Source organism: Coffea arabica, chromosome 4c (assembly GCF_036785885.1).
Source record: "Coffea arabica cultivar ET-39 chromosome 4c, Coffea Arabica ET-39 HiFi, whole genome shotgun sequence".
Taxonomy (NCBI): Eukaryota; Viridiplantae; Streptophyta; class Magnoliopsida; order Gentianales; family Rubiaceae; genus Coffea; species Coffea arabica.
In genome coordinates this window covers 48,742,887-48,803,834 of record NC_092316.1, presented here as the reverse complement: position 1 = coordinate 48,803,834, position 60,948 = coordinate 48,742,887, and the positions used below count along the sequence as shown (strand labels likewise).

Sequence of the window (60,948 nt, the reverse complement as noted above, 5' to 3'; positions counted from 1 at the left end):
CATTTAGTTTGGCCATGATCTGAACCATCATGTTCATCATCCCCTCGTATTTCTGATCTAAATTTTTTATGGCTCTATCTGTGCTCTCCTGTCTATGCTCCATTGCCCTCACAGACTGTTCTACCCCATCATTTTTATTGGCAAAAGTCCTCACCACACTCCCCAACTCAGTGAGTTCCCTTCTCAGAGCTTCCTCCTGATTCTTAGTCATGTCCTAATGGCTTGTAGCTAGCTCTAATACCACTGTAATGGTATCGAACAGTAACCATGCAACAGACCAGCTTCCGCTGGATTGATTTATGAGACTAGCGCAGAACAAAAGACTAAATAACAGGGAAAATTAATAACAACAGATGAATAGTCAATGAATTGATATTGGTATTGATCAAACAAGTAGATTACAGAATTGGCGGGAAGAGGAAAGGAAATGACAGAATGAAGGAAACAGAAAGAGAAAAAGGCTCAGGGAATGATCCCTTACAATAGCTAACAAAAATATGCCATCCTTCCACTACGGATCCTATCTTTATATAGAGATAGCTAATGACCAGCTCCTTTGTCATTTTCCTAATCCAGCTCGGCCATGTGATGCTTAACAGAATCTGTTGTAGCCACTTGCTCAGAAGTTCACGTTGCTTGAGCTTATTCCCAGGAAAGGCGTGATTCTGATTTCACGCTTCCTCCTGCAATCTTCTTTATTTCGCGTGTCTTCTTTACTTCATAAAGGCATGAGCCCATATTCCACGCCTGCCGTTTGCTTGAAGCTTCTTACTTGAAGGCGCGGTACTTAATTCACGCTTTCAGCTTCTCTTAGCTAACTTCTGCTCCATGACAATTGCTCTCCCTTCAATTAATCTTGTCCTCAAGATTGAAATGTTCAATTAGTGATGAATAATTGATGAATATTCTTATCCAACAACCCAACAAGTGAGGAATCCAAATTATCCAAAACGCTGCCAGCTTTGTCGAACAGAACAGTTTTTGACTTTCTCAAACTCAAATGGAGTCAGTAATTCCATTTCACAATCGCAACCTCCTCAAACTCCTCCTCTTCCTCACCACCCTCCACTATCTACAGCGGTCAGGCACCTCTCTCGATCTCCTCCCAAAAGAAGCACTCCCGACGAATTCTGGATACCTCGAAGTCAACTCAACAGCTGGTTCAGCCATTTCTACACATATTACAAGGCACAAGAGCCGGCCACACCCCTCTCTCAAACCCCACTTCTCATCTGGCCCCAAGGTGGGATTTTATCGGCTGCATATGGGTACGTGATCTTGGCATTCTTGGTTACTTACAGCTGGGTCAATGGAATTGTATTTTATCAGGTTTCGAATGATTTGTTAGGGAAATCCAAGAACTTTTTCAAGGCTATTTGGGATGGATAACATTTGGGGATAAGAAGGCTGTTTGAATTTGTTTTAATGAGATGGGCTGTAAGGGATGCATTGGCTCAACTGATAGGGATATATTTATTTGGGCAAATGGATGATCAGTGTGAGTTTTTCAAGTTTTTTATGAGGATGAAATTGGTGCCTTTGTCTGATGTTGTACCGTGTGTTTTGGGGCATGAGAGAGAAAGAAAGCTTGGGGTTTATGGCGTCCTCCTGGTGGAACTGGGTGTGTCATTTATTTTTATAGATATGCGGGTTGCCATTGTTGACTCGAGGAAGAGTAGGAGAGAGGCAGTCCCCAACATTGAAATCCCTAAAATACCCCTTTTGGGTTTCTCGATTAGGAGCATGATGGAAATTATGCGGGTGACGCCGCCGCCGAGTTCCTTGATTGAAACCGAAATAGAAATTTAAGAATTAAATTGACTGTAAATAATATATAGGGACTAAATCGACGGAAAAAAAAATTTAGGAACTAAATTGGCTATTTTCCCAAATTGGAGATGGAGTGTGTAAGGGTGGCTAAATAATTTTAATAGGGAGTTTTTCATTTTAATTATCATTATTATTGAGATTTAATGATTTGGAATGTTTCATATTCTTAATTACTACCACAATTAAAATGTAATAATTATAATTGGAAGATGGGGGTAATATGAGTACAACAAAACCTAAGATAAAAAAATTGCTTACAACTTACCAATGCCAAGGCTCGTACTCTCTAGCACCCTGCGAAAGGCAGACTTCAAGATTAACTGGATAGCCGGACAGATAGAAAGGCATCTCCGATCCATTGTACGCCAACCGCTTCTTCCTTGAACGAGCAATGTATTTTCTGGCAGTTGCTAAGAAAGACTTCTAGATGAACTCCACAAGTAAATAGATAAGGCATATCTTTGGTTCATTACAACTTAAACTTATCTAATGCACAATTTTTGTGCAGCATTTAAATACTGTAATCAGGTTCACGTCTTCTTTTCATTTGGAAAACTCCTGATCCAGTTATTTGCACATTATTTCCCAATCATAGCCTCACATGATCACTCAATGTAGTCCACCAGAATTAAATTTGAGGCCAACATTTAAAACTATCACTAATTTAAACAACAGTTTGCAAGCTACAATTTTATATATAGCATTCGTCAGTGCCATTAAATCTTGAAGTGAATACGCAAAAAAGTTACTAAACTATTAACTATGGTACGAGTCAGTCATTAAACTTCTTTAGTGGCCATAAAAAGTTACTAAACTAGCAAAAAAGGACCAACGAGATCATTTTGCCAAATTCTACTAATAAAACAGCTGGTAGAGCTGGTGGTCATTTTGCCAAAAATGTCATTGAATTTCAATGATTTATCCGTTGTTTTATTGGTAGAATTTAACAAAATGACTTCAGTGGCTCGTTTGTACCAGTTTAGTGATCTTTGTGGTCACAAAAAAGGTTTGATGACTGACCGGTGTCATACTTAATAATTTAGTAGCGTTTTTAACCATTCACTCTAAATCTTGGGCATGATTAAATTTTACCACCGCGTGCGAGCAACTTGTTGCTCTACTAGTACCTAACAATTAGGTATACCCCAAGAATTGGGCAGGCCAAACTTTTTAACCGGCTGTGCTACACATGCATGTAAACTCAAGCATCATGAGTCTTCATACTTTACCTAGAGTGCAGTCAAAGATATTTTGATTAAACTGATTGTGGGTCGTTGGAAACATTTTTTTCACTGTCTAGATGTTATGTTAACTTCATTTAGCATAAAGATCCAAGAAGGGAATTTCAGAGCACCATGCTTAGTCAGAAAAATGGCTCTAAAGTACCACTTCTAAAAATGGCAGGAATCCAAGTGGTCTCTGTAAAGCTATTGTTCTGATTACTGATTTTGAAAGAGTTCTCCAGTCCTATCTTTCTTGGTTGCCTAGATACATATCCTATATTACTTGTTTATCACAAAATTCAATCCGCTATTTCAATTACTTAAGCTAGGATTTCACTTTGTGATATATATATATATATATATATATATATATATATATATATATATATATATATATAGGAAGGATCACTTAACTACTGTACGAGCTTTTGAACTTGTGCAAAATTTAGAATGACTCTAATCTTGTATATGTGATTCCACTGTATAATTCCTAATTCTGGTTGTTTTACAACAATTAACACTTAGCTTACATATGTTAGACAAATCACTTCACTTATTCCTCAGAAACCTATGATGTTGTAGACACATCAATAAATCCTGGAAAAGGACTGGAGAAGATTTGCAAGAAAGTCCTTGGAGCTCTTTACCTGCAAAATTTTTACTGTACTTTCATTGCAAGATTATCATAGGCAGGTCAAAATAATATAGTGGTAACACTACTCTAATTTGGTATAAGGGGTGGCACCCCTTGACTTTGTTCTCCCATGTTTCAGAACAGCTGTAACTGAATGTTGTCAAAGATCTATTTTGGTAAAAAGGATGCAAGCTCTCTGTTTATTTAGCTTATCAAAGTAATAATACAATCATCATCATTTATGGTTAGCCAACAGCTACTTGTACAATGAATCTATCATGCATAAGCTTTCCCCTTTTGGTATAAATCATTCCCTGAGCTTGCCCTTATGTTGTAACAAAACTGAGGAATATGTCTAAGGGTTTAGTGCTTGAGAGCTTTAGCACTATTTCGTTCTTTTGAAGAAACAAATGGGTTTTAATTAAGATTTTTTAATTATTTTAATTTATTTGTTGGAAATATGTTTTTGCAAGTGATCTATCAATTCTATCTCCAAAATTTGTAGTCGGGTTGTTAGATTAGATGGTTTGATTTATAACTAAGAGTTTATTTTTAAGATGTAAAAGCATAGGTTTTTAAATGTGAAGGACCAATTTGTTTCGTTTTAAATGTGAGGGATGAAAAGAATATTTTTATGAAATGTGAGGGATGAAACAGGTTATTTTTTCTAAATCATAATATTATTTTTCTAATGTTATGCAAAAGATTTTGTCAAACAGGAAATACATGTACACATGTCTAAGTGTGAGCCTTGTAAATAGAATTCATAATTATTAGAAAAGTAAGGACTTAAGTCATAAAATCAATTGCTAGAGAGCTATTAGAGTAAATAAAATGGCTTGTTAGATTTTATCATTCTAACTATTTTCATCACACTCACCCTTCCTTCACCTCTTGGCAAGCTCATTTACTGGCCAGAGTTTAGATGTGCCTCTTGTTTTACTTAAATATAAACCCATGGTTAAGTTTAGGGAAAATAGCCATTTTCGTCCATAAACTTTTTTTTAGAGTTGATTTAGTTCCTAACTTTTATTTCTGGCCAATTTAATACATAAAATTAATTTTTGGATCCAATTAAAGACTTCTGTGGCGGTGCCACCACTTAAAAGCAATTTATCTCCTAATTCAACGTTAAACAAGGGCATTTTTGAAAACTTTAAATTATCTCCTTTTCACTGTCAACCTCCATCACCAGCACCACCACCTCCTCCTCCTCCTCCTTTTATCCTTCTCTTTTCATCCACCTTTGAGTTTACATTGTAATTGAGAAAGTAGAAGAGGAAATCTGTAAATGCAGGCGAGTGGGTTCCCAATATTCCAGCCCTCAATATTCCAGCCCTCCATTTCTGAAGAACAAAAGTTGCACGATGTTTGAGGAATCTGTGTCAATCACTATACCTTCGATCTGGGCATCCATGAACAGCTGGTTTACTCCTGATGTTTTCTTTGTTCTCCTCAATCTCATGATTGGTACCACTGCAATTAGTTCGACTTTAGCTAACCAGAAACAGCACCACAACCATCAGCACCAGCAAAACTCCCAAAATGATCTTCATCCTCAACAACCCAAGCTTGCTAGATCACCCTCTGTTCTCCAACGTTTGAGGTCCATAAATTTCTACCACTACAGATCCCATGATTCTAGTTCAATTGCAAACCATTTCAAAACCACCCCAACGTTTGAGGTCCATAAATTTCTACCACTACAGATCCCATGATTCTAGTTCAATTGCAAACCATTTCAAAACCACCCCAGACTCAGACGCCCATTTGAATATTAGTAAGCAGCAAGTACCTGCTTTGAATATTAGTATCCCATGGTGTTATGATGGCAGCAAGTACCTGCTTTGAATATTAGTATGTGGCTGGTTTGTATGTGCTTTTCTTCTTTTTAGGTGGGGATTAAAAGAGGGTACTTTCTGTTGCCTGCCCTGCCCTTGATTTATCTGCAATACCACTAAACGTAATAAAGTACTACTTACTTACAATATATATTGTGACTACGGAAACAACTCTCCTTTGCTTTTCTGTAGTAGCAGACTTGAGATTCTTTGATTTTTTTTTTCAACCAACCAAAATCAACAAGTGTCATCACCTGTCTTGCTCGGCTCTATATAAAAAAAAAACTTGAAACATCTTTGTGACTTTTGGGCCATGAACAGGCGGAATTTGGAAGAGCGATCGTGACTTGTTGGCAACAAGTCTCCGCCAACCAGTGGTGGCGGTGGCGGTGGCGGTGGCAGCAGGGCTGTTGTGTCTAGATCTAGAGGAGGAAAAAGGTCTCCTCCTCTTGATAAAAAGACCCCTTGTCTGTCTTCTGCTTCGGCCAGGGATGAGAAGATGAATGCCTGCTCCGTAGCAGCAGCACAGCAAGAAGAACAAAATCAAGAAGTAGCTGCTGTTGCTGCTGTCGGACAGGAGATAATCTGAAGTTTCCAAAAATGCCCTTGTTTAACGTTTAAGTTAGGAGATAAATTGCTTTTAGGTGGTGGCGCCGCCATAGAAGTCCTTAATTGGATCTGAAAATTAAGTTTATGTATTAAATTGGTTAGAAATAAAAGTTAAGGACTAAATCGACTCTAAAAAAAAGTTTAGGAACGAAAATGGCCATTTTCCCTTAAGTTTACGATGAAATCAACAAATTTTAACAATTGAAAAAATTTGTATCAACATTTTGAATGTTATTTTTTTTCCTTGCTAAGTTAAACAAAATGCAATTATACAATTAGAATGAATTAATTATTTAAGAATAAAATATATGAACTATGCTCATATCCAACTTCACATGAATATTTAATTATTCTATTTTATATCTTTCCAATTGAACTTTTCAATTTTTTTGTTTTGTGAATTTGAATTGAATAATGTGAGATGTATTGTTGAATTCGGTTTATTTACATTTTTTCTAAGTGTTGTTGAGGATAATAAATAATGTAAATGATTTATACTGCTTAATTATTTTAGATTGGCTATTCAATTGTTAATTGGCATTCAATTTAATAGAAATAGTTGGATTCTTTAATTTTTGCTTTTCTTTGAGTATTTCTTCATACTGATAAAAAGCACATAATTATACATCTATCTCTTGATATTCATATCAAAAATTTTTAAATGAATATGGACTCTTTTGTTCTTATATATTTCTCTTTTGTTCTAAGAGCAGCTATTTTTTATATTAACATTTTTTACAATCTTAAAATCATGGCTAATGCAACTGGTTACACTATTTTGAGTAAAAATTGCTTCAGATAAGAAACTTTGACTTACGTAAGATTGGAGATGGAGAGTAAGGGTCCTAAATAATTTTAATGGGGAGTTTTTCATTTTAATTACCATTATTATTGAGATTTAATCAATTGGAATGTTTCATATTTTTAGTTACTATAACAATTAAAATGTAACAATTCTAACTGAAAGATGAATGTAATATGGGCACAACAAAAACCAAGATGAAAAAAATGCTTACACCCTTCAATGCCAAGACTCATCCGGCTTTTAATATAGTAATTAATAAATAATATAGATAATAGATAATAAGTTAAGATAATAATTAATAATAATTATATAAGATAATATTCTATTGTCTGATCATGTTATCAGTTGCCTTTCGCCTTCCCTAGATGGTAATAGCTTTAATTGCCTGCATAACTGATTTTGCTTACCACAATTGGGAAAGCATAAGTAGAACATTGGTTAAGCTTAAGCAGAAGAAGGCAGTAGCTGGCTTTCTTCATGTTAATGAAACAAAATCTGTTATCCAGGAAATGGCATAATTAAGGTATTATTAAGGTATTAGCATCTATAAATGCTCGAAGTTATAGATGCAGGTCTCCATCAGATTGAGGACAACATAGGAATAATAAGAAACTCTAAAAGTACTATACTGTCCCACGTTGATAAAAGGCTTGTGCTTATTACGGTATAATCTGACACGACTGATAAGATCATTAGACTCCCTTAATAGTCTTGATTTCAGGTTTAGGCATTATATGTGCTTGCTTAGTTTGTCTTTCCTCCAACTGTTAAATCTCAAGTAGGTAAGGAAAAGAAACTGTCATGTAATTAATACAGAAGTAAAAGAAGACAGTCTTCATTATGTGGTTTGCAAGTTTCTTCTGTTGTTATCTAATAGTAAGTCAAAGAGGAATATCATTGAGAAACAACAGTCTAATCCAAACCACTGCACAGGATTTAGGCTTGTCAATGAATTAGCTGTCAACAACAACCAGCTCTTGGAAACTTTGTTCTCTCGTATCACAGTGCAATGGCATTTTAACTGCTCCAAAAGGTGTATAAGAGGTGAACTGAGTATTATGATTGCTGCTAGATTTTTTTCGATTCCAGCCAAAGGTGCAGTTTTAGTTATGTAAAAGTCTCTCTGAAAAGTACAAACTGAGAGTATAGATTATTCTTTTAAACTTGTTTATGCTTTAAGCTGGCACGATTGCATAATGAGTTCATTTCTTTGCATGGTAGAATGAGTATGCTTGAAATGCACAGTGCTAAGCTTGTGTTCCTACCATAGTGAATTACAGCAACTATCAAGTTCATTATCCAGATATTGCTTCTTAAGTCATTTGATTCTTGCCTTGAAATCATGTAAATGTAGTCAAACTCAAAACAGTATCACCTAGAGAAGATAAATATCTGGCACGTTCTAGTCATTGAAATTCAATTAGGCGTACAGGAAGGATTTGGCAGACCAAACTCTTGTTGGACAATTTATAGGATATATGTTTTTTCACTGCTCTGCTATCCCTGAAAGTGTAGAAAAAATCAAGATATTTTACAGACATGCATGTGGAGTTGTTGGATTGGCATTATTTATAAGCTCTCTGCGATGCTTAAATTGTTGCTCAAGGCTTCTATTAGGTGAGGTGTATGCATTACATGCAATGAATAGGGGAAAAAATGTCATAAAGAGTGAGGGTGGTTTTCGTGGTAATGGGGCTAAAAACCACAGTGCCACTGAACGGAGTGAAGTCAGGATATTGCTTTGTGACAGCAATGCAGAAAGCTGTCGCCAAATATTCTCTCTACTCTGCCAATGCTCTCACCAGGGTATTATAGCATTTGGCATACTTTCCGTTTTCTCTCTTGTTCTTCTTGTTCGTTTCATCAACTTTACTTACTGTTACGATCATGTACCTCATTACACTATTGCTAAGGAGACTAATCCAAGAAGTTTAGTGCGGCTGTGAATGGTACATTTCATCACCATTACCTGCAGGACACCGCACAATGCAGAATGAACTCTGCTACAAAACTTTTTGGATAGATATAGATACTGGTTGTTAATGCGCAAATTAGGCAGTTTATTTGTTAATATTTCTCCCTTTATTTTGACCAAATGTTGTGATAATTTGCTAGATTCTACTTATATTTGAATTTTTGTGTGATTTCTAGGAACTTCAAGTCAATTGAGGCAGAAAAGGAGAAATTGAAGCCTAATTGAGGAAATTTCATTAAGAAAATCTTGATACAAGTTTCTTAGTTGATACTTGAAAACTGCTACATCAGGGATGATGGGGTGTGGAAACCATCTAGGAGTATTCATCTACAATGCCCTGTTCGGTTGATGATTGTTACTGCATCAAGTTAGCAAGCGTTTTGGGTTTTTGCTTTTGGTTAGTTTACGGCAAAGAACAGTACAACTGATGCAGCAGAAAGTCCGCATCCCATTGAGTTTCAATTGCACACGAGGCCCATTTTTGGAAAAAAAGTAATGAAACGCTAAAGAAACCCTGGGGGAACGCTAGGTCAAACAAGACCTCGGGTTCAACTGAAGAGGAGAAAAAAAAAAAGGAGAAAACGGAAGGGCAAAGGAGAGAGGACTCTGAAAATCGACGCAGGCCATTCTGTTCCGTCCCGTTTTTCCTTCCTTTTCCCAACTTATTTTCATTTTTCAATTAAGAACTCGAGTAGTACTTTTGGCTGCAATTCAACTATGAGGAGTGGCTAATTTCTTCATCTAGTCAGAGGTTAAATCGAAGCTTTGGTTCGACAAAACTGTGAGATCGAATTGATTTGCCTACGTTCTTTAATTTGCAAGTATTTATATATTTCCTGTTCACTTATGCATATGATTATTTCTTGCAATTAAATACTTGATCACTGTTTAATTGTGTGAGTAATTAACAGCCATCTAAGAGTGCTCAATCCGTAATTGTTGGGTAATTTTAGTGCATGTGGCAAGTGACATGATTCAATTGTAGTAGAAACTTTTGAGTTGTTGTTGCGGAAATATATGATATAGCCTAAATAAACCGAGCGTGTGTGTTTGTTGGTTATAATTGGTGGCCAGTCTAATGATTAATGCTGTCAATAGGTTAAATCCTAAGAGCGTGTTTAGGACTACTTAATTGGCTAGGGCAATAACCACAGAGCTTGTTGTGGTTATCGAATCAGGAAGGTTAGGCAGGTTGTCAGAGCTTGTTGACAACCATAACCAGTTTATTTGTAAATGAAGGATTTTATCTCTGCATCTATGATCAATGATTCGAACCGTTAGTGGAGATTATACCTTTGACTAGAGATTTTCCTTCCGTTAATTTACTTTATATTTATTGTTATTTATTTTATCTGCGATTGTCTTATTTTTATTTGAGCAATTAAATTAGACAGTTCCATATCAATCCCCCCCCCCCATTTTTATTTAATGTTACATTCATTCAAAATAAATTCCCAAGTCCCTGTGGATTCGACCCTGCTCACTGCTATATTCGAATTTTATCTTTCATGTAATTAAGATACTTTGGTATATTAGATCAAGCAAACTCTGGCGCCAGGGTGAACCTAGTAACCCATTGCACAGCCTAAGTCCCTGCTCCAGTACCATAGTGGACTTAATTCGTGACTTAAGATTAGGAATTTTATTTTTGCTGGTTTGACACCCACCACTGGTTATAGATATACCAGCCTCCTAAGTTATAGGATATCCTTCACCTGCTTGGCCTCCTGGACTGTTGCTTTACAGCATATTAGCGAATCATCTGCGAAGAATAAGTGCGAAATTTGGGGGCTGCTTTTGCTGATTTTGATTCCTGTGATATTTCCTTGGCTCATGTCCCTGTTGATCATATGAGATAGTCCCTCTGCACAAATCAAGAAAAGGTAAGGAGAAAGGGGGTTCTCTTGTCTCAACCCTCTACTGACTTTGATGAATCCCACCCTTTCTCCATTTAGGTTAAATGAATAAGACACAGAAGAAACACAGGACATGATCCAACGAACAAAAATGGAGCAGAAGCCCATGCGCATCATCATTCTCCCTACAAACTGCCATTCAACCCTATTGTAGGCTTTAGACATATCCAACTTCAGGTCCATAAAACCTACCTTTCCTTTTCTTTTGTTTTTTAGAAAATGCATGACTTCTTGTGCACTAAGAACATTATCAATAATCTACCTACCAGGGACAAAAGCAGATTGAGTCTCACTGATGCACTTGTTAAGAACCATTTTCAGCCTATTTGCCAGCACCTTAGAGATGATTTTATACGTTGTGTTGCACAGACTGATAGGCCTATACTGAGTCAAGTTTAGAGGGTTATCAATCTTAGGGATCAGAGTTATAAGAGTTTCATTAACAGCTCTCAACAGATTCCCTGTGTAGAAGAAACTGGTTACAGCATTCACCATGTCACGACCGATGATATCCCAATACTTTTGAGAGAAAAGTGGAGACATAAGTCAATTACTAAACAAAAGTCAATTCTTATTCATCAATTTCTCTCCAAAGAGTAACATAGCAACATAAAGTATGCATAAACCAAAAGGCTGTCCAAGAGGCTCCTATTTCCATCCTCAGTAGGAAATTAGCTAGTTGTAGAACTCTAAAAACTTCTAGGAATTTACCCTCTAACGATGACTGCAATTACTTAGTTAATAGAATAAAGATTCAATACAGACATATTTTGGAAATTTCTATTACTGCTTAAAGACCAAACTACTTATGACATAAAACAATAGAAACTCTTAAAAATTAAAGCTATGATGAACTTAAATAAAATCCTATTGTGGTTCCTAGTTGAAATTTGAGGAAAATCATGAAAATCTTTAATTTTCAATTATCAGAGTTCTTTGTTGACTGCATCACTTTTGTCAATTGTACACAACTTTGGATCATGGATAGCTTGTGTGTTTTCAGGAAATTTTGTTCGTCTGATCAAGCACTGGTGGTTTAGCATGGTTTCTGCATTTTGTGTAGTACCAGTTGTCTAGAAATCTGTCGTCTTCCTTAACCACAGACTATAGAGTAATAGTGAATTAGAGCCTAAGAGTTCTGTTTTTTGGCTGGTCGAACCGAGAACCAACCAATTGTTTGATCCGAATTAATTCTAAAAATCAGAAAATCAAAAACTTGGTCAAACTAGGTCAAAAATCGGGTTTGACCGAAAAAATATGAACCCGGTCCCTTTTTTTTTAAAATTTTTTTGAAAGGTCAAAATATTTTTAATATTATGTTTTGACCCCTAGGTTGTTAAAAATTACTAATATACTTCAAATATTTCATACTTTATAAAATGTTGTCTTAAAGTTTGGTGTTATTTTTCAATTAAATCCATAATTTTAATTCTAAACTTGTTAATGCTCATTAAATAATATAAATTGCTACTTGATTGTTCTAATTTATTTGTATTTTCTTGTTAAATATATTTAAAACGTCAAATATATATGAATATACCTTTATTAATATTAACATGTTATTATATATTTTACATATAATATTTTAATTTTTAAATAATTTTTATTTATGACGTCATCCGATTCAACCCCGATCGAACCCGATTGAATCCATTGACCTCTGACCCCTAAGTTCGACCGAGTCAATACCCGATCCTATTCTGAAAACATAACCTAAGAGGGGCATTAGGAACTGTGTTACTTCAGACTCTTTGGTTTACTACAAAGTACTTCTGTCCACAAAATAGGGGTATTAGATCCATTTTAGACGCTTTGAAAATTTTTCTGGTACTTTACTTTTTTGAGTGGATGTTGATAGTGAAGGAGAGGACGGACAGGAAGCAAAGTGGAAAAATTTTTTAGAACTTTCGAATTAGAAAGAAAGAAGATCGTAACTTGAAAAAGAAAATAAGAGATAGAGAAGTGATGTATGGAGAAAAAGAATATGCAGATGAGAAAAAGTCAATGAGAAGGAAGATAACAGATGATTAAGAATTTAAGATAGGCGTATAGGCGTTTTGCTTATTTGCAATAAAGACAGTATTTTGATTAAATTCCAAACTATGCCACTAAATCTAATATCTTCAACTGTGACCTATATAAATTCTGAATTTCACTTAAACATATGAAATCTCAAAGAGGAAAAAAAAAAGATCTATTCATTATTAAATAAACAACATTCAATGTACAGTAAAACCTCTATAAATTAATACCATTAGGACCAATTGTATTAATAGAATTAATAAATTATTAATTTATCAACTATATTTATAATTCAAAGAAACATTCATTTAATCAACTAAAATTTTATTTATTTTACAAAAAAATGAATTATTCTATTAATAAATGGAGGCTAAAAGTCCAAAAAATATAAACCAATCCATATCTATTTAACTAGGGGGGAAGGGCCCGCGCATCGCGCAGGTGTTTGGTGCCTGTGAGGAAGGAGGTTGATTTGTGGAGTACCTACATCCACAATACAGTGGTTCAACTGTATAGGCAGATAAGAATGTTGGTGCCTCTGGGGAAGGAGGTTTGTTGCCATGTTAACATTGCAAGAAGATATAGCCATCAAATAATGAGAAGCAGTTACCATTGCAAACCAGATATAATCCATAAAGAAATCCATAAAGTAAGAGAATGAGGCCAGTAGTAATAGTGCATGAAGGGAAGATTGGAGATATGGTAAATGCAGTAGTTTTGGCTCTATGGAGTCCCTTATTTAGTTATAGTAGTAGTAGTAGACGAGTTTAGATAGTTGAATAGGGCAGCCTTAAGTTCTCAGTTGCGTTGCTTCTTGGTGGTTCCATCCTCTTGTTGTGCAGGTGATGCATCACTGGTTCCTTCGCTGGACTTTGTGGAAGATGAGTTGTCGAAATTGGGTGGGCCAGCTCTTTTCCTCGTCTCCATTTCTGTCATTGCGACATCTATTGCAGTTCCTTGAGAGATGCGGCCTGTTTTTTCTGCTACTTCAGCTAAGCTTGTTGCACTACCAGAGTTCCAGGATGCTGATGTGGTTGCATAGTTTGTAGTGTACTTTGATATGACAGCAAGTTCTTCAGGAGTTGAGTTCCTGATGTGAGCAATGATAGCAATATATTTGTCTGCAGCAGCTGAATTGTACGTATTTTGAGTCTTCTTTACCAAACAGACCAGGTTGTTTTGTTTGATAAAATCCTCAATGGTGGTACAGTCCAGCTTGTTCTGTAATGGATTATGAAAGTTTAAAGATAAGCGAATAATGGATTAATTTAGTGAGTTTGAGTTGTGTTTAAGGGGCCATTTGTCTTTGTACCTGTATCTCTTGCTTTTGGATTTCAGCGATAGTGAAAGGTAGCAGTTGCTCAGCATCATTGCCGTTGAGATCAAGGGTGATTGAGCCGGTGTGATCTATAAGTTGTACCGTCAGTCTGCACCTGTTTACATAAGGGGGAAAAAGATATGAAGGAACCACTTAAACTACTTAATATGGAACATGAGGACATATTGTGCACAATTTCTCCAGTATAAGTGCGGTAACTTCAGATCCACATTATAAATGAGTACTATGAATAACAAAATGGGTCCCTCAAAAGCAGCAGATTAACAAAATGTAGGCTTAACAAAACTCTTTCTCTGTAAGTCTGCATAACTTAGAAAACCTTCAATCCATTTCAGTGAAACTAAAATGAGTTATGAGTTTTTGAAACATGAGAATGAGAAGAGGGAAAAATATTTTGAGTTGCATTTCTGGAGCATTACAAAGCCTTAGAATCATTTGGCTCTTGTAACCAGTAAATTTAGTTGTGACAAATACATTGCCTGCACTATAATTTGTATATGCATGCTTAATGTAAGGGAAACTGAGTGACATCATTCATTATTTAAGAGCCAAATGAATCCAGAAACATTTTTATCTCCTCTCCCTATTTAATCCAGAAACATGTCTAGACATACCAGGCTTTAGTCTTGCAGTTCCAACTCGCTGATATTTCAACCAACAAATAAGAATTTATTGACATTTATCGTTCACAGAGTAAGATAGCCAATAAACCCATTAATAAGTCCGAGATATCGTTTATCAAATTAAGACTAATTTGGTTCAAAATTCACATTCACTTGATACCAAATTCCAAAATGTACAAACTTCTGGAATTATAGAAACGAAAACAAGATAGCATGAGCCACATTATCTAATCAAATGATTTGCCTAAATTGAACACATTAAGAGATTCACAAATAAGAGTGTCACATAGCTCATATGCTCAACATGTTGGCAATATAAGTTGCTCAAAAATGTATGCATGACCATAATTATAATAGATCAAGTTTGCTGAATATCGGAATTCAGAAAATGGAAATTCAGAAAATAAAATGAAAAAAATGAAGGTAAGGAAGTCAAGCAAGCTATTATTATGATAAGAAAGGAGTTTTTTGTTGTTTTGGGGGGGGGGAACCAGATAATGGGAAAAGATGGAAAAAAGGAGAGAAAATGACCAGATTTCACGGGCAAAGAGAATGAACCAGGTGATGTCAAGCAAAATGGAACAGAAAAGAAGCACAGCATATGTTCTCCCAAGGCATAAGAATAAAAAAGTGAAACTTATTACAGAACTCATCTATCATTGTTGTAATTCATTTGGGCTATTTTTTGCTGTTTGTTTGCTGGTGATTTTAAATGATGAAGTTGGAAGAAGGTAACTGTGTAGAAAAGTATATATACCTGGGCTGACACGAATGCGTTTGTGGCATGACGTGCAGTCAAATTCCAAGTTCGGCCGTGCTCTAAGGTACTTGTAGCAGATAGGGCATGCATTGTACCACATTTTCTGGCTCCGGTCAAGTAGGTTTGGTATTCCCCTTATCCAGTATGGTCGCTTCTGTTCAATTGGTGTACAGCTGTTTAGATGGTTTTTAAATTGCATGAGTATTGCAGATTATATGGTTACCGTATTTGTAGTTGTCAAGCTTTTGATAGTGACAACTGTATCATCAACTGGAGCTGGGAGGAGGTTTAAGCGATCTGCATATGTTCGTTCTGCAATGAATTTCAGGAATGCTTCTTGATTTTTGCTTGACCTGCAAGTGGCAAAATGTATTAGGTAATGGAGGTATGATGTAAAGTTTGACCTTTAAGAATAGGTCATTTATTAGTTTATGCTGGATGTTAGAGGTTGACATTACCAAGTACGAAGCGCATTTGCTTGAGTAGTCGGAGGATTGATCAAGATACAAGTTGCAAACTTGGTTGATAGGTTCAAAGCTATGTGTCACAGAGAATAGTTTTATTTCATTAATATTTGGGGTGAATATGGGCCTAACATATTCAACGGTATGTAATAGTGAGAATCAGAAGCATTACTGTAGTCAAATGAATAGACTTACTATGATAGGAGGTTGCTTTAATTCTTAGAGCAGCAATGATTGGTTGTGTGTGGATCATGTCAGCTATTTGTTGGCCCTCATCAAATTCATGCTCACCCCAAAGCGTCAAGACAAGAGGTTGGGAGCTACATGTACAAGTTAGCCATGTTTATTTAAAATCAAATGTTATTTTGTTTAATGGGATGGATGTAATATGTACCTTTCATCGACTATGATTATTTCCCTGGTAGGTGTTGGTCCCCTCATGGCCCTTGGGTTAACATGTATAGCAACTCCAAGTAGATCTGTGTAGTAGAGATAGGTTGTCTATTCGGATGAATGTATTATAAAATAATATGAGAGGGGGCAAATGTTACCTATTTCTTCATCTGTGTCAATGTGCTCGTAGATTCTGCCATATGGTTTGAAGTTGAAGACATCTGGTAGCATCGGAGGCTCCGATTCATGAACTTGCTGCACAACGGTTGAATTGTCAATAACCCAGCAATATTCATTGGTATAAGTACTATATCTGGGCTGGACTGTCTCAAGTTTTGCATTGGAGATATAGTATCGACGGAATGGCTGGAAATGTCTCTTGAAAAAATGGATGTCACCACCGTATATCATTGCCTGTGCTTTTCTTCCCTGAAGTAGAAAAGTTTTCATTTGTGAATGGTTATGGTGTAGTGGAATATATCAGTTCAAAGTCTATGCACAAGGTTAGTTATTTTTAAGAACCTCTGTAGAAAGTACAATGGCTGGCATTGCGTCACATGTCGTTTACAGGAGACAAAGTATTTAGCACAAGCACAAGTTACTGCTATGTTCATGGACTTGGTCAATGAAACTACAGCATAACCAAGTTTAAGCTTTTTATTCTACCCAAGCAATATGCCTAAACCAGTATCTTGGAAAGGTGATAAGTATCTTGGAAAAATGAATCACACAGCATCATTATGCATGTAAAAGATTGGAAATAAGTTCAGTGACTATTATGTTGATTATATCTGTGATTCATTTTCTGATTGCGTTCTATCAACCTAATAACAAGGATAACAGTATAATATTACTGCAGGAAAGGCGAAGAAAAAGGATTATTGAGGTCAAAATATAAGGGCAGAGCAATGGAAGCCAAGGTACGAATAAGATCTCATGTTCCACATGGAAGTAACATACTCAGAAAATAAGAAAGTAAAGTTTCGTCAAGATGCAAAAGGAATTGAGGAGGTATTTCATACATAAGAAATGAGAATCATGTCCTCAAAGTTTAGTTGATTAGCCTTTAGCGAGATCGATTGTCGCCATAAGCAAGTCATGGCGTAAACATTATATGAATAGTAGTCACATTTAACAAGGAAGATTTGGTAATGTAGCTATTTCAAACAAGTCTCAATTGTGTTCTCGAGTGTCAGAACTGATCTTTATGAACTATTTAACTATTCAAATATCCCTCGGAATGATTTGAATCCTATCTTGAGGTAGTCATGGCATCAACTGCCAAATGCACATGCAGGGATTTGTGCCATATAAGAACATAAGCTTGCCAAGACGAAAGCTGCAGCATGTTGTCCAACAATGCAAAATTAAAGGATCACCACCTTATGCAAGATATTTCTTTTGAGTAAAATAAGAAATACATGCACAAATCGAAAAACAAACAACACAAGATGGTGAAAAATGATACATCCTGAGTAGATGAATTGCTAGTCCTTTTATGGACCATTTTTCTGAGGGAGAAGTTTTGGTGTTTTTTTTTCTGGGTTTTTGGTGGGGGGTGTAACAAGATAACTAAAGCTGCATTATCCATCCGTATGAAAAGCAGTGGCAAAATCCTGACTCAGACTTACAACAGTGGGAGGACGAAAACACAATCTCTTCAAGTCACAAACTTCTCTTTTTAACAATTACAAAGATAACAGGCTAAAGAACAGCGGGAAGTCAAGTTGAAAGCTCTATCTTTAGCTGAATAATGGAAAATAAGAAATATGTAGGCAATAGAAAGAAAAGACATTCTTGTAGACTTTTGTATGGTGTCTTTAAAGAAAATAGTATCTAAGCACACAAAACAGGTGATGAGCACAACAACCCCCATAAAGTACCTCCTGTAATGAGTGATTAGAGAAGGAATGATACCAACAGCCTAAGGACCACGCTGTCAACTCAAATAAACAAGAAATGGAGCATGAATGGTTTGGTATCCAAGAATTAAGAATCAGACGCGACCCAAAAATCCTATTAAAGAGCAAAGGCAGATACTATATATAGCAGAACCTATCAAACATGTGAAACAGTTATTTCCAGAAAGTAGATATCCACTAAAAGCATAAACCAGGAGAAGAGTAACACGAACTGAGCGCAAAGTAGGTCAAATGGCAGAAAGGCCAACTGAATGAGAAACAGCTGCAACTGCAGCAGCCGGTAGAGAAGCAAAAAGACAGAGTAAAGGGTAGACAGGCAAAGAGGAGAAGAAGAGAATAGAAATGGAGGACCTGCTGAATATGATCAGTAGTCGAGATAGTACACATATATCCACAGTAGGTCCAGTAGTGATGGATGAAATCAAAACACACGTACACACATAACACAAATCTCAATGCAGCATGAGCCAACCAAATGCTTTTCACTGCATTAGCACTTTCTCCTAGGCACAAAAAGAAACTATAATTCATTTCATTTCATGGCTAGTGCTACGATAGTTGGCTATATAGATTTCACTATGCGTCCTCCTAAGTCCATAATGCCGTTATCCTGAGTCCCCCCCACTGCTTCCCTACTGTGTCTGTATCTTCTCTTGTCCCATATGGTAGTTACAACCTACAACTTCCTATGGGCATTTTCAGACCGTTTTTTTGTACTACCAAAAAGCAGCATTGAATATCAAAACTGTTTCCAGTTACATGAGAAAGTGATAGTATATATGAAGCATAACATAAAGGTATAACAACAAATTACGGGAACTGAGATTGTGATCCCTTTTCCTTTTTTTAGCGTTTAACTTGGTGCTTTATTTATTTCAGTTACGTATTCTTCTGATCCGGCAGACAAAATCTTACACATCAATTAATGGTGGAAGCAGAATTTAATGATAAGTAATGTACAATAGCAAAAAGGTTCTAAAACTGATAATTAAAGAGGGGAAACGAACTATATGTTCATACAAAATCACAGTAGGAGGTTAGATCTGGGGATGGTCACAAAAGGGATAATTTTGGCAGCTATTACCCAGAATAAATTGAAGTTGCACCCTTTCATGAAGTCTTGAAGTTAATATTCTAGGAACACAAATTATGATGACATTTCAGGAAGTCTTGAAGTTAAGCACCTGACTTAGCATTTTTAATTAAAACACAGTTGAGTATGGAAAAGGGAAAATGAATAATCAGAAAGGTCATAGCAGGAGCTACATAAACTGGAGAACTTGAGCATGCAGTTTTTGGGTTTTTTGCTACTGTTCGTGTACGATAAGGCTGAACAAATTCTAGAGTGAGATCCATTATACAGCAAATCAAAATTAGTTTTATGATTGTAAGCTAAAATCTTGGGTTATTGGTATGTAGAAATGAAATTGTGAACAGGACAGAGTAACATAAAAATAAATAATTGTAGATGCCTAACTATTACCTCAGCATCAACAAAGACCAGTTTCTGATATGTAGTTCCTTTCCTTGAAGTTTGAGGTTTTTGCTTCTCCAGGACTTGGCCAATTGTAGTCCAGTCACTTAACTCTGGGCTGATCTCATAGAACCGAACCAAGTTGCTGTCCATTTTTCTCTGCAGTATTGCTGCAAATAGCTGGGAAAATAACTATGTTAGTATAATATTGGGGGATGATGTATATACAGCAGGTGCATTTAAACAATATGTTTAATAAGACTATGCATTTGCTAAGTGCAAAACTTCTTGGTAGACTATATTTGCAGTCAAACTGTCCAAGGTAATATCATGTATAGGAGGACGTATCAGGATCTTGACAGAATTGCTATTTTTAGCTCTTGAAATGGCAACATAAAGCTGGCCATGTGAAAATACAGGCTCACGAAGATAAATACCAACAAAGTCTAAAGTTTGTCCCTGAGCTTTGTTGATAGTCATTGCAAAACAAAGCCTTACAGGAAATTGTATCCTTTCAAAAGAGATTGGACAATTTGGATCATCTTCAACTCTAAAGCAAATCCTATGGAGAAAGACTTGTTTTCCACTGAATTCACCTGAGCTTATAATAGCATCTATTACATTAGATTTTAATGATCTACATACAAGTCTAGTGCCATTACATAGTCCCTCAGGTGGATCAATGTTCCGAAGCAGCATAATTGGTGTATTTTGCTTTAGAGTTAATCGATGGGGAGGTAAACCATTAGGCGTGAGGCTGTTTATGAAATCTTCCAGAATTGCTTGTTGAGAAGGATCTAAACATGTGTCACGGCTGATATAATCAAAAGAATCTCCTGGGAAGTTTTGGATCAAGGTATCATTGATCTCATCTACGAAATCATTTTTTGTAGTAAGGATAGCTCTATTGATTCCCAAATAATTGCTGCCAGCAAAAATTGAAAAATCTGGATACACTGTGTTGATTAGAGCAGTTAAAGATTCTTCTTCAGTGGTATATCTGATAAGCATTTTTGCAGGAATCTCAACATTTTCATCATATACAACTGGTTCAGTTCCATTGCCGATACGAAGAAGATATTCTGTAAAATTGGGGTCTGATTTTGCTCTCATATTTTCTTTCAATTGTATCTTTTGGAGTTCGGGCCAGATATAAGATGTTATTAAACTGGACTGAACAAAATCAGATTTTGATCCTCTAACAACAACTGGTAATACTTGTCTGAAATCTCCTCCAAAAACAATGACCTTTGATCCAAAAATCTCAGAGCTGTCCATTAGATCCCTGAATAATTTATCAACTCCCTCAATTCCAGCTTTATGTGCCATCGGTGCTTCATCCCAAATTATTAATTTTGCCCGTTGCAGTAACTTTGCTAATGAACTTTGTTTGCTCACTTTGCACATCTTATTTGGGTTCATGTCTAGCGGAATTTTGAAACGGGAATGTGCAGTTCGACCTCCTGGAAGTATAGCTGCTGCAACTCCACATGAAGCAGTGGCTAATGCTATGTATCCTTTTGATCTCACTTCTGCTAATAATGCTCTATATAGAAATGTTTTCCCTGTTCCCCCAGGGCCATCAACGAAAAAGCAACCCTTACTTTTCACAAAGACAGCTTCAATGATCAAATTAAATGCTACTTTCTGCTCCTTATTTAATAATGATATTGCAGATATATCATTTTCTGTGACTTTTATGCTCATTTCACTCATTGTATCTCGTGTACTTTTTCCAGCCTGATCAAATTTCAGCACTCTATGAACTAAAGAATATGTATTGATGTTCTTTCCCATTGACTCTAAAAATTTGTTGATTTCATGAAGGACCCTGTGCTCCTTTTCCTCAGTAGTTAGGTAGGGTAATCTAGCAAAATCCTCTGACATGGAGCCTTTAAACTTCAACCATAATGATCTGGCATCAGCAGGAGGGAAATAGACTAATAATGTAGCAAATAACCTCCTAAAACTGTAAGGCATGTGAAACAAGGCTGCCTCTTCTAGACATTGCTCTTGAGGATTGTTTGACTCAAATAAACCCCTCATGATTGCAGCCTCTCTAAATGTGGTCACACAAACTCCATTGAATGATTTCAAGTCAGCAAATGACTTAGGCCCTTTCACATTTAGCAACAGCAGCCTTAAGAAATATCGCTCTCCCTCTGTTGGGTTTGCAATCACTACTCTCCCAATGCAGTCTCTTTGTTTTCTAACCTCCCACAACTTTTTCCCAGGGTACCATACAAAGTATTCAGGGAATTCTTTGTAGGTGCATTTTAGCTTCTTTGCTGTTTCATCAGTAGCATTCATTCTAAAAAACTCAGTCAACATACTTTTTTTTGCATGCTTGTTTTTCATCAAATCTCGAAGATCAGCATCATTTTTAAAAGTTAATGACTGATAATTTTCTAAGTGGAGTTGAAGATGGATGACTGCAGGATGTATATCAAACAAGGGAAATCTATAAATTCGCCAAATTGCCTCTATCGGGGAAACCCACCTTGCTGCCTGATACTCTTTGATTTCATCTATTTCAGAAGATTTAGCTTCAGAATTGACAAAGAAATGAATTTTGTCATGACCCTTGTATATGTATTTGTATGTATATTTCACCACTTTTATTGTTGAGCAGATTTCTACATTAATGTGGCAATTAAATTTTGCTAGAAGATATGCATTGTATGGGACAACCCATTTATTGTCCAACTCATGACCTCGTACAAAGACTTTTCTTCCATTATTTCGTCGTCTATAAGTTGGATAAGAGTTTTCCCCATGCAATGTCTTCTCTGCCCAATCTTTAGGGTATTTGTTCTTACATTTTTTGGTGGTAGTTCCTTGCATACAAACATTTTCAGGCTTTTTGTCACCACATGGACCATGTATCATATGTTTCCGGACCATTTTAAATAAATGCTTCTGTTCCACCGGATCAGGTAATTCAGCAGATACAATTTGATCATATGATTCTGTTGAATAAAGTTTTGAAGCAGGGTGTAAAATGATAAGGAAATGAGCATGGGGTAATCCACGTTTTTGGAATTCTACAACATAGGTATAAGCTGCAACTTTTCCAAAAATTCCTTTTTTAAAGAGCTCTTCTTTCAGTAATTCAAGTTTTGCATGGAACACTCTAGCACATAGATCAACTCTATTTTGTGATTCATCTGTTGGCAGCATATTTTTTTTAATTTCTGGCCATGAAGGATTACAAATCATTGTCAAAAAGAGGTCAGGCTTTCCATACTTTTGTACCAAGCTCATGGCATCAACATAACGTCTTTTCATATCTCGAGGTCCTCCTATAAATGAAGCAGGCAAGATCACTCGTTGGCCAACGTTCGAACCCTTAGACTCCCCTTCAACAACAGAGTCCATTACTCCTTGGAGCTGTTCAGTTCTTATTAATTTTTGTCTCTTTCTATGGAAGTCAAGTCTTTGTGTTTCTATTTTCACGTACATGTCGACTACATACTGTTGGAATGCTCGAGCAGTGTTCAAAATACCAGGTGTATTTTGTTTTCTCATCTGAAACCTATATGCATAATATTCCCTCATCGACACATATTCTTTTGAGTCTTCAAATTGGCTGAAAGCTGATGCAAAAAATGTCAAAAGTTACCTTTAGTTACTTGCCTGAAATGTAGTGGTAATAGATAAAATTTTAATATTGGCTGTTTCACTGACCTTGTTCCTCAGATTGTATCATTTCATCGGCAGATCTGAAGCTCTGTAAAGTTGCATTATCCGTATAATGTTTAGGACATCTCTTTCGTTTTTTTGGGTTCCCAGTCCCTGATCTCCTAATTCCTGGTTGCCACCCTGTTTCACCTAAGGGAAATAATAATGGATACTGCAAAGGGTCGTAACAACCATAATAGTATTGAACTCTACGGCTTTCTCCACCATTAGTGTATACTTGAATATGCCTCGAATATGTTTGCTCCGCACCTTCACCCTCTACCCAAAGCGCTGCTACTTGAGATACAGTGGGCTTGTTAAACACCCTTTGATCACTATCACAATGGGTTTTGAGAACTATTTGATGGGATTCTAAATTAGGGACATGACGCAGACTACGAAAGAAGCAAGCATACGGGTTATTTTTCATCACTTCTATGAGCTTTAAGACCACGGTCTCACTGAGTTTTGCAGAAAATGCCATTCGATTTGCAAGCTCATGTTCAGTGTCATGGAAATATAGTTGTAAGAACATCCCCGACCCTCCATGAGGTATAAGTTGATTAATGTAGTGATAAGTCTGTCCCTGTATCTTGAATGTATATATCCCATTTGTCCTCTTACATAATGACTTGTCATAGTGAACCCCAAATGACGTAAAGGCAAACATGTTGTTATAGGTTCTTACATATGTCCTAAAACACAAAGCTTCTTCAGTTTTCCCCGTGAACAATTCAATCAATATGTCTGGAAGCTTATTTTCTTTCAACACTACCTCTCCATCTGAGCAGCAAAAATTAGCAGTCTCTGAAAAGAATTTTTTCGCCCCGCAATACTTACAGTCATCAACTTCAGGTAAAGTATCAGCTTCTAAGATAACGGAGGATAACAATTCAGTTCCTCTGGTCACAGAGCTGCCTACATTTAATAAAATTTGATTTAGGCGCTTATATTTAGCCAATTTAGACACTTTTCTTACATGTTTATTTACCTTGTTTATGTCGTCCAGACCGCCTTTTTTTTGTAGTTTCTTTGTTCGTTGCAGAAGCTGGCACTAATCAATAATTTTGATATAGTTAGAAACAACTCATTCTTATTAACGTTTAGTTTTCTGGGTATATGTATAAAATGCAGGGTGCTTTCTATATCTGAAAATTTTAACCTGTCATCTGGTTCAATATCTTCCTCTGAGTGGAGGGTTTCTGAGTGTTCACAGTCGATGAAGATGAAGATCCTATATCAACAATTGCAATTGATTACTATTTTAGAATGTAATTTATCATAGAATAGGTAACTACTTTGTATTAGAGTGTTACCTTCACCTATAGTTACCCTTGGTAAATCATTGATAGCATCTGTCAACAGGGCAGTACAGCTACTGCATATCACCGGTTGATCTATAAGTGTCAATTTTGAATACAATTAACATAGGATATGTGGAATATAAGTTGGAATTATACTAAAGCTTTTAAGTTACTAACTGCGGATCAACCTGAGGTTTTATGTGTGTCTGCATGTCGACAGGGGGCCTGACAGCAAAGATTTGGGGCTGCGCCTATATATGTATGTATAAAACATCAGCCTTGGGTTTCAATAATACATTAGGGTTTCATTTAGTGCTGGAATTGATCCAGATTATAATCTGCAAACCTGGGCAGTTGTTTGGAGTCTCAGTTACATGAGATGTTTGTGTGCAGCTTGTTCCACAAGGGTCACGTGTATCTAAAAAATAATGTATTAACATTTGTTGGCCTGGTCAAACGTATCTTAGGGATTATCTCTTCTTATTTAAAGTCATACTACCTGTATAACAAGGTCTACTGTTCTGTTGGTCTCCATCGTTCACTTCTAAAGGTTGCTGTAATAACAACCTTCTAGCTTCATCCTCACAGGCCTGTTGTTTTCTTCTCTTATAAGCATCTCGGCGTTTTTGTCGCTGTCGCTCTTTTTCTTCTTCAGACAATGATGCATATTTAGCCCTTGCTCTCTCATTTCGTCGTCGCTTTTGCTCTTCCAACTTGTTATCTTTACTTAGTGTACTCATTTTAAACTGCGATAATTATGCATCCTAAAGGTTTTCCTGGGGGTAAAATGCCTTTTATAATAAAGGTATTAATAATAACAGCAAAAATGTCCGCCATCACATATTATTTAAAAATTCGCTATCCTAGATAACAATCAAGGCACAAGATCACACAGATAAATCATATTTCTGAATGTTTAAGCATAACAATCAACAGATATGTATCAAGTTCAGTAGTAAATCAGATATCTAGCCAAGACATCTAATCTGGCCTATGCCTATCCATCCCCTTCACAGCCTTTACGTTTACTTGGTCTCTAGTTCAGAAATAATAAAGTACATGTTGTCCAGACCAAAGGGTGAGTAGGAAAGTGGACGGTGGGGTAGGCTGGATCCTTCAGAGTTAGATTTAGTGGGAGTTCTGAGCGGCTGGGAGTAAGGGCTGTAGTGGATTCTCTTATACAATTGTTTAAATCTGGCAAAAAGGATATATTCGTGACGCTTTGAATATACTACTCGGTGGCATTTAAGTTGGTGTTAACTTTAGCATCTTATGAACAATGCCAACTATACTAATGTTGTCATTTTACTATTCCCATCAGCAAAATTATATTTTCATGGCCATTTTCTAATCATCTACAGAGACCATTGATGGAGGCAATAGCACATTGTCACCACCTACGGATGGTCCATTGCGACATCAAGCCTGATAATATACTATTAATAACTGGAATGAGCTTAAGCTAGCTGATTTTGGCTCCGCAGAATTCCTTGATGATGGACAACTAATATCTGGAGTAGTGGGGGCTCATTATTATGTGGCCTCTGAGGTGGTAGCTGTTAGACATTATGATGAAAAGGTTGATGTGTGGAGTGGTGGTGTGATCTAGCACATAATGCTGGCTGGATTTCCACCATTCTCTGGTGATTCAGCCCCAGAGATTGTTGAGGCTGTTCCCAGGGCAAATGAGAGGTTTCCTACGACAGTGTTCAATTCACTATCTCCAGAAGTCAAGGATTTGCTTAGAATAATGCGTAGCAAAGATGTTAGCAGAAGATTTTCCGATGAGCAAGTACTCAGTAAGTATGGATGTGCTGATTTTATTCTGGATGTCCTCATTTAATTCGTTTAGGAAATATGATATTATTCGATATACATATTTTTTATTTCACCTCCACTTATGAACTTGTCAATGGAACAGATTTTGGCCCTCTTACAGTTACCCTATGATTACAGTTACCCTATGTTATGGGGTTACATTGTCAAATTTAAACCAAGTTGAGAATGGTTCTTGCACCACCTTTTTGCTTTTTATTGCAGTTCAAAGTTCTTATATCACTTTGCATGTTGTGGCTTTCAAACAAAACTAAATTGGAATCGGCTCAAATGCTCAAATTTTGCTTCTTGAGTTCATTATAAGGCAAATTTTATAACAATTGGCCATAGAGCCCATCTTGCCTTTTGTGGTAATAAAAGATATGAATAATCTAGACCTTTGTGTCTGTCTTATCATTCATGACCGTGAAACTTTATATTAATCTAGTGTTTGAGGCATACACAAATATGCGTGCAACTAACCAAAAATATATTTGTAAAACATTTTTATAGTACACTTGTTGAAATCATTTGTAAGATAATTGGCTCGATATTTTTACAATAGCTATGAAGAAAATTTGCCAAAGTAAAATGTATAAACAAATAGTTATTTGGTATAATCCACAACCACAACTGGTAGTTGCTTATAAAAATTAAGATTTATTAAATAAATTAAAAAAATAAAACAACAAGAAATACATTTTACTTGGTTGAAGGACATATTAGTACTTAGTAGTTATGGAAGTAGTTTAGAATGGATATAAAGCGATAAAATATTGTTTAAACCAAAAAATCCTCATTTCCTTTGTATATAGTATAGATAATTGGATTGGTCCTTAAACTTGTGTAAGTTATCTTTCTTTAATGAAAAATTTTCCTTCAACTATCATTCCCTCAAAAGGCAATGAAGTATTTACGAAGATATAGTTCATGCGCAGTTATGTGGGACTTGATTGCAATCTGGATACATATGACACTTTTAAAAAAGGTTCTGCCAAAAGAAATTGAACATCCTCTTTAAGGGTATTATGCATGCACCTTAATAAAGGAATATTCCATGGATTTTTTGACAAAAAAAATCCTTCCGTTGAATTGAGAAAAAATAGCTGAATTTAAAGCATGATCAAGGAATCAAACTGACATTAAACAAAATTTTCATTCTTATTCAATAAAACAAAAGCAAATCCTCATTTCACTCAACTTGCGTAAGCTTTAATCTTAACAGCAATTACATCGGTAGTCTAAGTACCAAATTTAGGCGCAACTCAACAAATTACTATCCTTGTTGGTCAAATCTTCGCTAGTTATGAATTAACACCTGATATGCTTTCTGTATCATTTCAAAATGACAATCTGTTCCTGACGTTCATTGGATTAATCAGGAGTAAGATTTTATGGATTCCTCCTGTAACTACACAAAATAACACTTAGAATATGGTTCCCTACAGGAATATCATCTTGTATAAGTGAACAATCCTATTTGTTGTCACAAATTGCAGTAATATCTTAGCTCAGTGATATTGATATAATTGACTTCAATTGCAGGTTTGACAGGAAGCTCAGGAACACATATGATCATCTTCTTTTTAGCAGGTCTTTTCCATACTCGTACCATCAATGAACAAAATTTTATTCTGTATTCCTATCTTTGAATGTTTTTGTCTTAACAGATCTCTTAACACAAAATCAGAACAACTATGCTTACACTATCTGCAATTTGGAAAAATATAGTGTCTTAAGATCTTCTATGCATTACTCTAATGTGTTGATTTTCTGTTACTGAAACAATGAAGCATAAGACAATTTGAACCATTTTGTGTACAACCATGAGTTGTTTTTTCCTTTTTCCCTGTTCCCTAATGGGGCTTGAAGAGGGGAAAGTAACGTTGCCCCAGTTTCAAGTCCCATCCTATGCTATTTGACTTGTTTCCTGAACCAACCTTCTTTCTGTTGCAGAAGTCCACTTCTTAGTGTGTATGCTGACATGTCTGTGACGTGTAAGGTATTCCCTGGACATTGTTTAAGATTCATAATGTAATATACTTGTATTGGCTCTCAATTTAGGTTTTTTTTCCTTCCTCCCATCAGCAAGGCAGCAAAGTCATTTGCTTAAAATTTCCAAATCACATGACAGAGAAATCTTATTTTGTGCATGGATGTAAGGTATATTATACTAAAATATAAGAAAGTTGGCATACCTCACCATGTAATAGTTTAGAGAAAGAAAGTCCGGGTATGACCCAGAGTTCTTTTCAGGCAGGTACCCTAGAGTTAAATCATTGGGCTAAAGCAGATTCTACTCAAAGTCAAAAATTCATCTCAAATTGTTGGAAGCTTTTAGCGCATCTAAACAGTTTCAGTTTCAGTTGGAAGCTTTTGGGCTGCACCTTGGGGTTACTATTTCTGTTACTTTAGGGCATCCATGCATGCATGGTTGACAGGGGAAGGAGGTGGTGAAATCAGACCCGTGGCTGTTGGAGAAGCTAGACCAGTGGCTGCTATAAGTTGAACCCATCACTTGGCCTCTCCCTTCATGTGCATACCTATAAGGAAACTGTACAGGCACCTCGTTGGCTAAATTCCTATCTACCTGTCTACTTATTAGGTCTGCTTTCTTCTATAAATTTTCCAGAAAGCATAGGCTTTAATATTTTGAAGCTCGAGTTAAAGAGCCGAAGCCTAGATGAGACTAAATACCAGTGGAATAATCGGATAACCGAGACAAAAAGGCAATTAAGTCCGAAAAAAAATAAAGAGGCACACCAAATAGCTAAAAATGAACAATACATGATATAATCAAGCACTTCACATATCGCGACAATCAAACTCTGTGAAAATGAAATTCGTGCATACTGCAGAAAGGCAAAATATGTCAAAAAACAAACCTTATTCCAGAAACCCAACCGAGAGCTCCTTCTGGATGTTGCTCCAAACCTATAAAAATATAAGTTAACCAGTCAAATTACAGAGGGCAGCCGGATTTGTACGGAAAATGCTAGCTTGCAGCTGAAATGCAGGATAAAAGTCTATAATTGCAGGAATTAAGAACAAATCGTCAAAATTAGGGGGAGGGCTGGAAAAATTGGGGGGGACAACTCTCACCTCAAACTGAACCACCAGGAGTAGCTGCGACTGAAGAACATTTCGAGGTGCTTAGCATGAAGCCAGGAAGAAATATCCCAATTGCAGAATGCGAAAAGGGTGAAACTGATGAGCGACGGATTCGGCATTAACATACCAGTGGTTTGGCTATTGAGTTGGGGGATAATTAATGAAGAGCAAATGGGAATTCAGAGCTGAGCTTGGATGAAGAAGGAAACGAAGAGGCAAGTCAGGGTAGTCAAAGCCAAAAAGAGAAAACGGAAGCACTGAAGCTCAAAGGGGAGTAAACTGACCCACGCTTATGGCCATTAAATTAAATTCAGATATAATTGAGCAAGAAATGGGTTCCGACCAAAGCCTTAGCATTCATGAGGGCACACCAACCAGCTAAACGTTTCAGACAGAGCAAGCGGTTAAAAAGGCTCATTAATTGTTGTTAAGGGATATTACAGTAATTACACTAACACACGAGCATATAGAGGTTGTACGAAAGGCAACTACAGGTGCACATTAATTGGACATTCCACCAATAGCCTGACGTCTCGTGAATGAGAACTTCAATTAATTGTACTAAAATGGGGTTAGGTCGGTAAATATACCAAACACAGGCTTCCTTAACGTCCACCTAAAGTATTTAAGTAATTTCACAAACTCACTGGCTTATGGGTGTTGTACCAGAAGCAACAAATAGTTCCAGATTAATTCCACATACCATAAATACCCAAATATTTCACCAATCTAAAGTTTTACCCCTCTATAAATAAGGGTATTTTGGGTAATATACCTAACCACAAGCTTCCATCACTTGTACCTACAGCTTATAAAACACACCAGAATATTTCACATTCCCAAAAGGTCCCTGCCTGTGCGGTTGAAATGCAAACCTCTCTTTCACCAAAACTCATTCTTATATAGTATAAGGATTTCCTAGTATAATTTGATTTTATTAATGTGTTCAATGTATGTACGTTACTGATATCATTTTTCTATTATCAAGAGATCAAAAAAAATTTTAAATTGATTACTAGAAAAAGTTAATGATAGCATTTATCAATTGCTGCATTTTATGCTCAACATGAAGATGATGCTAATTGATTTTTGGTTTAATAGGTTTGTTTCATTTGAGAAATTTCATTTATTTGTCCTTAAAATAGAAAAAACTTAATGTTGCTATCACCTAACCTTATTTTTTCGGCATTAAAAAACCTTATGTTTTTCTTTGCATTGGCCGTCGTAAATATTCTTCACCTTGGGAATATATTATTTGCACATGGATAGTGAGTACAATGGAAGAAAAGTCGGAAAAGTAAAAGAGAGGAAGCTTGAGGATAGATGGAAGGGAACTGATCTTATTGGTGTTGGAAAAACTGATCCGTTTTACAATGCCCCAATTCCCTATATATAGATGTGGCGTTATTTCCCGTACAGTGTCATCATGTTGACTTAGCAGGAAAACCTCTCAAACTAAGCAGAGAAATGGATTATTGCTTGACTTCTTTTTTATGACTAATCAAAATAATTCACTAAATTATTTCAATGTCAATATTACATTCCCTCCAAAAAAAAAAAAAACAACCAAAAATATAAAGACAAATCAATTCTCTACAAAGACAAATCAATTCTCAAAAATTATTCACTAATATGAATATCTATAATTCTAAGAAAAAGGTTGAGAGATGACTTCAGAACAATGATGTAATTCTTTTTAATTATTTTCGAATTTTCCATTGGGCTGGAGAAGTTCTTGGCATTTGAATGCTTGAATGAACTCTCAAGTTAATCAAAATAGGAGACAAATAAAAAAAAAATAGAAGTTTTGCTTGGCATTTGAATGACTCTCTAATCAATCAAAATAGAAGACAAATAAAAAAAAATTTAGTAAAATAGAACACAAATAAAAGAATTGGAGCAAGCAAAAGCAATTAATTAAACGCTAGAAAAAGGGCTTGAACCTTCGACCTTGTAATTAAGGTCCATACGCTCTAAACGGCTACGCTACTCCAACAGCTAAACACCCTCTTTCTTACCAAATATTTCAATCAAAAGTTGGTTAATCTTCACCCTTTCTACCGAAACTCCTACAAGATGTCCACGAAATTTGTAGCGCAAATATTAATTAAAGGCATTTAAGACTCCTTCAGCAAAAGTTGCGCTAAAAAGTAAATGCTTACAAATTGCAATTTGCTACAGAATTGTTTGGATGATAAATATACGCTTTTACTCTTCATTTTGTCCTTTTCTTTTTCATTCACTCTACAAAATGCTGCTGTTATTTAGGGCTAGAAATAAGTGCTACTTTCAATAATAGTAATAAATAGGGGTAGCAAATCCAGCAACTCGGTCAAAGATTGACTCCTACTCGAGTTTGACTGAGCTCAAACTATTAAAATATGGTTATTAATCAAACTTGAGCCTTTAGATATTCTCCTCGAAATCATCATGTGTGTGTGTGTAATATTTTATTTTTTGTAATTGTTAGAATAGATAAAAACTTATATTTTTAGAAGAAATTATGTCTTACTACTCGAATTCAATCATTTAACAACTCTTGAACGCAACTTGCTTCTCAAGCGAGCTCGAGCTCCTTATATTTTAGATAAATTGAGATCAAGCTCCTTGTATTTTAGATGAGTCGAGTTCAAGATTCGAAATCAAAGATTTGTTAAGCTCGAACTCAAACTCAGATAATACAGAGAATATGATACGGGATCTAGATGCTAAAGAAGCCAAGCCACTCGTTGAGCCTAGCTAAAGCTATAAAGAGTCATTTTTCCTTAGTTAATGTTATAGTTTTTGGTTTGAGTTTCTTTGTGCTTGTGTCGTTTGCCTAGATTAATTCTAGCAGCTTTAGTTTATCAAGTTGAGTCGTTAATTAGTGGAATAAATGACTAAAAGACCACGTTGAACATAGTTAGTAGTCGAATTGCAGTTAATTCGTAGAGTTAAGTGAAGTTAGGGTTAAGTTTCTCATTTCCTAGTTGGATTAGGAGTTTAGTCTTGTAGGCTATAAAAAGCCTTAACTTTTGTAGACACCAAAATTTTAATTTTATTTTTATTTAACCAAAGTTCGCAAAATGATAGTTAGCTATTTTTATTATATTAAGTTCATCATTTGTTAAACATTTTTTGCATTAAATTTCCGGAAAAAGAAAATTTTCACAACTAAAAATTTCAATGTTTTTTTAATCTTTTCAAATTCAATTTCTTCAAAATAAAATGAAAATTTGCAAGGCAAATCTCAAATAGGAATTTAACATTTTTGTTTACTCTAAATTTTTGCCTTGAAAAGTAAAAAAGAAAAAAGAACAAGAAATAGGTGGAATGCATGCAAGATAGCTAAGTGGTTTGAGTGAATAATAGCCATGTGTATTTGTCTTTTTGCACACCACAACACTTGCAAGAGATTAGGTGGCAAGGAGAGCTGTTGAGTTTTGGATGAAAAATCTGGAAAAGAGAGGAGGAAACTAGGGAGCTTGGGGCACAACAAAGAAAGAAAGGAAGAGAGGGAGAAAGAAAAAAAAAAGGGAGAAAGAAAGGAAGAAAAAAGAAAAAAAAAACCAAGAGAGAGAAGGGGAGAAAGGGAGAGGCGGCGGCCAAAAAGAAAAGGAGAGAAAGAAACAGCAAAAGGGAGAGAAACCAGAGAGAAAAAAGGAAAGAAAAAAATTTCTGGAAAATTTGATACCGGGTTGATCAAGCAGCCATTTTCGGACACCATTTTCTCTTTCTTTTTACCTTATTTTTCATTTATTATTTTTTATACATACTCTATAGATGTAGGTAAATAACTTTTGTGTTGAAGATTTCGGGAGAAAACAACTTTAAGGCCACCAAATCGGACTTCGAAATTGGAAGAAAATCATCCCTGGTATCCGCAGTTCTTGAATTTTTTCTTGATCGCATCGGAACACACTTTTCTTGAATTTTCTTCGCATTCATTTGATGCCAAAACGTATCAAAAGGTATCTCATTCTTCCCTTTTTCTCTCATATATACCTAAATATGCAACAAATATGCCAAAATTTTGCTCCATTTGTCTTTGCCGTTTGCAATTTTCTTGTTATGCATGAATTATTACATTTCCTCCATGTTTTTTTTGTGATTGAATGTGGTTTTGGATTAAATGAGACTTGGATGTTGTTGGAGGTTGCATTATGGTCCCATTTTGTTTCTGAAGTTGGCTATTTGGACGGAAAGTGTTTCTGGAGATGAACTAAGAAAAGTTGTAGAAAAGCTTCCCTCGAACCATTTGCATGAATAATATGAATATTTTCCGTTTGACCCCCCAACTCCCAAATAATTTCACTATGGCCCAAATAAATTGGAAAATTAATCAATTTTGCTCCTTTAAATTTTAATTTTATTTGGCATGTTTTAATATGATTTTTGAACAGATTATTTATGAATTTTAACATGAAATTTAAGGTTTATAATTTTGATAGATTTATTATTTTGATTGGGTTTTAATAAAATAGGTTTGTTTGGGTTAAAGGTTATTTTGTTTGGGTTTAGGGGAATGGGTTAGGTTATTCTGGTTGGATTTTGGCATGGGTTTGGGGGCTAAAGCCCACTGTTTTCGATTGGGTTTGAGTGATAAAAAATAATAGGCTGGCCTGCCTTTTTCCTTGGACTATTCACTGGGCTTGAGAGGCTGCCCAAGAAGAGGAAAATGGCCCAAGTGGCCTGTTGGGTTAGGAAGACAAGAAACGAATTTGCAGATTAGTCCCTACACGTTTGAGTTTTTTACTCGAGCCCTATAAACTTTAGATTCTTTCAATTACATCCCTATTTTAATTATAATTTGGTCTTTAAACTTTATTTTTCTTTAATTTTGACCCCCAATTGTTGTAATAATTATAATTTGACCTCAAAAACTTTCTTAAATTTTGTAATTAGATCCCTAACAGTTTTGATTTCTTAAATACAAGTTGTTTTTCTTCTTTAATTGTTAATTATACTTCATTTAACTCCATTAATTGGTAGATTTCATGATTATTTTTATTTTTTTATAATTAAATTGGTGTCTTGATCATTTTGTTCATTTTGGAGCATAATTAGAGCAAAATTCACCCAGTTTAGCCACCATTTCAAGGGAGGTAATCTCTTTTATTATTTAAAATCCCCTTATGTGCTCTAATGTGTTTTTATGTGTAATTGCATGTTTTGAGTGCTTTTTCTTTTAATTATTTATTCTATCCATTTTAAAATTTATTTGTTTTATTTAATTTTGATAATTATTTGTAAGGCATTTAAATACCAAATTGTAATAGATAGGTGCTCAAGACATGTATTTAGCTAATCTATGTAATAGATAGGTTCAATTTTTGTTAAAAATATATTTAGTTAGATAAATGTAATAGTTAGATTATTATCTTTGGATTTCCCCCCTTTAGATTGTAATTAGGGTCCCCGAATATAATAGTTAGGTTTTTATTTGCGTTTATTTGCTTGTGTGCATGCATGCTTGTGTGTTTACTTGTTTATTCACTTTTTTTAAAGACTTTGCATCTAGATATCATGCCCACGTGTTATGTGCTCTTTTGTGTTTTATGTGTTTACTTGCTTTAATTATGTTTTATGTGATTCATTTAGTTGTAATAAATGCATGGCGTCACCATACTAGTCGAATGCTAGTTGTGTTATTTCTCCTGATTTCTCACTAGTCCAACGCTGGTGAAGACTTGTAAAAATGGGTTAGTCCAACGCTAGACCCTTTAAACCGTTTTCGCGCTAAATTCATATTCTTTGCGTGATATTCATTGTATTTCATACATGTTTCTTATTTTTAGGATTTTTTATATCTTGTATGATATTTCCTCTATATATTATCCCCCTCACCCCTATGTGTGCAAAACATGACATTTAAACTTCCATTCCATCTAGGAAATTAGACATAAGTTAGTTCATTTGCTTGACTAGGATTAGGAGAGTCATCCTTCAAATATGAGAAATGGACGAATATGGTTTTTTAGTTTTAGCACACTCATATCTTCTCTATAAAAAGAAAAATTGAAGTCGCGAATCTTAGTCTCCCATACCCATTATGCATTCCTCTCCTTTAGGTCACGTTTATTTATACATTATAATTCTTCTTTTTCCTCGAGTCTCATCTTTTGCATATTCGTGACCTCTTCTAAGAATCATTTTGGGTATGGCAATTAATATGATTCACATTAATTAAATTTTGAAGAGATATTTCGACCATCCCGATATCCATTATGTCTAGGTTTGCATCCATATAGTAACATCCAAATGTGATAAATTTATAGGCTAAATTAAGAAAATTTTTGACTAAATCACGCAACTAGTCTTGATTAGATTGAAAGGGTGCTTTAGATTTGATTCTATCAAATCTTTGCCTTTCCTTTCTTTAACCGTGACTCCCGAACACTTTTCTCTTGTTTTCAATGATTTGAAGTCGTTTAAAAAGGGTTTTACCTATTTTTTATTAAAAATACATTTTTTGGGTGACTTACACCTTAAGTCAATACTAAGTGGCGATTTCTATTTTTTTCCTAAAAACCCTTTTTAAGTTATTATTTTGGACCAAAATTGTGACGCCCCCGCCTCCCCCTAAGGCGAACCAAAGGGTTCGGCGGACCGCCTGCCCAACTCTCGCCGTGACTCACTCACTCACTACAGTTTTCAAATGAATTACAAGATAAATCTCAAATATTACATCCAATTCTCCAAAAATTACATATCACAAGTACTAGAAAGTAAACCCTAGAAAAGCTGATAACTACAACCACCACGACAACTATATACATCTTACTAGTCGACTTATAACAGGTCAAAATCAACTATTCTATAACCAAAAGTCTATACACCTTCCCAAGCGATCCCCGCGTTGGCCCCCTGCTAAGGAAAATAAATAGAACGGGATAAACTATATGCTTAGTGAATAATTGAGGTAAAAATGTAAGAGCACATTCAGATAAACATATAAATCCAAATATTTCACATCAATTCAGAAATGTAGCATCACAATGGTAGGATACGGGTGGCTCCAAAGCCAGTTCAATTCCTGAGCTTGAACGCCTGTTGACACTCCGTCAACCAAAGTACTCATGGACCGCAGACCTCACTTAACTTTCCCCGTTCACCTTATCAACTCCCACTGGCCAGTCAACAGCACACAGCAGCTCGAGCAAAACAAAATCACTTAGTTTTAATCAAAGTTTTAACAAAGAACAAAATCCCAAGATTAGCATAGAACTAACTTCGATCAAACCCCAGTTGGCTCGAATAGTTCGTCTACCCTTGGAACCGAGTTGGAACCAAGCCCTAAGATATTCAATCTCTCAATAGATGATATCTCTCAACAAAGTACATAACAAAGCACTTACCCCAAATAGCACACAGCAAATGGGGTTCAATTCAAGTCATGTAATCACCCCCATCAGCACTCAGCAAAAGGGTGATACGCAACATAAGGCATGTATTCTCACATATGAAATCAAGCAAAGGATAGGCTTAGATCGAGTGAAATAAAGTACACCCTCGCTTAAGTACCCATTTAACATATACAAAACACTTTAATAATTTCACATCAATAAACAACCTAATTACTCACTTGATAAAGCTTGGCATGAAAAAAGATATAATTCACTGAGCTTGCCCGTCACCGTCAAAAGCCTCATAGTTTGTATTGACAGATTATATGCACACATAAGTGAAACGGCTATATAATAGCAGTTTATAACTTAAACGATCGAAAGCAGTCGAAAACAGTCAAAAATAATCAAAAACGATCAAAAACGACATTAAGGCCAAAAGAATGTCGAAATTGGCCGAAACAGCCGGAATGGTAACAAAATAACAAAAATAGTCATAAACGGTCCAAAACGGCAAAAACGGTTGAGAAATGCACATGCGCGTGCGCAAAAATGAAAACGGTCGCTCGTCCACACCCAAAGGCGCAAATGGACATTTCACAGTTTTGACACCTTTTACGGTTTTAATTATAACAGAAGCTGTGGTTGTCAGTTTAAGGTGTACGAGATATCATTTCGAAGCTAAGATAAAGGGATACAACTTTGATGAAGACCACTCAATCCATTTCGTAGTGTAGCTAGGTCAAAATTTCAATGTACAAAACTAGAATCTCACATTCGGGCTAGTTAACCGCACTATGCATAAATGATAATAACTCAGGCTATCGAAGTCCGATTAAGGCGTTTTTAGGGGCTTTGGAAAGCTAAGACATAGTACTACAACTTCTATGTTTTGGCCAAATACTAATTCAGTACGGATCAGGGTGAACAGATGCAATCAGATTGGTGAAATGTCGAAACTGTCCATGAAGCTCTACCTATGGCAGTCAAGGGTATTTTTGTCTTTTTATGAGCTACATTGGTCGGATTGAGCTGAAATTTTGTAGGCAACTATAAAACATCATTCCCTACAACTTTTATGTTTTGTGATAAGCCTAATTCAACCTCCATAATGGTCGAACAGGACCGGGAAGAACAAGGTATCTTCAAAACCGAAAACTGGAATTCATGCAGTCCGATGCTAATTTTCTTATTTCTGGCTTGATTCACTACCTCAACTTCCTATACAAGATTATAACCATCATATACCATCTAACCAACAAGAAATACAGTTGAAAACCTCAACCCTAACTCAAGAACATGCACCATATCCATCCAAACCAGAAATTTAAAGCATCAAAGCTGGAAATTTGTATCACTTGCTGTAATTTTCTCAAACCACCATAGAAATCACCAAATCTTCCATACAAACCCACAAAAGTGATATATAAACCATCATTAACCCTTATTAGCATCTTACAACATCAAAATCAACATTTCTACTCAATTGCTACAAGGTTTTACAAGAGTTCAAGGCTGTTTTACCTTCCAAAGGTTGATTCACAAGGTTGCACTTCAAGAACCAAGTTCCTTAGTTTTCTTTTGCTCTAACTCCCAAGCTTGTTGGATGAGTTGCACACAACCAGATTTTTTTCCTCTTGTTCTTCCTCTTGTTTCTCTCAGTTTTTCCTTTCTTCTTTTCTCCCAATAGCTGGCCGAATGTTCCTTGTTTCTTTGGCTTTGGTCTTGCTAAGAAGATTAATACTAAGTCACTTAGTCAAAGTCCAACACCTTTTTGATTAGCCAATCACAATTAAGCTTAGAAACCTCATGGAACCTTTAGGAAGTCTAGCAACTTGTGATTAACAAAAAGTCACACTATGGCCCAATTAAATTCACAATCCTACCAATTTACTCCACAATTTACATACTTGATATATTCCAAAAACCTAATTATACCTCAATTACTCCACTAATCACCCAATCACTATAATGACCTATAAAAACATACTTCATCACACATGAACAAAATTACACAATAAACTTTGAAATACACACCCAATTAGGGTTTTTGGGTAAAGTTTAGGGTTTCTAGTCTTTCTTGTTTTTAAATCAAATCCAAAGAAATAACCTTAGTACCTTTTTTAAAAAAAAAACAAACCCCTAACATTCGGGGTATCACAAAAATCGTCGTACTTTTTTTAAGTCCCATTTTAAGTCCTTTTTCTTTATTTATTCTCTAAAAATTAAAAACTTATTTTCATTCAAAATTAATCAAAACTTCATTTTTATAACTCGTAATTTTTATTTCAAAAAAATGGGGCGTGATAGCTTTAATGTTTTGAGGGTATTGAATAAAATTGAGAAAATTTTCCAGATTTCTTTTGTGAATGAAAGAGCTCTTCTTGGCTTTTGAAGCCACCATGAACATCTTAGAGTTGCCCTAAGGTGATTCGTCAAGTTTTCAATCAAGTATTCACCTTGATTGTAACGTTGTCCTACCCATTCTAGTTTTTCTTGTGCGGTCCAAGATAGATTATGAACTCCATCCCCAAGCATTGATTCCTAACCTAAATCTGGGTTTGTGATTCATGTTCTTGATTCGTTTTCGCGTTTCAAGAGTTGTATCAAAATACACCAGCATCCGAGTTCCACTTGGCTCGTCGCCACCCCTCCAATTTCTGTTCACTTCTTACAACTTATCTTCTTGCTCTTTGTCTGAACGAGGGAATGCAAACTGCAGGTATTTTTCTATTGTTTCATGCACGAAATTTTATCAAAATGAAAATATTAGGTTGATGAATACAACTTCACGGTGAGGATTTAAACAACTTCTACATTCAAAAGCGCAAAAATACACTAACCATGTCCTATAGGAAGAAGATGAACACGTGCACACAATTGTGCATTTGGAGCAGCAAGCACCTCCATGCTATAAGGGTAGAAAGAGTTCATATCTTTACCTAAAATTTTGCCTAAACAAGATGTGGAACAATGGTTACTTATTTTTTTCTCTGTTAACCTATTTTGTTCCAACAAAATTTCAACTTGAAAGTCTTCACTCAAGTATGCCTGTCATTGCAAAACAGTTGTGAGTGTGTCAGAGATGTTAAAGTCACATTTACCGGCCAAGGATCCTCTGTTACACTCCTATTATCATGATTTCTATTCTTCACTTCTTCACACCATCTACATTTATAATTTATAGTTATTATGAACCTCAAATAAATAGCTACATACAAATATTTTTAATTTAAATTTTGGCTTACATGTTCTCGAATTATTTATAGAAACAATGAAGAACATTAATTTACAATCTCAAAGAAAATCCCCTTTGACATTTACCACGCTTTATATGGCTCATATCGTAACTCGTCCCGAAAATGTTACATATCTCAGACAACTACGAATTACAAATTACCAAGCTTTCTGGAATAACTAAACCTACTTTTGTAGATCTTCATTGTATATTCAACGTGTTATACATATACCTCAACTAATGTACTCCCTTGCAGTGTATCATAAACATCTCAGAAAACAAGATCAAACTCTTTGGCAAAAGCTTACAAAACCCTCTTTCTCCAGACAAAAGATTTTTTTTTTTTGGTTTAAAATAGAAGGAAAGAATTCCACAAAGAAGTTTGATTTTTCTCAATGTCAAGTAGCCTATAAAACTAACTAAAATGCATTTCTCCTAGTGCAATTTTTCTTTGCTTTTAAGAACTTCTCCTTTAAGATTTGGATTAGATTTTGCAATTTCAACTATCCTAAGTTGTTGAACAAATCACTAAACTATGACTCATAAAGTTTAAAGAACCAAGAGAATTCAATTGCAAGCAGTTTTCCACACGTCTATGAATTAATGTTGAAGCCACTGGCGGAGCTACTCTTTAGCCATGGATGTATGTGCCCCCACCGGTCAAAGAAATATTTCATGTTTCAGGTAGAAAATTGTGAATGATTCCATTTTCAACCTATAAATTGGTAATTGCACCTCCCCCGCCCTTCAGCCCCAAGCCAGATGAAAATAACTCCTTTTAGGCATTCAGTTTTAGAATTTTAGAGAATATATATATGTGTGTGTTTGTACGTGCGAGCGTGCGTGCGCACGCTCTTTAATAATTTGAATAAAGTCAAGATACATGCGTTTACAAGTAATTTGATAACAATTCTTAATAAAGAAAAAAGTAGTTCAGATACTTCATCACTTTATGTTATTGTGGGGGATCCCCAACACAATACATCAAGATGGTGGCATGATCACAGAGCAAACAACTAGCCATAAAAGCTATCTAACTATCGGGAAAAGCAGACCAATGCATTATATAAATCAGCAATTTCCTGTTTCTGGTCCACCTCTCCATTTAGTATCCACATTTCTAACATCTGAGATAATCTTGCCAACGATACAGTCTGCAAGCATGAGACCATCTCTAAACACAATCTGATATCTGAACTTGTGACAGCCCCACCTTCCCCTAAGGCGAACCAAAGGGTTCGGCGGACCGCCTGCCCAACTCTCGCCGGGACTCAGTCGTTCCTTAATCAAATCCGGAATACAACCAAAGGAATACATACAACAATCCAAAACTTAAGTGAAACTTATATATACATTGCTATCTCAAAAGGAAGTACAACCATCAAATGTACAAATGTTCTCACTTTCATACAACCAGCCCGTGCCAAGCACTAGGGCGAGAACCATTACAAAAACAAAGAGCTAGACCAAACTAGTCTATACCAAGCTCTCATCCTTGCGTGCCTTCCCCTGTTAAGAAAAACAAAACTAAAGGGATGAGCTAAAAGCTCAGTGAGGTTCCGAACACATAATCAAATAATCAATCCATTACATTAAACATAGAACATCAATAATTCAAGAAACATTTACCATGGAAAGCGATATTAACGCATACATTAAAAGGATACGGGCTCACAAGGAGCCATTTGTTCGTTCGTTCCTTCGTTTTCTTGTCGTTCCCCCTATTCCTCCAATCATTTAAAAATGAAATTTTGTAAGTAAAAACTCTCGTTCGTTCGTTCATTCTCCCCCATCTGGACGTTGGCCGGACTACAAGGTAATACTCTAGTATACCAAATTCACCCAGGGTCACCATATCGCCCGACCGAGTCCGCTTCTGGCTCGAGTCGATCGGTAACGAAAGGCAGGGTCCAATTCAGCCAAAAGGGTTACATCATGCGCAACTAATGTATTAATCATTAAATCATTGAAAATTTCACGTTTCATTTAGGTCGAGCGCGATAAAGTACACGCTCGCCTAGAAAATTCGTTTTGGAAATCATTGGAAACACTTAACACATTATCAAACAACAACAACAAGTCATGAAGTCAAGGAGAATATAACAAACAAGGAACACTCACCTATGTAGGCAAAACAACGTGCAAAATATTCCTTTCGGATATTATTTTTAATCACCGAGAAAACCTAAGATTAAACGAAAAGAATATTACAGCTCATTTAGCACAACAATTAGGTGAAATCAAAGAAACTCGACAAATGATGAATAGAACGTATAAAAGACTTTAAAGTGAAACGAGGACATTTGGACCCGTGGACAAAATAACTAGGGTTTCATAGACCAAATGTAAAACCAAACTCAAAAGGATTATAAAATTTTCTAATGGAAACACTTGAACTAAAAACAAGTCGGAATCCAACTAGATAGGCTAAAAAATACTGTTTTCGAAATCGTTTATATGGTTCAAAATCATCTCATATTCAAGTAGATATTATAGACTAAATGTCTTAATGAAATTCATGAAAAACGGAGGACAAAAATACCCAAGAAAACCCTAAACCACTCCTCTTTATTTGGTAAGAGCAAGTAAACATTTGGAGTTTCCAATTGAAGAAGGATCATGTTTTAAGATGGAAAAATGGTCATAGTATTTGCCAAACGAAAATATACAAGTTCAAATAGAAACTTAGCTCTCGAGCGAAAATTTGGGCAGCACGCCCTTTGTATTTTCCTATTTTCCAACCATTTATGGCTTCATTCTTTTCCTCAATCAAACCCAAAGTTACTCACAACACAAATTCATTTCAATAGCCGTTTAATAGGCTCAAGACAATACAAGGACAAAAATCAAGCTAAAAACAAGTGCAGAAATGAAATATAACAAAAAACAGATTTGACGGGTTCTTGCGTAAAGGACATATCCGAAGCTACGCCTATCGGATTGGGATAAAATTTATACCGTTTCGAAGCTAAGATAGAGAGCTACAATTTTTATAAAGACAACTTAGACCAAATCCCAGTGTAACCTAGTCAAATTCCCAATTCCCAGAACCAAATTCCAACTAATCGGCTAATTAACCATACTACCTTTAAATGGCCATATCTCAGGCTACCAAAGTCCGTTTAAGGTGTTCTTGGTGGTGTTGAAAATCTAAGACAGAATACTAAAACTTTTATGTTTTGGAAAATGGCTAAATCAGCACGGATCATAGTGAATAAATACAGTTAACTGGACAAATCTGTCTAAAACGGATCACTGGATGCGCCCTAAGTCAGCGAGGGTATTTTGGTCTTTTCACAGGCTACGTTGCTCCGATTGAGCTGAAATTTTGTAGAAAACTATAAAACATCATTATCTACAACTTTCATGTTTTGTACCAAGCCTAATTCGGCTTCTAACATGGAGCACTAAAACCGGACAGAATTGAAGTCATATTTTCCAGAAATCTGGAATTTTTTGGTTTCAATGATAACTTTCTTTATTTCTTGCTTCACTTGCTACCAAAACCCCCTATATAATCTTGGATACAACATATTTTAACCATACATCAAGTATAGGCAGCAATCCATCAAACCCTAATTCATGTAACTAAAAGGAAAAACACCCAAAACATGATAATAACCATCATTTACCACAAATGAGATGCTAAGCCAATTTAAACAAGATCAAGAGTAAGAAATGGGGAAGTCAGCATCATTACCTTGCTAAAGTGACTACCAAAAGCAACCCTAGCTCTTCCTTCCAAAATTTCACCAGCACCCCACTAGCTAAACACTCAAGGAAGGTTTTAATCGGTTTAGTTTTTTTTGTTTCCTCACTTGGGTGATCCAATTTCAAGATGGATTGGGCAGTTCTCCCTTGGGTTTTTCTCTCTCTCTCTCTCAGCCAAGGTAGCAGAAAAATGAGGAAGAAAGGCTGCTCCATGGTGATAAGAAGGCAAGGAAAAAAAATATCAACTAAGGGACCATAGGGTGGTGACACTTGTCACCACCAAGGCCATGAATTTTTCTCTCTCCCTTACATTTTTTGCCCCAATTTCGGCCAAGAAGATGAGTATGAGGGGGGGAGGGGAATATTTTGCAAAAATATCAAGGGTGTGTGGTGGTAAGGAAGTGGTGGTCAAGTGGCGGGTTCAATCGGTAGTGATCGATACCCGTCAGTTTCAACCGATTTTTCTTAAATCGCGTATACTAGAGTTTTTACCTTCTAATCACTAATTTATTATTATCACTTCTAATCATATAATATTTCCTCATTCAAAAGTCACTCTTAGCTACCAAATTTGATCCTCACTCGGTACCGAATAGTCACACTACGAAAAAACGTGAAAACCCTAATTCGCTCTTTCTTGAAAACGAGAAGTGAAAAACCTTTATTTTCATGTTCATTTGTACTCATGGTGAGGTGATTGGGTGATAGGGTTATTATAAAATCATAAGTTCCAAATAAAAGAAAATTTTTAAGAGAAACGTGAGGGATTTTACAATTCCAGTAATTAAAATTAGGGTTTCAATTAAAATATGAGAGATTTAAGAAAACCGGTTAGTCACAAGTAAATTAGGATTTTTTTTTTTATTAAAATCTTAGGGTTTCTAGTCTTTTAAAACAAAATAAGGTTTTAAGTCAAATCCAAAAAAATACACTTTAGTATTTTCTTTTCAAACAAAATAATATTTTTTTTAAAATAAAAATAAACTAAAGAAACCGTAATATCCTCTTTGAGACTAAACAAAAGATGATCCTAAAAGTTGGGGTATCACAGAACTTCCATAAATGGTATACAGATGCTGCTAAAATGACTCTTCTACCGCAACATATGAATGAGGCGTTTGAACAGTGTTTTACAAACCAAGTAATCTCAGTGTCAAGATTATCTGCCATTCTATATAAAAGACACTTTCTTTGCACAGTCTCCCATACAGTGTGAGAATGGACAAAGAAAGAACAGATGCTTCAGATCCTCATCTGCAGAAGATCAAAACACACATCCTGGTTCCCCTTCAATACCCGAAGAAATGAGCCCATCGTTTGTATTTAGTCTCTTCCTGCAGGCTAACCATAAGATAAAAGCAAGGCGCGAGACATGCTTCTTACCCCATACACGTTTAAACCAAGGAACAGGAGCACTTGGTACCACTTAACTGCATCAAAGCTGATTTGCAATATACATTCGACAAGCAGAAGAAAGCCAAATTGCTGAATCAGATTAGCCAGGGATAGGGAGCGGTTGAGGAGGCATAGCATTTATAAGAGATATTACCTCACCCCTCAGATATCTCCTATGAGGCCAATTCCCAGAACCACCACTAAGAATAGAGGACACTTTTGGCTTCTCAGAGTTCTTGAAGAGTTAAAACACTTGAGGAGAGAACGCTTGCAGTAAAGGACCCAGAAGGTGCCACCAGTTTTGCCAAAGAAAAGTTGCTTGACCATCACCAATAACCATCTGTATACATTGCCTAGCTATAGACCTGACCTTCAATAGCTTCCTCCAATTCCATGAACAAGAGGCTGAAGGAAGGAAGGAAAAAAAAACACCAGGTAAGTTGCAGCGAACATACTGACAGTTTATTTCATGTCGAAAGCTCCAGCAGCACACTTCTACCAAGTAGACATTAATGCATGAAAAAATATTCACTTTTCTTCAATATCAGGAATGAAAATACATAAATACTAGACAATGTTCTCCCTCTGCTCCTCATAAATCACCCTAGCCAAAGAAATTTGAAACATCCTTTCTCTCTTTTCTTGCTGAAAACCAACAGAAACACCATCAGAAAGAAGACAAGAAATCTGTGTATTTCAATCTGAATCAGATGAGCATAAAATAAACGCTTTTTTAACAGCAGAGATTTAGGGTATGTTATGCAGGTACTTAGAAATCTTGTGTCTGTAGAGCCTACCACATATATTACCTTAATGGTTTTAAGATCAAGAAGAATTCTTAAAAAGCCTCCAAATGGCAGGTTTAAAGCTTATAGGTTTCAAGGAAAAAGAAGACGAATGAATTTAAAACAACAGATTAGAAACTTATGCAACCGAAAATGTTTGGTTGCTCTGGTCAAAGATTCTCTCCCTTTTTAGTTTATGTAGTCAACTATGGCTTGGCGGTGAAAAGGTGAGGAGAATGCCTAGTATGAACTATATATTACCACCATTTGAGGACATGCTTGAGAAATTGCTTTGTTTGATCCCTTCCATCAGCCGGCTGATACCATGCCCTTCAGTGAAGGAGGAAATCACAAACCAGTGGATAAAGAAAGAATATCTCCTATCACCAGTAATTACCACATGAGCATTCACCATTCCTGAAGTGATGAAATCTCTTCACATCTCTCACAATAATCACTCTCTGCTCTGTGAGTGACATGAACTTTAATGCGTTATGGCAATCCCCACAAATGCGAAGGTTTTTATAAACCCTAATTGTGGCTCCAGGAGGAAGTTTTAGCAGGCCATAAACAACTGCTAGCTTCTCGCTGTGAGTTGACAAAGCGTACTCCTTCTGTTCAGACTCCATATCATGCAAGACAAATCTTGTGTCTGGAACATATCCCAGTTTCCTCATTCTCAGTCCTAACTCTTTTAGATACTCATAAATTGCTAGTACCTCAGGGTGTACAGTATCATCCACCAAAAATACATGCACTTTGTTATCAACCTCAATCCAACTACAAGCAGGCTCTTTCTTAACTCCTCTGTCTCGCATCAATTTTCGCACCTTGGCTGCATCATCCCAACGACCAGAACTTGAGAACATGTTTGACAAGAGTATGTAGGTTCCATCATGTTGCGGAATCAGATCAAAGAGTCGCTCTGCAGCTTGAACCCCTAAGTCTATATTTCGATGATTTCGACAACCAGCAAGGAAAGCTTCCTAAATAGGTGCCCCAGGCTCAAAAGGCATAGAATGAATTACATCTTTTGCTTCTAATAACTTTCCAGCTCGGCACAACAAATCAATATAACGCGCATAATGATCTTCACCAGGGCTTATTCCAAATTTCTCATACATTGAATTAAAAAGGCGGCTTCCTTCTTGCACCAAACCCGCATGAGCACAGGCAGAAAGAACAGTGAGGAAGGTTATTCGATCAGGAGCTATTTCTTCACCCAGCATGTCTTCAAAAAGTCTCAGTGCCTGACAGCCGTGTCCATGCTGGCCTAAGGCGGCTATCATTGCATTCCAAGATACTGAATCCACATAGGGCATGGTAAGAAACAAGAAGTGTGCTGCCTCAACAACACCACATCTAGCATACATTGTTATTAATGCATTTCCAGCTGAAAGGCTTGAATCAAAACCAAGCAGCACCAGCTGAGTGTGAAGTTGTCGCCCGTGCTCTAAAGCTGCAAGCACTGCACAAGAAGTAATTGCCCCAGCAAAAGCATAATCACACTGTTCAATACCATTTAACCTCATCTGATTGAACAGCTTCAAACCTTCCTCTCCAAACCCATTTTGTGCAAATCCTGCTATCATAACTGTCCATGATAAAGAATTTTTCTCAGGCATCTGGTCAAAAAACGATTTTGCTTCTCTAATTCTTCTTGCGCTCACATATGCTGATAAGATTGCATTCCAAGAAACAAGATCCTTAACAACAGCCTTGTCAAATATTTTACGGGCATCATCAATCTTATTACATTTCCAGTAGAATGTCATCAGGGAATTGCTGACAGAGACTGAAAATTCCCCTCCAGTTGTGGGCTCTGTTCGTAGAATGTGAGCATGCAGCTGCTTTCCATGAAGAAATAATCCAGCCTCCGCACAGGCACTAATGATACTGGTATACGTATATTCATCGTGCTTAATGCCTAACAGACACATCCTTCTAAACATTTCTAATGCTTCAGAAGAATATCCCTTGTGCGCATATCCTGAAATCATTGCATTCCAAGCAACCACCAATTTCTCCTCCATTCCGTCAAAGACTTCACGAGCAGCAGCAAGCTCATTGTTTTTCACATATCCTGTAATGATAGTTGTCCAGGACAATTCATCCCTCACAGGCATCTCATCAAATAACTTCCTTGCTGAGCCCAACAAAGAAGAGGCAGACACTAATGGCGATGCGGCACACTTTACATACACCGATATAAGCGCATTCATCACCGAGATTACCATGCCAGTTCCAGACTTGACAACTGCACAATGGAGCTGCCCGCAATGCTTTTCTTGATCAGCTATTAAAGCCAAAGCACTAACTACACTTGTATATGTAAAGTTATCGGGCCAAAAACCATTCTTACTCATATCATTAAACAGCCTAATTGCGGCATTGCCATCATCGTTGTGCGAAAAGCAGGTGATCATAGCATTATATATAACTGTATCCCGAACCCGCAAAGGTGTCCCATCAAAAATAGCCCTTGCAAGCTTAGGACTCCCAGAAGCAGAATATGCAGCTATTAAAGTGGTTCTTGCGACAACATCTGGTTGGGGAATTCTATCAAACAGTTTCTTGGCGTATCCAAGGTTAGATGATTTACAATACACATCAATCAAGCGGTTGAGAATGTGGCCACGCGGCTTGAACCCAGAAGTTATCATGTGGCCATGGATGGTGCGGGCTCGGGTATATGAGGTGGGGCTGTGGGGGCAGCACAGCTGAAGTTGGGCAGCGCAGCGGTTGGCAACTGCACGCCTGTCAACATGATGAATGGTTTCCTCCACCATGGCAAGGGCGGCGACAGCTGTGGCACTCATTCTTGCTAGTCGAGACTAGCCAGTGGAATCAAATGGTCAGCAATTTCGTTGAAGAAAGGGGTTAATAGATGAGATTTTGCCATCAGTGGCGGGAGAAGCATCTGCCAACCGGACATTTTTTGAATGAGAAAATGTTGACGGTTAGGGGAAGGAACGGAGAGAATTTTAAAAAGGGATAATTTGAGAAACCCCCCCTAAGGTTTCTCACAATATCGCTCAGCCTCTTTTAAGGTTTTTAAATTCTTACTTACCTCTTTTGAATTGCCATTTTTTTGTAATATTTTAACCCCTTTGGAGGAAATAGAAGAAAGATAAAATTTTTATTCCAACAATACCTTTATGTTATCCTACTTCTAAAGTTCATAACAACAGTAACAAATAAAATAAGGTTAAATTTTTATAAGATGTATGTAGATACCAAATTTTAAATAATTTGTATGTTGCATCTATTTCATAATTTTTGTTTTAGATTGTTTGCATTTTTAGTTCATTATCGTTTGTTTTGCACTTTTAGTTGTTATTTCATTTTAGTTTTACTCATTTTGCCCTTTTAATTTGTCTAGTTCATTTGCTATTTATTTTTATTTGTCATATTAGTTTTATTCACTTTTTAGTTTTTTAATTTTTAGTTTTTAGTTTTTGTTTTATAAGTTTTTAAGTTTAGCGTAGAGTTTCTAGAAAAAGAAAAAAAGGGGAAAAGGAAAACATTCAAAAAATATATATATGTTTTAATCATTTTTGTTTTATTCTTTACTTTCTTGGAAAAAATGGAAAAAACGATGAAAATGGAAAATGAAAAAAAGAGGAATTTGGAAATTGCATTTTTTGTTGTTTCTAGTTTATTTTTCATCCAATATTAATTAAAGTGTTTTTTGTTATTTATTTCTGTTATTTTTAATGTTGTTGCAAAAAAAAAAAAAAAAAGAAAAGGAAAAATTGCTCCGCGGCATGCGAGCTGCCGCGACTTGCAAAGGAAAGGTTCGGCAGCCCCTTGGCTGCAAATTGCAGAAGGAGGACTGGGTTTTAGGGATTGGAGATGCCCATATAAATAGAAGAGGAGGTTAGCAGCCGCAGGAGAGAGTTGGGAGGGCCGAGAAAAAGAAAAGCAAAAAGGAAACGGTTGGAGAGGTTGGTGGCTGCATAAAAGGGAAGTAAGTGACGGCGAGAAAATTTTAGGACAGGGGAGAGAGCTGATGAAAAGAAAAACGGGAGAAGAAAGAGAGAACGAGATTGAGGGCTGAGTTTTCGGTGAGCTTGAAGGGGAAGCAGCAGATAAGAGTTGCGGCGGAGTAAGGAAACAAGAGAGAGCAAAGGTTTTTGAAAACTAGGGAGGTGATGGCTGAGGGAAACAGAAAACGCTAGAGGAGATAGTGGGGTGCAGCGGCTAGGTTAGGAAGTGAGGAAGGAGATAAACGAACAAGAAAAGGAACGAGAAAAGGGACAAGAGGGTTTCAGCTGGGCGAAAACAACTCCAGGCATGTGGAATCGACGCTCGAAGTGACAAACGCGTCACTCCTGGAAATTGTTGAAGAGAGGACTTTCCCTCCATAGATCTGTGCAACTTCCATCGATTTCTCAGGTTTTTATCTCTGTAAGTATACCGTTTCCGCACTTTCTGAGGAGTGAATCTTTGCTATGAATGTGCTCAGGTTGATGCCACTGTTTTACGTTTCTGTTTGGTGAAATATTTCGTGGGTTTGGACTGGGTTCTGAGGTAGGGATTTAGGCTTTCTATATGATTTCATCCGGTGAATCTATGAGTCTTGCTTGAAGTTTATGGCTTGTTACAAGCAAACCCAGAATTTGTAGTCTAGAAAACCATGATTCTGCCAAGTAGATACATGAATCGTCACCCTCTTTGCCGCTGGTTTGATGGTTCGTTCCATAGTTCCATCATGTTTGCTCTTTGATGTTTCTCTTGCCATTGCTTTCCTTTTTCCTGTTTTGTATATTTTGGGCATGGTTTGTTTTTGTGAAGATTTGTTGGATTGCTGATTGGATTTTTCTATGATGCTTGTTGTTTAAAATCATAACCCCGGAGTTTTGACATGTTAACAAAGAAAAACTTGCAGTAAACACCAGAAAATTGTAGGCGAAATCATTGAAGGAAATGGCATGTTCCTTTCCTGATTTGGAAGTGCTCGTTGCTGGTTCAGATGTCAAAGTTCTCTGGTTTTGTTGCTTAAGTTTTAGTTTGATTAAGGTCTATGATCTGGGGTTCAGTTATGCATATCTATCCTAAGTTTCTTGCTTTCCATCCTTGCTGCATTTCAAGTGTCCGAACCAACAAGCCCATAAGAGCTTGCGTCTCTTGCCGTTCCTTTTGCTGCTAAGCAACTCAGACTCCCAGCTCTGATTTTGCGGCAAAACAAAAATGTGATGCTTGGCTGAATGGATGATTTAGAACTTTCCGTGTTTGCCCGTTTTGCTTTTAAAAATTTGGATATTCATCAAAATTCACTTTCACCATGAAAAGGAATGAAAAGCTGTTGGCTGGAAAAATTGCAGAATGTTATTTTGATGCTTTGCATGATCTCCTGTCCGAATTTCTGATGTTTAAACATAAGTGTCTTATGATGGAAAGTGAGATGAATGCTTAGTGATGTGTTTAGTTGTTTGAGATAGAAGCGTTGTTACTTGAGGTAATGAAATGAAATGCAAATTGCGATGGTTTCTTGGCTGCAGAAATGTTGTTTTGAGTTGCAGAAGCAGATTTTCCTTCGTAAGATAGCATGTTCTGCATGAAAGTATTTTCTAAAAATTGCCCCTTAACCCCCCCAAGTTTCATTATGCTATTATGACCCACAAAATTGAGAAAACTAATCAATGGGGTCCCCGTGATTTTTGCAACAATGCATTATGGCCCAATTACATTCCATGTCCTTGAAATTATGTCCTAAGATATTTGAATTTGAACCATTACTTGATCTTTCCTTGGCTCTCGGGACCTTTGAAGTTCTTAATTGTCTCGATGGAATTCAAATGTTATGCTTGCAATTGGGTCCTTGGCGGATCCTTCTATTAGAAACTATGTATTATTTGATTTTGTTTAAATTGCAATTAGGGGGGATTTGGTGACTTTGTTATACTTTACTATTTGAGGTACCGTGACCTTTTTATTGTTTTGAAGCTAATATCTCATTTACTCGATTTCCATTGCAAGGGAGGTAACTTCTATATTCTTGCGTTATTTTTCCTACGTGCTCCTACGTGTTATGTGAATATACATGTCTACTTTGCTTTCCTAGCCTTTCTTTAATTTCTTTTATTTATGTCATTTACTTTTGCTTTTTATTCAAGTTATCCTTTATGGGGTATGTGTACACCTCTTGGCTTGTAATAGATAGGGCTTGGAGGAGCATTCGATGAAAACCTATTGAAGACATGTGCCTAGCTAGCAAATGTAATAGTTAGGGCCTTAATTGCTTTGTGTGACTTGCATGCTTAAGTGCTACGTGTTAACTTGCTTTATTAGACCCTTGCATCTAGTCGAGCATGGTAAATGTTATGTGCTATGTGTTTATAAGTGTTTGGCATGTCTACTCGCTTTCCATGACCATGAATGAATGTGATGGATGAATGTACGTTTCCACTAGTCCAACGCTAGTCGGAATTCATAGAATGGGCTAGTCCAACGCTAGACCCTTAGGGATTTCCTCTCGTTAGTACATGTTTGCATGTTCATTACATGTCATGCATTCTTTTTAGTTTTATCATTTTGCATGCCCCTCGAACCCCTTTTCCCTCCATTTTAGGATTTTTGCATTTCATGCTAGTTATAGGATTCATTTGCTTGAGAGTCCCCTTAAATATGGGATATAGACGAGTGTGGCTTTTTCTAAGCCTTAGCACGCTTGTATTCCCTCTATAAAAGGGCAAATTGAGTCACGATTTAGGTCTCCCCGTACCCAATATGCATGAATTCCCTAGGCTCATGCATTTTTAAATCTACTCTACCCTTTTATACTCTCATCACACTTTCATTTTTCCTCCCACTTTGCACACGTGCACCTTTATGTTTCTTCATTTGCACACGAACACTTTTATTATCACTTGCACACATGCACTTCATATTATCATTTCACATACCGTAACTTGCCCACTCACGTGCACATTTTCATTTACATATTTATTGTCTTTTATTACATTTTTTCAAACTTATATCCTCACATTGCATACATGCATTCCATTCATTTGCATCCCTCTCGCATTATTCGTGACTTCTTCAAAGGATCGTTATTGGGCTTCGCAATTAATGTGATTGGCACCACTCAACCTTTGAAGAGAAATTTCCCCCAATACCCCTAGGTCTAGGGTTTGCATTCATGTAGTGCATCCAAATGTGGTAAATTCTTTGATTAAAACAAGAAAATCTTTGACTAAATCATGCAACTAGCCTTGGCTAGGTCAAAGGGATGCCTTGGATTTTATCCTTGCCTTCCCCTTTGTCAAATGTGACTCCCGAACCTTTTTCTTTGGTTTACGTAGACTAGGAGTCGTTTAAAAGGGGTTTCTTACTACTTCTTCCTATTGAATCTTTAAAAATTTATTTTTTGGTGACTTGGTACACCTTAACTCATTACCAAGTGGCGACTCCAATTTTCATTTAAAAAAAAAACCCTTTTTAAACTATAATTTTGGGTCAAATCGTCGCATTCTCAACCCCCCCATTTAGATCCATTTTTTCAAATCACAATTCATTTTCCAATTACAAAAAATACATTTTTTCAAACATTTATTTATTTTATCAAAAAATGGGGCGCGACAGTTGGCGACTCCACTGGGGAAATTTGAGAGTCCGAGCAAATTTGATTTAATCAACCTTTTTCTTCTTTTAACCCTTTCATATATCACATTTGGGTGTTTTAGGGTTGCAGTTTTCCTTTTTAGGATTTTTGCATTTCACACGTGTCCAACTACTCCCTCGTTCGCGAATGTATGATTGATTGATTGGATGTATGTTCACTTCGCGCCTGCATTGCATTTGGGTGGGGGACATCACCCTAGAGCCTCGCGTTGGTTCTTGATCCCTCCCTTCCAAACGAGCACTAGCATACGTGCATACGCTTTAATTTTTTACCCCTCATTTATTTTTCTTTTAGTGGCTTGTCACGCCACTCCACCCTATTAGGATTTTAGGCGACCCACTTAGACGTGTGATCATGACACGACGTGTGCGTAGCACGATCCGAGGGGTCACTTAATCTTCCGCTTTAAGCTTTGGGTTAATAGCCTATAGCTTTTAATCGAAGATTGAGGATTTTGATAGATTCACTCAGACATGTAGCCGTGACACGACGTGTGCGTAGCAATGTCTGGGGAATCGCTCGAGCCACCGACAAGGAACCTTGGGAGTGATGACCTTTGGTTTCCAAGTCTGAAGGCTCGGGGACCTGAGTTTATCGAGTCTAGATGCATTAGTGAGCCAAACCTCATGCATCCATTTTAATTGCCTAGGGTAGAGTCGACCTTACCCTAAATTAGGAACACTATTCACGAGGGGAGGGGTCCTATCCCTCTTTCCTTATTCTTTGTTGCTTTTATATCATCTAATTGTCCAACGTGTTATGTGATTATGTGTTATGAACTAACGTTTCCTTGTTTCTTATCTTTTGCATTCACAAACGTTAGGAAGTAAGAGGTCTGGCATGATCTTCTTTTAGGACTTACCCTTGTAGATAGGCTATTGCACGTTTAGAAATTTCGGTATATTTTGTTCATAAATTAATAATGCCATACCATTTTAGGCTTACCCTGGCAAATAAAGGGTTCCTTAGGTCACGTTTCATTTCGAATTGCATTTTTCCTGTTTTGATGAAAATGGCATCATGCATAAACCTTAGAAAGGGAATGCCACATAGGGAATCCCGTGTTTAGGAATAAGCCACATTGTGTCTCGGATACTTAATCCAGTGAGACTTGCACGTTTACATTTTGTACCATCCAAAGGGGTAGTGCACAAGGTAAGGTAGGATCCGATCATTTTCATAGAGTGATCTTTGGAATATGAGCATCTAATAATCACTTTTTGGCCATTTTATCAAAAATTGGTAAAAATCCCTTGCGTGAAGGACATTAATTTGAAGAAATTCACAAACAATTCCTCGCTATTGAGACGATAAATAAACTGAGGCCAAAATTTGATTTTAAAAGGCTCATAGACTAATGCATCGCAATAAGCCGTTAATTCCATTCAGTCCATTGGATCATTTTATTCATCAATTTCATCCAGTCCATTTTATCAACTTGTTCATTTTTAAGGGTACCTAGTCGATTTGGAATTCATTTGACCAATTTACCCTTTTTTGGGTGATCTGGTCGATTTTTTAATAAATCGTCAATTTCATTCAATTCATTTGACCAATTTACCCTTTTTGGGTGATCTGGTCGATTTTGAAGAGATCATCAATTCCATTTCATCTCATTTGACCAATTTACCCTTTTTAGGGTGATTTGGTCGATTTTTGAATAAATCATCAATTTCAATCAATTCATTTGACTAATTTACCCTTTTTGGGTGATTTGGTCGATTTTTGAATAAATCATCAATTTCAATCAATTCATTTGACTAATTTACCCTTTTTGGGTGATTTGGTCGATTTTTGAATAAATTATTAATTCAATTCATTTGACCAATTTATCCTTTTTAGGGTGATCTGGTCGATTTTTGAACAAATAATCAAATTTCATTCAATGCATTTGACCACTTTATCCTTTTTTAGGGTGATCTTGTCAATTTTGAATAAATCATCCGATACATTTGACCAGTTTACCTTTTTAGGGTAATTCGGTCGATTTTAAATAAATTGTCAATTTCATTCAAACCCATTCGACCAATTAGGGTTTCAATGTCGAATTTCAAATTGGGAACTTAGTCGATTTTTGAGAAAACCATCCATTGCATCCAGCCATTTGATCAGTTGGGGTTTTGACCCGTGCTTCACTGAAAAAATTTGGTCAACGAATTCCAATCTCTTCGATAGGAAGTTCGTCAAGGTCAAACCCGTGCGTTTTTGCAAACTCTTGTATCGATCAAAAGTGATCAATCCATTTGGACGTTGACATCATTTTGACAAATGTCTCTCGTCACTCCAATTGACCAAATTTTTTAAAATTATTTTTCACTTAAATGAGTTAATCAGATCCATCAGGTATGGTATAGTGCCTACCCTAGAGGATTGCATTTTCATGCTAGGCCTACCCTTGGCACAAAAAGGGTTTCCCCATAGGACATGCATCCGAATTTCCTGGATATCTACTAACTCTTGCCTTTTTCTCTTTCTTTTCTTTATTTTTATTATAATAACTAAGCAAGGGTTAAATCTAAAGGCAATTCCTTTCAAAATTCTCAGGTAATATTTAAACATAGCTTCTCGTCGAAGCCCCATCATAACACGATCCCGTAGCCAAGCTCAAAGGAGTCGTGTAAACATGAGTTCACAACCGGAACAATCAGATAGGTCTGCTATTACCGCTCAACCCGAGACCATGAGTTTGGGGATTCAGTTGACTGAGATGCTCACTAAGTTCGACAAGATGACCACTGAGATGGCGGCCCAAAGGAAATTGATTGACAAGCTAATCAGCAGCGGAGTTCAACCCGAACCTATACCCGTCAAGCAGGCTGAGCAAGAGCCATTTGTCATCCCTTCAATTCAAGTCACCGTTATTCCATCTTTACCTATTCCACCCGAAGGAACTTTCACATATCCCACCATACATTTGCCATCCACTTGCCCTCCTGATCATTCATTCTTCCCTACTTACATGCAAGGCCCATAACCCCAAATCACTTCGAATATACCTCCTAAGCCGCATACCTTTTATCACGATACAGCTGAGCCTTTCCTACCAGACCATACTATTCAAACCAAGCCAGAAATTGGGGAATCTTCCGCTCCCGTTGATATAAAGCTGCTCAAACGCCTTGACCGTTTTGATGAGTTTATAAGGAAGAGTCAGGGGTTGAACAAGCAAGAAGTCCTGGATTACGATGAACTTTGCCTTTTCCCAAATGTGCAATTGTCTGAAGGGTTCAAAACCCCGAAGTTTAACAAATATGATGGGACGGGCAATCCCAAGATGCATCTCCGATTGTTCGCCAACAAGTTGGGTAGGCTAGCAGATGATGAAAATCTGCCTTTGAGGCTATTCCCAGAAAGTCTGGAGGGGGATGCACTCGACTGGTATTTCAAGCTGAAACCCCAAGAAGCGAAGACCTGGCTTGACTTGTCCAACGCTTTTGTAAAGCAGTACGAGTATAATTGCGAGCTGGCTCCAACACGAACCACGTTGGAAGGGACAAAGAGGAAACCCTCCGAGGATCACAAGACTTATGCCAAGAGGTGGAGGAAAATAGCTGCCAAAGTCGAGCTACCAATGACTGAGGACGAAATCATACGCACTTTCATTAAGACACATGATCCGCCGTACTTTGAAGAAATTTTTCGCATGACTGGATGCTCGTTTGCCGCTATTGTCAATAAGCTTGAAGAGTTCGATGACTTCGTGAAAGCTAGGAAGATTGTTAATGTCTCTGCCCTCAAGTCCCAGTTGGATGCTTTGCAAAGCCAAGGTAGTAATGGGAAGAAGCAACAATCCAAAAGGCAAGAGGGGGAAATTGCTTTTGTTTGGGATCGAAACCCTATTTCAAAGCCCAGACTTCGACAATACCCTACCTACTCAAACCCTTACTCCTATTATTCAAACCCTTATCCTGTTTATCACACCAATATCCCTCATCCTCGACCTTGCCCTAATTACACCAACTCGCCTTTAGCCCCTTTCCAAATTTCTCAACCAAATTCTCACCAAAACCGTCATCGGCCTCCACTCAATCCAAGAATGCCTCCACCAAACAGACCCACCTACAACTACCCCCAACCCACTGAAACCCACGATCAAAATCGTTCTCAAACATTCACCAATCTTGGCAGGCCTTTGGACCAATTATATGAACAATTAAAAGCCGCCGGTAAAATCGGCGAAATTCCCCCTCCAACTTATCCTCATGGCGTCCGTTCCGGATACAATCCACAGTATACTTGTGCCTATCATTCGGGAGTACCTGGCCACCCAACTACTGGTTGTAGAGCACTTAAACAGAAAGTTCAAGAAATGATCAAAGCGGGGGAAATAGTGATTAGAAGAAATGCAGAACAAGGGTCGAGCATAAGTACGAATCCCTTTCGCGAACACAAAGGCGCCTTTGAGGCATCTATCTCCAAAGACGAAATTTGAAAGTCTTGAAGGAGCTTTGCACAATTTGGATGGCCGAGTGTTTTCCCTCTTGAAGGGAATTTTGGTAAATCTGGGGATTGTGATTTGCTAAGAATTCATGAAAGTTTTCACTGTTGTTGTGTAAATAGCTTTGTCAAATTCAAGTTTTGGCTAAAACAGTTTTTATCAAGCTCCTGTGTTTCAATAGCATGCATAATTGCATCTTTTCATCATTTTGTTTGTTCGATACCATTTTGTTTATATTGGTTGATTACCATTTTCAATTTCATTCTAAATTCTTTCGATGGCCAAAAATAAAATTATTTGACCCTTTGAATATCCCTGTTCCGGAATCCGATGAAGCCATACATTGAAAAAAGTCCTTTCATGAAAAAATCCCTTCTTTGAGAAAGCCTTCATTGAGAAATCCCTTCATGAAAAAATCCCTTCATTTGAGAAATCCCTTCATTGAGAAATCCCTTCTTTGAGAAAGCTTTCATTGAGAAATCCCTTCTTTGAGAAAGTCATCATTGAGAAAAACCATGGAAAAATCCCTTCATTTGAGAAATTCCTTCATTGATAAATCCCTTCATTTGAGAAAATCCCTTTCCAGCCAGGTTGAAAGTTGATTGGTTAAAGCAGTGTCATTAACGATTGATTTTGATTGATGAAAAGCAGTTGAATGCTATGTGCCATGACCAATGTTGTCAAAACGCATGGCCTGTGTTCATAACAAAAAGGTCCACCGGCGATTCTTTGAAAAAGGGACAAAGTTCTAAAGCGAAGTTGCCATTGCAAGATGAGGTCAAAGGTGAATTTGATTCTAAACTGGCCGGGTCATTTGTCGTTCAAAAGGGGCTACCGGGCGGAGTACTTGTTTTTAACAGAGATGGACGGACCGACTTTCCCTCAACTTATCAACTCAGACATGTGTAAGAAATTCTTTATTTGATTATGTAATTCCTTCTAGGAAATCATCCAAGAGACGAGGCAAAAGTCAGGCCATCTTCCTTTCCAATCAAAACATTTCATCCCTAGTCATCCCCTTTGAGCTATCAGAACAATAATTTTCGTTTGGCAACCCCTGAAAATTGCAAACCCCACACTGGGGCAAATTCATTTTGAAAAATGATCAGAAAGAAAAGAAAATCTCCACACTGGGGCAAATTTATATTTGAAAGAGATCTGAGGAAAAGAAAGAACCCCACACTGGGGCAAATCTAGTTTTTGAAGAAAAATGCAAAAAGTAAGAAGAATGCAATGAAGAAAATGCAAAGAAAGAAAAATCCAAACAAACTGGGGCAAAATTTCCTCGGTTTCGTTCAAAAATTGGAGATAATTTCAAAATGATGCAATCTCAGGTTATTTCACGCCTCTCATCAAAATTTGCTTTCAGGCCTCAACTTTCTTTGAAAAACACCCCACCTGACCTCATTACAAAAGCCCAAAGTCCTGGCTTACGTCACTTGTTGTATTTCTATTGGGAATTTCGCTAATCAACTGGCAAGGGATGTCCATAATGCCTTCGCAAAATCTTACAAGGGAAGTGCATTTTGCTGATGCCAGCAATCTTCAACTTACATGTCTGAGTCGATCATGGTTGAGGTGCTTCATTGTCCTTAGATGAAGACCCAAAAGGGAAACTCAAAAGCAAAGAAAAAAAAAAGAAGAAAAGAGAAAAAAAAGAGAAGAGCAAAACAAAAGAGGTGGGGGGCAACCTTGGTGAAAACCCGAAAGGGCGCCAAGGTAGTAAGCACAAGGAGGAACAACCGGTGGTTTGATTCATTCGGATTTCTCCTCATTTTTGTCATATTTCTGCCAATATTGAATTCCAGAACAAAGATATTCAGAGATTTGAATATGACATCCGTTGGCCAAAGCTGAGTCATTTTGTAAAACATTCTTTTGCAAATACATTCTTAGGAAGCTCATTTTTTCAAAATTACTGGCATTCACGGCATTTTTGTAACATTTAAGCACAAATGGTTATGTGTACATTCTTGTGCATATTCGCTCTTCCATGACATGTGAATACATCATTCTTTATCATTGAATTTTGGTGAATAACAACCCCTATGATTTACTCAAAGCATACTTGGATTCAGTCATCTTTCGGAAATGTTTGAGATTCAGTAAAGCCATTACGCAGACCTCATAATATGGAAAAATGCATCTTTGGTCAGTCTGGGAAAGGTAGAAAAGTTTTAAAGTGGCAAATTCAACTAAGTCAGATGCCGCAGCAAAAGTAATCGAAGGCATCAAAAGACTCATGTTTACGCGACTCTCAAAGGCAAATGGATCAAATGATGGTGGCACTTTCTTTGATTTTTCTCTTTTACAGGAAATTGCGTGTACAAATGGAAACAATCACACCTTGCACTGGAGCCAGTATCGGAAAGATCCTCCAGTAAACAAAGGCAAATCAAAAATGTTGCAAGCAAGTTTGATTAGAGTGCAACAACGTGACAATCCAGAATCAACTATTGGTTTAGATGCAGAAACCTAATTTCTACTGGGGCAAAATTCTGGGCCTTTTGGGGGTAAGTATACTGGAATTTCCCATTTCATTTTGTTCAGGCACTAGCCGTGGGTCAGTCCCACTAGTGCGCATTTCATTTTGTTCAGCCACTAGCCATGGGTCAGTCCCACTAGTGCGCATTTCATTTTGTCCAGCCACTAGCCGTGGGTCAGTCCCACTAGTGCGCATTTCATTTT

At 36.7% G+C, this 60,948-nt stretch overlaps 3 protein-coding genes and 1 long non-coding RNA gene across 4 annotated transcripts; 1 reads left to right on the top strand and 3 right to left on the bottom strand.

The window, feature by feature from the left end:
* Positions 1–13,437: 13,437 nt before the first annotated feature.
* Positions 13,438–16,856, bottom strand: LOC140004999 (replication protein A 70 kDa DNA-binding subunit D-like). Its single transcript, XM_072045077.1, has 8 exons — positions 16,593–16,856; positions 16,436–16,520; positions 16,237–16,361; positions 16,036–16,114; positions 15,801–15,930; positions 15,575–15,731; positions 14,168–14,288; positions 13,438–14,076 (listed from the first exon to the last, which is right to left on the bottom strand). The coding sequence occupies exons 1-7, from the start codon at positions 16,843–16,845 to the stop codon at positions 14,278–14,280; spliced, it is 840 nt and encodes a 279-aa protein (XP_071901178.1). The 5' UTR covers positions 16,846–16,856; the 3' UTR covers positions 13,438–14,076; positions 14,168–14,277.
* An 830-nt stretch (positions 16,857–17,686) lies between these two features.
* LOC113739271 (uncharacterized) lies at positions 17,687–25,555 on the bottom strand. The gene is made up of 7 exons (XM_072044997.1): positions 25,315–25,555; positions 24,828–24,908; positions 24,674–24,745; positions 23,518–24,429; positions 20,145–23,426; positions 19,840–20,000; positions 17,687–17,773 (listed from the first exon to the last, which is right to left on the bottom strand). Exons 1-7 carry the CDS (start codon positions 25,553–25,555, stop codon positions 17,687–17,689), a joined length of 4,836 nt encoding a protein of 1,611 aa, XP_071901098.1.
* A 2,619-nt stretch (positions 25,556–28,174) lies between these two features.
* Positions 28,175–28,633, top strand: LOC113739432 (uncharacterized). The gene is made up of 2 exons (XR_003460248.2): positions 28,175–28,223; positions 28,587–28,633. It is a non-coding gene; the product is annotated as an uncharacterized lncRNA (long non-coding RNA).
* A 16,388-nt stretch (positions 28,634–45,021) lies between these two features.
* LOC113738676 (pentatricopeptide repeat-containing protein At1g25360) lies at positions 45,022–49,208 on the bottom strand. The gene is given in 2 exon segments (XM_027265913.2): positions 45,022–45,815; positions 46,457–49,208. A coding segment is annotated over 1 exon segment (2,436 nt). The 5' UTR covers positions 49,015–49,208; the 3' UTR covers positions 45,022–45,815; positions 46,457–46,578.
* Positions 49,209–60,948: the final 11,740 nt, after the last annotated feature.

Excerpts from the sequence above, each read along its gene's own strand:
- LOC140004999 (XM_072045077.1), bottom strand. The coding sequence starts at position 16,845 with ATGATATACGGTGGTGACATCCATTTTTTCAAGAGACATTTCCAGCCA. Across the intron at positions 15,931-16,035 it reads GCAAATGCGCTTCGTACTTG|GTCAAGCAAAAATCAAGAAG; the intron begins GTAATGTCAACC and ends TGCCACTTGCAG. Across the intron at positions 15,732-15,800 it reads GCTTGACAACTACAAATACG|AAGCGACCATACTGGATAAG; the intron begins GTAACCATATAA and ends CCAATTGAACAG.
- LOC113739271 (XM_072044997.1), bottom strand. The coding sequence starts at position 25,555 with ATGAGTACACTAAGTAAAGATAACAAGTTGGAAGAGCAAAAGCGACGA. Across the intron at positions 24,746-24,827 it reads AAGGGTAACTATAGGTGAAG|GATCTTCATCTTCATCGACT; the intron begins GTAACACTCTAA and ends TTGTTGATATAG. Across the intron at positions 24,430-24,673 it reads GATATTGAACCAGATGACAG|GCAGCTCTGTGACCAGAGGA; the intron begins GTTAAAATTTTC and ends TATTAAATGTAG.